The 61,801-nt window shown below is 41.7% G+C and overlaps 2 long non-coding RNA genes across 2 annotated transcripts; one reads left to right on the top strand and one right to left on the bottom strand.

Annotated features, from left to right (window-relative positions):
* Positions 1-1,425: 1,425 nt before the first annotated feature.
* Positions 1,426-39,191, top strand: LOC109904716 (uncharacterized). Its single transcript, XR_002257203.2, has 4 exons — positions 1,426-1,701; positions 13,079-13,147; positions 24,584-24,677; positions 33,711-39,191. It is a non-coding gene; the product is annotated as an uncharacterized LOC109904716 (long non-coding RNA).
* LOC116353596 (uncharacterized) lies at positions 27,073-39,191 on the bottom strand. Its single transcript, XR_004203020.1, has 4 exons — positions 38,509-39,191; positions 36,977-37,012; positions 35,884-36,144; positions 27,073-27,499 (listed from the first exon to the last, which is right to left on the bottom strand). It is a non-coding gene; the product is annotated as an uncharacterized LOC116353596 (long non-coding RNA).
* Positions 39,192-61,801: the final 22,610 nt, after the last annotated feature.

The following is a 61,801-nucleotide window of genomic DNA, read 5'->3' as shown; positions in this document are numbered from 1 at the left end:
AAGCCTGCCTTGCCCGGTAGCCCAGGCCTCACCAGCACTGCCAGTCCTAGCCCTGGCCCGAGCCCCAGCCCTGGCCCGAGCCCCAGCCGCCTTCCTCCAGGAGAGCACCTGTTCAGGCCTGTGGGCTTGGCTGTGTTTGGGGAGAGCTCCTGGGGAAAACCGTGGAGTAAGAGAGAGGGTGACACCAGCCAGCCAAAACGTTGCTGCTGCTCTGCTGCTGTCCTCCAGCCCCCCATCCTGGGCTGATGTGTATATTTGGGGTGAAATGGGATTCAACACTGAGGAGCTCTCAGAGGTACATCCATGTACCTATAGAGCTGCAGTTAAAGCCACCATGTGGAGTCCTTTGAAATATCTGACCAGCCTAAAGACTACTCTCACAATGGGACCAGTCAGTCGTAGTGGGAATGGTCAGTCTGTGTGGGCTATAGGTGGGACACAATCACATTGTACAGAAAACCCTTCCACTTCCTCTGCTCATCCATGTGTAGTATGAGAGAAGTCGGACAAAAGACATGTCTAACTCGTCCTCTATCAAGTGAGGATTTGCACAGTGTCACTGAAGTCCTTGGATAATGTCCTACTGCAGCATTACAGTGAGCAGCAGAGCATATTGGACGGGGCCAGGTGAAACCCACTGTCCTGGCAGGTGAAACCCACTGTCCTGGCAGGTGAAACCCACTGTCCTGGCAGGTGAAACCCACTGTCCTGGCAGGTGAAACCCACTGTCCTGGCAGGTGAAACCCACTGTCCTGGCAGAGAATCCAAAGTCTGTCAGAGTGGGGAAACATGTCAAAGGGCACAAAGTGTGCTGGCACCAACAGTAGCCCAGAGTGTTTATCAGACGGATACCCAGCACTCGTTAGCTTATTACTGTCTTATTAGGGACATTTTTTCCCCCTTGCATGGGTTGGCATAGTCCTGCTAGCTTCTCTTCACGCGGCCCAGGCTCTGTCAGAGCAGATCAAAAGACCTTTCCTCACATCTCCAGACGCCGGGGAAAAGAGAAGAAAAGAGAGAAGAAAAGAGAGAAGAAAAGAGCCAGAAGGGGGCATACTGCTCTCTCTTGACTCTGGTCTTTTGGTGAATAAGGACTTTCACAGTACCCATTCTTTCTTCTCATACTTCAGTAAAAAAAAAATGGGGGGGGGGAGTTGCTAGTACTTCCAATCACATTTGGCCAAATTATATTCCAAATTGTTCTATATCAGAAACAATTATCATCAGATAAACTTAGACTTGTCCAATGTGGAATTTAGAGCATTTTTCGGGGAGAAAAAAGAAGTCTCCACAAATCTGACTGGATTCCAGGCAGCCGAGACCCCCTCGAAGTGGGAATGAAAAGTGTAACCTCAGCCTCCCAGCTGTACGTCTCAATCCATAATCCTTCCCCAAAAACCTCACCAGAGAGCCGCCCCGGCCGTCACTCCCATGGCGTTCTCTGCCGGTGCCTGCTCAGATTTATGGGGCAGTCGGGCGTCAGACCCTCGACCTGAAAGGGATTTGGGCTTTCTTAGTGGTTAGGGAGGTGGTCAGGGGAGCAATGGTGGACTCTCTCTAAGCACCTAATACCCAGTACTGGGCCTCTAGTCTGGCACACCCACCTTATCCTGGTCTCACACAACTCGGACACTCTGGACATTACCGACAACGGCCCGGTCTGGCGCCGATAGCCGCAGTGTGGATGGCAGCAGCACCAAGGTGAGGGACTATTTCTGGGTGTGTGTTTATGCAGGTCTGGGGACAGTGGACCTATGAGGACTTGTTGTATTCTGACTAGGGCCATAGGACTGGACTGGGCTAGGCTGCCATGGACAGAGGTAGGGCCGCAACATCCATATTACTTAGTGACAACCCGGCTTCATTGGATGGTTCAGATGGCTAGATGGGTGTGAAGACGTCAGCTGTCGGTTGGCTGTCCTGCTTGTAGCATTGGTGGCGTGTCCTGATTGCGCAATACATTGACAGCTAGCATGTTCATTATCAAGGCAGACATATTTAATCATGAATGTATTCTGTTTATTTACCTACTTTATCCAGAGGCAGAATTCTATTTCAGAGTTGACTTTACAAAATAGACACGAAATAGATAACAGATATGATCTTATGATACCTCGGTCCAACTGTTACCATGGGGGAAAAAAGTGTATTAAAAATGTATTGATTTCCAACTAAATATTCTGGGTATGTTGAAAAAGAGGAGCTAATTGGAAGACCTATAACTAATTGATAATGTATATGTAAATTGCGCATTTTCAAAGGGCTGGGAGCCTTTAATTTACCAAAAAATTATGTTAATTCAAACACATCTGTCCATAGCTACAGTATCTCTGTTTGGAGTAGCTGACTGAGGAAAAACTATTTGGGTACTTCACCACCAACTGTCCTACTTACCTAGAAAACCTGACAGAGGAACTATCGTAGTCACTACTGGAAGATGAGCTGCTAGGGAAGAGCTTCGGTCCAGTCTTTCACAGCTCAGTTGATCTCCATTGAAGTAAACAAACCCAAGGTCACCTCTGGACAGCTTGGTCTATACATCCCGTGGTTTGGTGTGTATGTTGTCGGGGTGGGGCAGTGGGGGAAGTGGGTGGTAGAGTCAGACTCCGTACGAGATCATCCCGTGTGTGACATGTGGCAGACTATTACTCAATACCGTCTGGAACATTCTAAGCAGGAAATGGAAACGTTGCAGGGAGGCACGTACGCCATTGTGCACATACGCTACACACACTCATACCTTACATTGGGAGGAAAGCCTAAAAAACACGCTACACTAGAAATACTTCAACTATATTTGTAATAGCAAATACATACATGATCATTATTTAAAGGGAGAGAGGGAGGACCATATACAGCCGAACGTATACAGTTGCATTTTCTACAAAATGGCTGCCATGGTGGTAAGCAGCTAAAAGAGCAGGAAGAAGATGGAGCGGAAATACGCTGAATGGTGTTTTCCCATTCTCTGTGTAATAGTAGACTGTTAGGGATTGCAAGTCTGAGAAGGTATTCAATTGTAGATATTTGGACATTTGGTGTTTTCCACAATTGTTTTACCAAAAGCTGAGCCCGTAAAGTATGTTTGTTTTTTCACATATTCCCCACCCACAGTTTAGGTAACTTGCTCAGTTAGTCCTCACTAAAACGATTTGCTGACGTAACAACCTACTTCACAAGCAACAATCTCCATTAGAGTATCTCTTTGCGACAGTGATACTTATGTTGTTAAGGGCAGACTGAACATTTCCGGCATCCCATTTCAGTTGATTGCGATCTGAACCAATATTTTTATATTCACACTTACGTCTTAAAATGAATCATAATTTCAAAATTTCACGATAAATGTGGAAGGTGAAAAAGCCTGCTAGAGGTTGACTGGAATACATCTTCAGCAAATGCTAATATGAATACTGATATCTCTAAGTCAGTTGCCAATGTATGCTAGCAAGAATATGTAGCGTAGCATCTTTACTTGGGTAACAGGAATATGGAGGTTCTATACCACTCTGCCAAAAAGTCTCTCCTTTTATTAAATCCTATTTATTTGTAAAATATGACAGCTTCATATGAAAGTCTATTTGAGCCTTTGCACTTGAAAGCTTTCATAGTATGAAACAAGAAAAGCTTTCCAAATGCTTTACCCTTTTTTCTCCCCACGAGATGGGTTAACTTTGGGAAATCATGTGAGAGACGTTTTTCTTTGCAATTGAGAATGAAAAGAATAAGTTAGCAAACTTTCTCTCCCACCAGCTTCAAACCAACTCCTTTTAGATTCAGAGAGGCTATAGCTACTAAGGAGAGGGAAACTCACAATAGTGAGGATTTGTGGTTTCCTCTATGGTGTGCACACGGTACAGTAGGCTATGAAGAGTATTAAGAAAACATGTGAATGGCATAAAATATAATACTGAAAGAGAAGGCAACATTCATCATCCTAGCCGCCAAAAACTGGATGCTAAGTGCTAGGTTTTACCTTAAGACATAGGATATTAATGTTGTGTGTATCACCATGTTCGAGTATAAAACTAAACACATACAACACCTAATTTTCCTGACAATATTATATTCCAATATGCAATATACAATATTGTTCCGGTATCATTGGAATAGCACAGGCCTATATAAAAACCCTTTGCATTGTTTAGTATGTTAAGTGTCTGGTTGAACTTAAGGGTGAGCACTATTAAAAGTTGAAACAGAGAATGACAAAAGATTGAAAAAGAAATGAAGATGTGTCATTGTTATTTGGAGGGGTTGTGATGGGGGGGGGGGGGGGGGGGACCCTGATGACAGAGTTTTATGTCCCGTCTACAGATGAACATATGAAAGACAGATGGTGTGCTTTCATTTCACAAAACTCTGGGATGTTTCACATTTCCAATCTCACAGAGAGAAACATCTGACTTGGCTGACAGTTTTGATCAAGTCTCTGTCTTAGTTGATTCTCACATATCATTAAATATTATTCGATGATGACTCAAGAGTCATCCATTCATAACCATTCCCTTGAAGAAATAACGCGCCTCACTGGAAATAAAAGAAACTTCTCCCAATTAGATCCCAACTTGAAACTGCTAATGAATTTCTCATTCTTTTGATACCTCGCTTAAACATTTACAAACTGAAAACAATGGAAAGGATTCAAAGAAAACTCACAGATGCTCATACAAAACGCTGACAAACAAACGCAAAGTCTGTAATAATTGCTTCTATTGTCGTTTCAGTCTTTCAGAAACAAATTGTCTGACATGGGCTATAAAACTTTCAAACAATGCCAGGCAGCGTTGGCCTTTGCATCTGCATGTGTTGTACGATGTGGGGAAAGCTCTCAACAACCAGAATCTATGCATGTTAAGAATAACAAACGTTTTCTAATAGCGGCCAATGCTCATAGTAATAGTAATCTTTACTGTAGGCTTACTTTTCAACCATGTACAATAGGCAAGTGTTTCACTGCACCTGCCTAACTGCCATGCAAATACATAGGTATTAAAGATCCTATTCTACAGTGGAGCCAGCTTTACTATCACAAAACATATTCATTAGGGACCATTTTGTTTCATTCAATCCTTTAAAAAAAACATATTTGCGTGTACCTTAACCAAAGGCTAATGAGTTGCCTAGAAGCAAAGAAGTTGCAAAGTGTGTCTGTCTGTGTGTTGGTTGTCTCATGAAAACTCATTAGGGCTCTCTTTGACAGCAAGGTCACAGGAGTTTATCTGTGTGTTGGTTAGGGATCTTTCTGTTCTGTTTCTTCAGCTTCTAGCATTTAGTGCAATAATTAGTTTAAACGCAGGCTCATTGCTCACACTAATTCAATTCATACTGGGGACCTTTTACAGATTGTTAGAGTGGCGAGCAACGGCTGTGTGTTTTTCTCTTTTCAACCCTAAGCAGCAGCCACGATAGTGACGCTTGAAGCTATTGTGTCTGCTGGGGAAGTGTCCAGGTGTACAACATGTTTACACATTCTTCAGAAGTTATCTAAACTTAAGTAACATTGTTCATTTCAAGGATAGTATTATTAAATTGATTTCACATAAATTAATATATATACATTTACTCCAAACTGGTGTATGCATGTGTATCATACATACCCATTGTATTAGTATTCATGTAAGTGATTAAATTAATCTTAATAGAAAAAAAAGTTTAAAGTACAATGAACTATAAATTAATGTAAAAAATATTTGTGGGGGACGCAGTGATCCGTTTAATTTTGTTATGCTGCTTCAATATTACTTTGATGCGTTTTGGTGAACTTGATAATTATAAACTAATGAGCTCAATTAGTTATGCATTTTCCTGAGTGCATTCTTACTGAACTAACTGTGAAGAGGTCGTATCATATGTATGTGCTCTGTATACAGTTCAACATTTTCAGCAGAGACTTCGACCCACTTGAAGACGATATGCTTTTTTATTTTAGAATCATTTGAGACAAGGAAATTATTTTTCTTAGCGAGATTTTATTAGTAAGATATATTAAGTTCAGTGCATATATATTTAAAGCCCCTTGGTAATTATTTGTGTGAGAATGTTTGTTATTTGTGTGGGATTCAATTTGTGAAATAATACCTCTTGATTGTACAGTGATCTGATAACATTCCACAATGGGGTGAATCAAATAGAGACTAAATGCATTTAATCATCAAAAATAAAATATACCTATTTAGACAATTAGTATATCAATGATAAAACATCAATACAACAATCAATGGAAATCATGTCATGATACAAACCAAAAACAACATATTTACAAATAAAAAATGTTGGTGCTCTGTAAAAATCCAAGTCATGTATAAACACAAAACGCAACAATGTGGTCGCAGGTAGTAATCAAATATGGTATGTTTCACAAATCAAACTTAAAGCAATCGTTTTCTGAATATTTCTTACGCTATACAATGTGATTGCCAGTAAAAAATAATTCAAGGTAAGCTTCAAAACCCAACATCTCTGATGAATTAGCAGGAGTGGCAAGAAAATGAAATAAAAACATGTTTCAATGAGGCATTTTGCAGTTACTACGTATTCAATTTGTTTTTAAATGTGCGCTAGTGCAAAATGGGTTTAACATTTAATATACCCAGCGAAAAGATGATCGACAGTCTTTTGCCTGTTTTAACCAATCGACATATTAATAACTGTATTAAGTGCATACTTACTGAGGTCATTTTCTCTGTGTCATAGTGCGCCTCAATGTAACACAGAAGGAGACACATGGAGCTAAAATGGTGGCGGGAACAGAAGGACACCTCTGTCGGACTGTCTTGTACAATACAGTTCGTATGGCCTGATTCAAACACAAATATTTTACATTCTTCTACTTTACTGAGCATAGGCGTTGTGGGAGTGGCATGACGTATTAGTAGATATCATTTTGATAACGCACAGCACGCACTGGCGTCTTCCCATTCTGTTGTTTGTGTGTTTTTCTACCACAGTAAACGTATAGTTGAAAAAAGGTGCCTGTGTGTTCTTTGTTCGGCCATTTTAACACCATTAGCATATGGCCCGACAGTAGCCGTCACTATACTTCAGGATTTGTCTGTTTCATGTCATTCTGTATATTTGTCGGGGCCACACATGACTGGTGACCTGTTTACATGGTTCCACTTCCACAACTCAGCGGAGAATGGGAAGGGGCAGGTACAGGTACAGCTGACAAAGGCAGGCTATTCAATAACCTTGGAGTACTGTAAGGGCTATGTTTCAACGAACATGGAACTGTTTGGATCAATGTAAACCGTCTTAACACCTGTGCTGCAGGGTTAATAGCGCCATCGATTGTGTGAAGCGGGGAGTAGTGATGACGGCAGGTGACGTCAGACCGAGTGTAGAGGGAAGACACAGGGAGTGCAAGGTATTGCCAATCTTCGTTATAGGATGACAAAAGAAGGGTTATATAACGTCACGATTTTCGACTGCCATTTTAATTTGCCCATGTCCCCGAGCAGGGGCCTGTAATCTTCCATTCGAAAAAAAACAGGTTGCCATTATGTAACCAGGAAGTGGCCTGCCAACGGCCTGCAGCTTGTTTATGGTGACATCTCGTTGCCGGGGTGACGGGGTCCTGCCAGTGTGCCGTCTTTATTAGTCTTTACGCACGGCTGGCATGGGCACCGCCCGGCAGCGGTTGCCCCAGTAGTCCCCCTACCCCCTCCCCTGTGCCCCTTCTCAGACCCAGCTCTGGGGTTCACGTTGACAGACAGCTCGGGGCAGACACAGCCTGACCCGGAGAACGAGGAACACAAACTCAGCGCTCTGAAGGACCCTATTCTGGTCAGGCATTCAGTCGGCCCACTATCACAACTATACTCCTCTCATAACTAATTAATGATTGCAGAGTGCTCTATTCTGCCCTGAAATCATGTAAAATCATGCTCACTTACTCAAATGTCAGCCCTGATCAGTCTTGGATAATGCAAGTGTGTGCATTCTAACTCGTACCTTGCACTCGTTTCACTGCTGAGTAGGAAATAAAAGGGGTAGGAAATTTAAAAATATATATATTTTGGCTGACACTGACCAACCATGTCAACTGTACTTTCAAAAGACAGCCTTGGCGACATAATGGGAACACCAAACCACAGCCTATTTTGCTCAGTAAGAAAACCCCAAATAATTCAAATGTGAAACATGCCGGGACAGACTATTGTGATTACCTTTTAATCTGATGGCTGGATTCCTATTTCCAGGCGGGAAAGTCTCCTCCCGAGGAGCAGCAGGAGGCGCTGTAAGCAGTTAGCCTTTTGATAACGCAACACGAGCAAAAACAAACATGGCTGATGGGTGTGGAAGTGTGGGGGGATGGTTAGATATGGTTGTGCAAGTTAATGCAGCAGTACTATTGGATGAGCTTTTGGGAGCCTGGAGCATCTATATTAAAGAGATACCCCATGCACCCCTCTTACCCACAAGCTGGCGCAACATCCGCTTTGACCTTCACCCACCATCCCAGTCATAGCCAGAATGTTGGATGACAGTCTGGGCGTGTGTTTGGAAGCTATGTAGCCTAGACAGGAAGCACTCAGCTATTCAGGTTGTGCAACACAAGACGAAGCAACATGTGATAACCAAGGTGTTGATGTGCTAGTTAAAACACACCAGGCATGACTAGTTACATCTCTTTTCAGTAGAATGCATTTAGATTGCTGCAACCAACCAGATATCCAGTTTGCAATGCGAATGTTTAGGCTGCTTCCCCAACGTCATTGTAATCCTTGGATTGCGTTTATGTATTTTATGTTTGTTTTGATATTTCCACGAGGAACTATCTGTGCAGAGTCTCCTGAGCAGAATCTGGTATGCTGTTTCAGGTCATTTCAATTCTAACGGTTTTTTTTCCCTCTATATTTGTACTAAGAACTCTGGGTATTCAGTGCCCGAGGGTTTGACGGTAGAAACACACAAGGTTTTGAAGCTTGTTTGGCTAAGTGAAGCCGAGGTTAGGCTTAGGGGGATATAATAACTTGAGGCAAAGTGGAGTGACCAATTTTTCCTTAATCCGCATGTGGAGCGAGAGCGTGAGTCACAATTGTGAACACAAAACTCAATCTGTCGACAGGGCCAGAGACGTTTACTTCCTGAACATGTTCACACAACCACAGACACACTCACCTCGCTTTTGATCACTACTATGAATTGAAAAAATATATATTTTCAAGTTAACAAGATTGTCAAAAAGGTTAGGTGCTGCAGAAATATTATAATTGGTGTCAAACATAATTATACTAACAAAAAATATACATTTCAAGGATTTGACAGAGTTACAGGTCCCATGTGGTTCAGTTGGAGCATGGCCTCTGCAACTTGTAACGCCGAGGTTGTGGGTTAGATTCCCACGGGGGACCAGTACAAACAAATAGTACAAACAAACAAATCGAAATGTATGCACTCACTACTGTAAGTCACTCTGGATGAGACTGTCTACGTAAATGTAAAAGAATCACACCCACTTGGGAGTCAGCCAATCAGAATGAGTTATTCCTGTCCAAAGGGCTTTATAACAGACAGAATCACTCCTCAGTTTTGTCAGCTGTCCGAGTGGCTGGTCTCAGACGATCCCGCATGTGAAGAAGCCGGGTGTGGAGATCCTGAGCTGGCATGGTCACGCGTGGTCTGAAGGTGTGAGGACGATTGGACACACTGCCAAATTCTCTAAAACAGCGTTGGAGGCGGCTTATGATAGAGAAATAAAAATGTAATTCTCTGGCAACAGCTATGGTGGACATTCCTGCCGTCAGCATGCAAATTGCACAATGCCTCAAAACTTGAGACATCTGTGGCATTGTTTTGTGTGACAAAACTGCACATTTTAGAGTGGTCTTTTATTGTCCCCAGCACAAGGTGTACCTGTGTAATGATCATGCTGTTTAATCAGCTTCTCAATATGCCACACATGTCAGGTGGATGGATTATCTTGGCAAAGGAGAAATGCTCACTAACAGGGATGTGGAGAAATGCTCACTAACAGGGATGTGGAGAAATGCTCACTAACAGGGATGTAAATACATTTATGCACAACATTTGAGAGAAATAAGCTCTTTGTGCTCATGGAACGTTTTGAGAGATCTTTTATTTCAGCTCATGAAACATGAGACCAACACTATACATGTTGTGTTTATATTTTTGTTCAGTATAATTAGACACTGAATAACCATGTGAATAACAGTATTCCAATTCATAATGATAACTTTACTTACAATATTTTCCCGATTACTGTATCCTTCGAGGCATCCCTTTTCCTTAAATTGAATGACCCAGTTTACCAAACAGACTTTGAATATCGATCATTTGACAGCTCATTTCATACTACCCAACACCAGCAGGCCTGTCACTTTCCCACTTTCACCCAGATATACAGATGACGGTGGCAGACAGAACACATGCCATGTGGATGCCCTGATGGTGCCCAGGTGGTGCCCAGGTGGTCAAAGCCAGACCTCACAGAGACAAGCAAGACAAGAGCAGAACCATCCTTCAGAACCATTCTTCATTACATGAGCAGAGTATATGATTCGCATAGTGTGTACGTATAATTTTTAAGGAAAATAACAACGTGAGTTTCCTGCGTAATAAATTGTCAATGTACGTGTTTTTCCCAGTCTCCGGTTGTGACTTCGCCTTGTTTGACGAGGCCACTAAATTAGTTCATTTGAAATTGGTGTCATCAAATTATTTTGGCAGAGGATAATGAAGACACATCGGACATAATTATATATTTTTTAATTGGTCTGTGTTTATTAATGTATCATTTTGAAAAATACCGGGGTAGATTTTTTTACCTTTAAAATATCAGAACTGCGTTTGATGTGTTTTATATAACACAGAGTCCTTGTTTTGGTAAAAGTGTCTCAATTACCTAAGCAGAAATGATCTGTGTTGTCCTGTTAACATCAGATAACCTCTCTTTTCATTTAGCTGTGTTGCGGCATCGATTATGAACTGAGATAGATCACAGCACCACAAGCATGAGTAATGAAAAAAAGAACTCCATTCTTATTGGTTTTGTCTTTTCAAGGTTAAAGGACACTCTTGAATGAGGTATTGTTCATCGAAGCAGTAGTGGATGCTAGCATCGTGGTCACCTAGGCTCACTCAGGACTAGCTATATCCTTTGATACTGTGGCTCGACGGTGCTGAGGGAAGAAGTATTTTGTGACTTCAGGGCACATTAAGAACCAAATCAACATGGCTGCTGGGCCTGAAATGTGTGAGAAGGGGGGGGGTCACCTAAATGAAATTGGCAAGGCAGGTGTGCAGCACATGGCAGTGGGCTCCTCTATAAAGACATCTGCTGATTACACGGTGTGCGGAGGCCTGGTAGAAAGGAGAGGCTGGCAGTGAATTGTGTAAAGAGATTGAGACCACACGACAGCCAGCTGAAAGAGTACAGCACACGATCCCACACAGCCAGGCGCTCAGAGCATGAAGCCATAAAGACGTGAAGCGGAAAGTTTCCTTCACTCTATTTTACCCAAGAGAAACATGGCTGCCCAGGGTGGCAGAATACTATTAGGGCCTGAAACCCAGGGTTTTCTACCATTTTGGTGTAGGCCTTCTAGCATGTGGCAGGCACACAAGAACATCCACCACACCACATAGGTTGGATTGAATTATCCTGGTTGTCATTTTCTTTTCTACTCTGGTGAAAAGGAACCGTCTGTGTGTGTACCTACAGTAGGAGCCATGTTGTGTGATCCCCTCCCAAGACAGAGGCATCTTGGTGAATGTCAGTCTTGCATCTGAATGACATGTGGATAGATGGACAGTCCTGCCTGCGTGTCTCTGCCTGTGGGGGTTTGATTTGGTTGCCGTGCGGCTGGTGAAGGCAGAGGCCTGTTTCCGGTGGCCCACGTGTGGCTGTGCAGTGGCGTGTGGGAAACCCCAGGGAGAGACATCGTGTCTCCATGATGCAGACACCTGCCCGTAGGACACAGCAGGGGGGTCGCCATGGCCTTGTACAGGACCCAGAGGCGTCCACTTCACAGAGGCTAGAGAGAAAGCTGAGAGATGCCGCCCACGCCATTCTGCCACGCTACGCCTAGCCTAGTTTTCTATTACAAACCAATGTCAACCTTCACCTCCATCCGGCAGTCACATCTTCTTACACCACAAAGTTTAGGCGATATGGAAATGTTCACGTATGATAAAAAAGCATTGACAGAGAAAGTGTATTCATTGTTATAGCTTCTCAGAAAGATTTCGTTTTGACTAAAGTATCGGTTTGTTATAACGGTTCTCAACTGGAAAATGTTAAATAACTGATAATCAGTTAAATAACTGAAAAATAACTGATAATAATCTGATGCGAAACATAATCAAGCCACTGTTATTCCAAAATATGGTTCTAGTGTATTAGGAGTGTAATAGGTGTAACAGTATGAATCTTAAAGCTCATTATGCACACACGTAGCAAGAGACATCAAAAAAGAAAGGATATGTGCTGCAAGGAAACACTGAATCAGGGATTAAAAGAACAACTTGATTTGACATCTCTAGGAGTTGAAGTCAAGAGGTTGCGTGAGGTGTCCAAATTATTCTGCCTTTGGTCCATATCTTCACTGCAACATAACGTGTGAGTGATGTTGAGGCACGTGAGCACGTGCCTCCAAAAATATTATAGGTTACTTTACCTCAATGGGTTTGTCTGTCAGAGCTTCAGATTTCTGTGTTCAATCCCAACTTACTTTTCAAGGCAACATTCGTCAGTCTGTCTGTAGTTCTAACTGGAAGGATAGGAATACTGTACTGCCATCTTTGATTTGGGCATCCGGCATCCTTATAAAATGATCTTGCGTCAGCCGATAAAGGCTGAACGTTGTCATTGTAGATTGAAGTCCATCTTATTAATTAAGGCAACGCTTACATTAAGCGAAATCCTTACAAAGACGACATGTTTAGCTTTACGTTTCTTCAGAACATCTAAAGGGCATCTGTTTCTGCCTCTGTTCCAGCGCATGTGTCCGTCTGATCATGTTTAGTTAATGTGCCTGATGTCTGTTCTTCCTAAGCCTCCCTTCTCCTCCTGACCTTTCACCTAAGCCCCCTCTCTCTCTTTGTTGTGCAGGTTGGAGTCCCCTTACCGACGCCCACACAGCCACATACCACACTCCGCCGTGCAGACACCCAGGCACAGGTAAGTCTGGCCCAGGTGCACCCCACAGTGCCCCTGTCCCTCACGGGCTCACCCCCCGGTCCTCAGGTCAGACCCGGGGCTCAGCATGCAGCTGCAGCAGGTCACAGAGGTGCCCTGACAGGCCCCGACACCCCAGAGATGGTTCTCCAGGCTTGCATGCAGAGGAGTGTTTGAAGTGGGTCTGAGCAGGGCTATGTTACTATGCCTTTAATTAGCTCCAGCAGCTGCTGCTTCCTGGTTGAAGGACCCCGGCACACTCCACCTCTCCACTGTCTCCCTAATGTCTTACAGGTGACTGTCAGACACACGTGAGCCTACCAGCCATGCTGGACTTAGCTGTCTAACCCGCTCTCACTTAGATTTTACTCTGTCAAAAGGCGGACTGCTTAGCTACACGATGTTGCTGAGACGAGTTGCTCCATAACATAATCCCGCTTTGTTTTGTTTAGCGAGAAACGAAATAGTGGACGCTCACAACTCTAGCTCAGTAACCAGAGCCAGGGTAAAATTATGCAAATATGTCTCCCATCACCCACTATATTCTTCTAGTTGCTCTTTTTATCACTCTTTAGAAACATTAACAGGTCTGAAGAAAAGGTAAAAAGCAGGGAGAGCTTTCTTCTGATGACAGTAAATGTTCCACTCTGCGTTGCTTGTCTGTGTTTTACGCTCTGACAGAGTTCCTAACTGTTGGAAATTGCCCTTTGAGAACTGACAGCTGGAAATTGATCTCAGATTAGAAGCAAGCACCTCTCTCTCTCCCTGCTCTCCTTTGTCACTCCCAAATTGGCAGATCGCTCCTTAAAAACTCTACCAGAGATTTTTTTTTTAAAAGAGAGAGACTTCACAGTTGGCTTTGGAATACTAATACCCTGGACTCATTATATTAATGGGGTCCAGATTCCCATCATTGAGCATGCACCAATACCCTTTTAGTTTGCCGGGGTTAGAGGGTGCCCAGTACTTTGAAAGCCCTGACCTGCTTATTGAACGCGTTTTAATAGAACCCATTGGAGGCTCCTGGTAGGATATGCAGTAACTCCTCGCCTTTACGTTCCTGCACCCTCTCCGTGTGATCTCATCAGATAGCCGCTTCAGTCTCGGATATGACCCGGTCCCATGGGGAGGGATGTGCAGGCAAGGCAAATTAGACCAGCGGTGTCTATATCTCAGCCGAGGCCATTCTTTCCAGGAGACGTGAGTCCTTAAGAGGTGCAGTGCTTTGAAGTGGAAAGGTGCCCGGTGTAAGACTCTGAAAAAGGAGGTTTTGGGAGAGATTCGTTGGGATTCCCTTCAGGGAACAGCGGGGGAGTCTGGCCTCTCGTTGGTCAATCGTGCATACAGTGCTGATTTAATTACACTGCTGTCGGACGGTCATTGAACACCTACTGTATAGACCAGGGGGACTCCGTATATATGGCCGTTGTGACTGTCATCGCCCATTCAACGTGAAGACACCAAGCCAAATCAACCCACAATAAGGGGTGAGCGTCAAGAATGCAGACAGGGGTTCATGAAGAGGGATCTATGGGCAACAATGGTGGAAACCCTGGTAGCAGAGAAAAGAGCATCTACATTGTTTTTAATGGTAATGTACTGTATGCCCATGATGCACAAAGAATCCATAACACAAATGATAAAAGATAGATTTAGAGAAAATGATTATGAACGTGTACATTTTGCATATGTGCCCAACAGCTGAAAGATGTATTGATAGAAAAGCAATGAAGGCTGCATGCTCCTTTGCTTAACAAAGACTACTAATAAGCTCATCGCAACCAGAAATGCTGATGTTAGATTAAGAAAAGGGTAGAAACATTTGATAACTCTCTTCGTCTGCAATGAAGATATCACCATTTGAAAGTGCTTGAGCATTCAGTGATTCTGTTATTGATAGAAGCATTAGGCAACAGCAAGCCCAGAAGCATTCCTGCTATTTCTCGCGAGGAGGCTGAAAGCACATTACAATATAATGATTATCTCCCTCTGATTCTGTGGTGTCACTATGTCGACCTGAGATACTATTGAGCACCGTCAAATAGAAAAGCATCCCTCACAATGAAAGAAGATTATCTATAGCCGGGGAATGAGGTGGCGGGTTTCTTTGTCCTGGCAGGCTGAAATATCCTTAAAACACCCCGTAATAAGACAAGCAGCAGGCATACGCCACAGACAGACAGACAGTGAGATTAGTAGAGTGACTACGCCAGAGACAGTGAAAAGAAGGGCTCCATCTGGAGATTACAGTGAACATACAGAAATCCTTTGAGGCTAAAAATGGCTGACTCAGGAAGCCAAGCACTAGCAGAATGAGTCACGTATCCAACTACGATCCCCTATCTGTAAGCATCTGTATTACACAGACAGAAAACAGCACCATACTATAGGACCCTTATAGGAAATCATGTTCAGCTGCTAGGATTTGATGATCATACCCCATTCTTGACAGTAACAATTTCATAAAGCCTTTGATGGCTCGATCACTATGGCTGCAACATTGCTGGAGCTCTGTTACTCATGGGTGATCCTAAAAGCAGTCTGCACTGCTGTAGTGGCTGATACACGCCTCGCACTTTAAAGTGTGGCGGTAATGTATCCTCTCCCAAGCTCCCATCATCTTGATGTGATTCACACAGTGACAAGAGTCCATCTCCTGGGTATTGGGCAACAAAGAGGGGTGTTGGGGGGGGGGGTTACAAGGCAGATAGAGATCACACGACTACATGACCTGATGGTCTATTCCACAGTACACTCTTCCTCTCCTCCCTACCACACACACACACACACTGTGACACAGGTGCACAAGCATGCATACAAAAAACATCCCTTAAGCACACCACAGCTCCCTTTCATCGCAACTAGAGTGCAAAGGCTCATTCCTTGCTCTGGTTGGTCGGTCTCCTGCTTTCTTAAGGTTATAGTCTATTCTGTTTGTTTCAGGGTGTTTAATGAGCTCGCCGGGATTCTGAGTGAAGACATAAGAATCTATAGGGACCCATGGTAGTCCATGACCACGTACATCCTCCTTCTAGAGAATACAACTAAAACTCTCAGAATATCATAAATATATTTGTGAGAAAAGTTTCCAAACATTGCTCATCTTTTAATGTAGTTTCATGTGATGTGGGCTGTGTTCAATCATTCTACAAATGAAAATAAAACATCTCTTGAGGTTTGCTGCCAATGTGAGCTTGTGAGTTTTTTCTCTCCACTGGTTTTTACAGAAAGAGAGACTCATAAGCTCTTCAAAGATGAGTATTATTTAGAGACTACAATTCATTTGGCAGCTCATATTTTCTGCTCTCAAAGAGCTCAAGCTAGTTTGAGACATACTGTGGGTTGTTTTCATCAGAAGAGAAGAGAAAGAATTTGGCTTGGTCCGAGAACCCACATTCCCCACCCCCTTTTCAAAGATGGACCTTTTTTCATCTCCTAGTGGTCTAGCACATTAGTGTGGTGACTATGTGCTTCACAGGTGGGAGTCTGCCTCCATCAAATAAGCCAGTTCACTAAGGACGGGATTTGGCGCTGTTATTTTTCTATTAGGGAAGAATTATGCTAAGCCTTCAGAAGCCATCTTTGTGTTGCTATGGCAGCCCATATTTCCTGCCGGGTTGTGACCTTGAATGACTACAGTGCAAAGCCAAGTAGCACCGAGACCCTTTGAGGATTAGAAATGTGGACCTCATAGTTATGCAAAACACCTCAGATATGATTGAACCTTGAAAGGCTGAATGACAAGTTTATTGAGATCGCCGCTCTTTTCATCTGATCATTGTCAGTCGAACGTTCCCAATCACTTGGTATCCGTTGATCTGCAGCTTTTCTGCTTGCTTTTGTCTAGGTCAGATCTCTCTGCCAGGAATTTGGTGGGCTTTTCATTTATCCAGACACCAAATAGCCTTATACTTCATATTAATCCGTTGTGTCGTTATGTAACATGATGAATCACGTGATTATATTGATGCAAATAAAAAAATGTAAAAGCCTAACAACTGATGGTATATCCATCACTTTGCTCAATAAAACATCTGCATTTCAATGGATAATTCCTCTGATGCAGAGATTATAGTGCTGCTGGTTACTGTGGCCTTAAAGCGCTCTGGTTTATAGCTTTAAATTATTAATAGTTCAAAAGTATTTAATCAATACTACTATACTGAGGGAACTTGCAAAGATCACCCCCCAAATCAATTGACATGAGGGTTTTTTTGGACTGTTTTACTCTAAATTTGAATCTAAACGTTGGTTTTGATGTGTAGCCTACACAGCTGGAATGTTAATCAACTGTGATATTCATTGAAAGTTTGTACATTTCTTGTAATTTTCACTAGTGTTTTCAGGCCAGCCTTCAAAGTCTCAAATGTATTTTCAAGAGAGATGTGTAGACAGCAACTGAAAGCTAACACAGGGATGGGGCTTTGAACATACGAGACTGATACTATTGTGGTCACAAAGCACAACAGGAGACTACTTTGAAGAGGAAAGGGCTTTGGGTATCAGATTTCATCTTGGAAATAGTGTCAGAATACAAGCTCAAGTATTAGACCTGTTGAAACGGCATATTAGGACTAGAGAAACCAGGATTGAGTTTAGAGCCACTTCCTTGACTGCTCCCAACTGAAGATTGGGAAAGGTCAAGACTAACTTCAGAGTTTAAACCCAGGATTAGATAGAACACTATGTTTTATCGTAGGTTTAGTTGCCCCTCTCAACCCATCAGGATTCAGATGGGAAAGGGGACTTGCTATGCAAAGAACAACTTGACAATTTAGAGTTTTTACAAAATAAAGTGTTGCTATCAGAGCAAAATCTTGCCGTTGGCTTGAGAATTTATCAGTTTCAAGATCAAGCTGTGTCCTTGTCAGTTGATGGGTCTGTAGAAGACGTTACACTTTCAGACTATATCTATGCTTTGTCAATTTGGATGCTTCTGGAGTAGAAACAAACTCGACACTAGCCACTCTCACCAACATGATTTTGACAAATACTTGTCAGTTACCCATCTCCTCTAGCAACTTAATCAATCTCCGAGGTCCCAAGGAAGTAGGACTGTGAGTATAGATCTCTGTGTTTTTGTTCCTCAACCTTCTGCAATGAAATAGTTCTAGTCTTTTGTGTCAGTGTTCGGTTTTGACAAAAGTGACATTCACATATTGGGTTGTTCTGTTGTCACAGTCGTGCCTGGCTTAAAGTGCTCTCCATGTGAGGTTTAGTCCTCTTTGATGTCAGGGTCTCCAGAGATCCGGTTTGAGCATGCTATCTGCTTCAACAGTTCTCTCCCGGCCTCTCATGCAGAGAGTGACACAGGAACTGCCAGAGCAGAGATTGACTCTTTCATTTCCTACCAACTACAAATGAAGGATGCTTAGAAAGTAAATTCAGGGGGTGCCAAGCACATTGCAATATTCTGTTGCAACTACTGAAGAAACGGTTGTTTATCATTAGGCTACAGTCTAAGCTTAACATTCTGTTTAATCAATGCTCTGTGGCAACATCCACCACATCCAAACTCAGAGAGCAACATTAACAGGAACATAATTATTTTTCCAAGCAAATCTCAAATCTGTCATAAATGAATAGTTAATGATGTAATCACTAACTGTTATGCACCAAAAGTGCCATATTCTAATAAAAACAAAGATGTCAAACTCAAAATAACAGAGGTCATGCTATTCCAAACTCTGAAAGTGAATCAAGCTCATCTGTTCCCATGTCACAAGGATATAATTAGAGAATCCATGAAGAGAGAAAAAAAATCCATAATACTGTTGATTTATTCATTGAAATTGAAAGAAATATGGGCTAGTAGTTGAACTATTTCATTTACACGAACGTCACAATTTGCCATTTACTCCTCCCCTCATTAGACAACGTGCATCTTAACTGGAATGTACAATTTCATGAAGAAAAGGCTTGATTAATAATGATCTGGTAATCGTGTTTTATGCCTGTAAAGGCGGGAACACGTCTCGCGCCGGTTCACCTGAGATGCAACCTGAGCGCCACGTGACACTCGGGATTAGCGGCGATTAAAGAAGAATTCTCCAATGTACCATATGAATTTACCTGACAGTGCCAAAATAATCATCCACCCTTCGTGAAATACGTAATTAAGGGAACCCCAAAAACAGACATCTGAAATGGGGTGAAGTGTATTTAAAAATGGCTGTGAGTCAAACTAGGGAATTTCTCTTATTTATAAAAAAGTATTAAACGAATGATTGATTGCAGTCTAAATAAAGGATTGCGGACAGTTTTGTCCATACGTGATTGAAGGTGAAATATTTGTTTGGTGTGCTATTATTTCAAACTGGAAAGGGCCGGGTTTTTGCTTTGGTTAAATAGTTTGCAATATATTTCACATTCCTTCCAATGTCAGTCCTTCGCCAGTTCAGGCTATGTAACATTGTCACGTTTTCATTTAGGCTAAATATCAGTTAAATTGTTGTTGCCTTTTAGGGAGAGGGAGATATTTCTGTTAAATAATTAAGCAATGAATCCGTTTGTAGAAACGACATGCTTTAATATCATGTAACAGCAAGCGGTTTTACCTTTGTAACCCACATTGTGAGTCGATTGGCCATGTTATATCCTCTTAGAAAAAAAAGATTCTGGATAGAAGCAAAAAGCTTGCTTAATCTGTGGCACCCCTTAAGGTTCTAAATAGAACATACATGTTTTTCCATACAGAACCCCAAGGGATCCCATATAGAACCTCAGCCATTGTTGGTTCTTTGAAGAAGAACCCCCGGGGTTCTGATGAAATTACCCTACAAAACGGTTCTATATAGAACCTATAGGGGTGCCACATGAAGCAACCAATATAAGCTTTTTGGTTCTATCCAGAACCTTTTTAAGAGTATACTGTAATGTCTGCCATCAGTGGGCTATGGAAGAAAGACATTTGAGGTGAATTGTGTTTACATTTAGATAATCATACAGTGACGTCTTGCAGGTGTCATAAAGTTCTGCATTTGATTGGAGCAGACATTGTGCCTTTTTAACCTGTTGAGACATTATAGGCCTAATAAAATAATGCCATATTTTGAGATAGCTAAATATTGATTTGTTAGAACATGAACAAATGTTCCTCGTATGACCCATTGTTTTCCATCCAATTCAACATTTGTTATAATTGGCTATTTAAGGACTAACTCCTATTTATTATTTTATTTTGTTATTGGATTTCCTATATTGGCAATTTTGCAGACCCATAATGTTTAATAGCCAATAGTCCGATGGCTAATTTCATATAGTGTAATGATTTCTAAAACGGACAGCCTTTTCTTAATTCAAGAAAATTTAAAGCTGAACTGTGAAAACAAAACAAAAAAGCATTGCGGTTATGGTTTATCATACCAAATTCCAGATTGAAATAATTGCTGACCCATTACAAAGGCCAGTAAGGGCTGTGGAAATAATGTAGGCCTTGGCCTAGGCTAAACCCCTACTGAACGCAATTTGTAAACGAAACCTAAAACGAAACCTAAAATATTTCAGATTGTTACGTTTGTGTGATTTTAATTAGATACGACAATTTATCCCACAAAAGTTTTCTGTGACAAATTGGAATATGCTGCTAATTTACAGTAGCCAACATTTGTCACACACTTCAGAAATCAGAGATTGATGTTTTGATGATTGCACTGCACACAATTTATAGCCTATTTTATTCACAATTAAAATATGCAAAACATCTCTTCTTCATAGTAGCATATTACGAAATAGTGTGTCTATTTATCTCGAAGTTGGAAAATTGTGTTATTCTCTTAAATTATTAATTGACACCGTAAAATAGGCCATAGCCTAGCCTAGCTTGCTGACTGCATTCACAGGTGTGTTTTGGTGGACATGGCTCGTCCTTCGGGGGTGAAACTGTTTAGGACACTTTAGAATATACCAAAATAAAGTTACAATGGGATTGATTCAAAGCTCCTGAAATGTTCTCCGCATATCGCCCAGTAAAGGTCCCTTTTCAACTCTTCGGCATTTATGTCCGGTGAAAAAAAAAGATGAGGCCCTCCTCTATCCCATGTAAACACGGCCCTATGCATTGTGTAAATTACGTGGATTAGCCCCCCCTTTGTTGCCAGAACACTGGACCTCAGTGTACACACAGGGACTGACTGATTCAACCCTCCTCCAAAGACATTTGGCCTTAACTCTCACTGACAAAGTTAAGGAAGTGTTACATCCATTCACTATTTAAATAACTAACATTTCAACCGGAAATAGGTCGTCAGAAAGTAGGCCTACCTGTCATTGTTGAATATCAGTTGTTTTCGGTGTTTGGAAAAATATGATTGTGATGTGGATACAAACGTTACTTCTGATTTCACCTTTGAAACTTCGTCAAAGTAGAACGGTATGAAACACTGCATACATTTTGTTTTGTACCGAGAAATTGAAATGACCTTATGTCAAGGTAATTTCCTGGTTTGGCCCCGGAAAGGACTTTACCTTATTTTCTATCATTTCAATTTCAATTAGTTGAATTGTTCACAACAATATTATTTAGGGTATTACAGCATAGGAGCAGTGTGTATAATTATATTGAGCAGGGAAACAACAGTTGAACAATTATTATTAGTGTCCAATGCAATAACAATGTCAATACTGAATAGAAGGGGGGTCGAATAATACATAGGCTAGTAGGATCAAATGCATAAGTTAAAGATGGCGAATTGTTTCCCGAAATTGGTTCGAGGGTTATGAGTGTGAATGTTTTCTCAGGTGACTGCGTGCGTGTGTGTGTGTGTGCGTGCGTGCGTGCGTGTGTGTGTGTGTGTGTGTGTGTGTGTGTGTGTGTGTGTGTGTGTGTGTGTGTGTGTGTGTGTGTGGGTGTGTGTGTGTGGGTGTGTGTGTGCGCCGACTAGGTGAAAAGTCTATCGACGTGCCCTTGAGCAAAGCACTTAACCCTAATTGCTCCTGTAAGTCACTCTGGTTAAGAGCTTCAGCTAAATGACTAAACTGTAAATGTGGGTTTTCCTATTTTAGTTGACATTTTATTGAAAAATAGTCTGCAGTCAGATATGAAACGTTTTAAAAGATTTTAACGCCTAATAACTTATTTATTTTGTTTATGCCATAGCCTAAACCTAAAGACGAACATGTATTTGTTTGATTGATGGCTCACTAAAAGTGAACGATACAAATTTCAGAGTCCCGATTATTCTATTTCGCTATAGACCATTTCTAAAATATGTGCGCCTAAATTGAGTTAAAAGCGTAATATTTATTCTTTTTGAAAAGACGAGATGAAATTACCACTCATAAATAAAACAAGTCAAATATTAAACTAGGGACTGGATAAATGATGTAAGTGTGTCAGAAATGTGTTCTCAAATTGGGATGTTGTACAGAGTAAAGTTTGCTTTTTAATTGTACAGTTTCTCGCACCTGACACTAACCTTACCTAAAACATCATTTTTGTTTGCTATGAATGTACACAGGTTGTCACACGCCTTGTTTTAAATGACCAAATCTGGAGGGAAATTAACCGCTTTTTATCCTCAAATCCGTATGTTTCTGTAGTCTAATTTAACTTCACATTCTTATCATCACAATGTTTTATACTTTCCCGAAACATCTGTGTTTCGGTTGCCTAGTTGCTTCTATAGAGGTCTGGAAAGATTGTGACAGAAAATGATTGAAACGCAGCAAGGCTCTGATAAATTAATTTGTGATAGGACATCACAATTAGTGAAAGTATGTCTAATAAATGACTCATTAGTTCATTTCTTATCATTTTACGTGGATGATTTGAAACCAACTTAGAATACCGTGACACGATTTTGTGTGGATAGGCTAGCAAGATGATATGATGGCAAAATAAGCTAGAATGTCTACTTGAAAGAGATATGTATTCTAATGTGTTGAATATTCTATTCTAAATAGGTTGTTCGGCATTGTATAGTTATTACCAATGTAAACAAATAGCAGACCAAGTGATTTAAACAGGGATAAACTCAACAGCTCGTTTTCTTCACCTGTCGCACCCAGCTCCCCCCCCCCCCCCCCCCCATTGATGTAAAAAGTAAACAAGTAAAGGGGTAAACGATTGTCTGTCATTCAATCTTTTGTCAAACTCCTGGTTTCACCCCTTTTGTCAAGTCAAAATACAAACGACCCTGTAAAAAATTGAACTTTTATCGAAATAAGGCTATTTGAAAGTCAAAAGGCAATATCCTAAAGGTCTCATTGTGAAATCGTCTGAATTTGGATAGTGGGTTGAAATTGTTATCGAAGCGTGAATAGGTTAATTAAAATATAGAAAAGGTAGAAAACAATTTGCTGTAAGTTAATGGAATAGTTTTACAGAAGAAAGTCTTGCCTTGACGAAAGTTGACAGAAACATTGCATGTGGTGTTTGATTTGCGGGCTATGGGAACGAATTACACTTTAAATCCGTTTTTTTTTCCGCTCCTGCGCACCTGTGATGTATTGAGAACTTGACTTCAGGTGTGCAAAAGTTGATCTGCGGAAAGAAGACAGCCCATGGTTCTTTATATTTAACGAATTTTAATTGATTTTACAAAAATAATCATTTCTAGAGACGCATGTGCTCATTTTCCAAGTAATTTATCAGCCATGTTGTTCGATGCAGGAATCCAATGCGCAAAACGAATCCGATCATGACTGTCGCAATTTGAAGGCCATATAATGTTAAAATTTAGGCCTGTTGCTAGAAAAAGGTACTTCTTTGTAAACCTGTCTCTTACCTGTCAATTGTCAATCCAACTGAAATAATGTGGTACCCCTCCTTTATGATTGAATGTATGTTTTGTTATGGTCTGATTTGTAAAAATATATTGATCTATAAATTGATCTATAGTATAATCATAAACCAGAATGCATTGATATGGTGACCAACATAACACAGTGTTGATATTCATGAAACATTTTCAGTTAATTAAATTATGTTGATGCATATCGTCATATTTGACAAAGTAGCCTATTATGAGTAATTCCTTTATTTAGTCTCTGTGTCTGTTAGTCTTCCAGTCAGCAGACCCCATGCAGGCATAGCGTGAACTTGAAAACAATGTATTTAAATCAGCTGTAGTCATAAAACCATCAAAACTGCTCAAATTAAGGACAATGGTAGATTTGAGCTGCTATTTGAATAACAAGACACATGTTTTGCGGTGATGTATGGTGCAGTGAATCGTAATGAATCGTCTAAAATGGATCCTGGATGGACTCATGTTCATCATTAGGGGTTCACTCGTACAACTCACTGCCAAGATCAATTTACCATATTTGAAAAGGTAAATACACTATAAAACCCAGAAAAGATGCACCAAGAGCAACATCTATCAATATTTTTTCATTTTGAAAGTGTGACCTGATGTACTTGTATGATCTTGTCATTGTTTTGTCTAGTCCAGGCTGCAGACGGTGTTAATGGGCTGTATTTGACTTTGTGTGCAGGACGAGCCAACGGAACATCTGACCATGAAGTTTGCCAGGCTGTGGATCCTCCAGCCCTGCAACCACAGAAAGTCATTCTCCATCCATATTAAAGGTATATAAAGATTGTCAACATTTTTCTTGTGAAATGCACATCATATGTCATGGTGGTACTGGGCAAAAGAAACGTGCATAATAAAATAGAAGAGAAAATAAATCAATTTTTATTTTTTATTTAACCAGGTAGGCTAGTTGAGAACAAGGTCTCATTTACAACTGCGACCTGGCCAAGATAGAGCAAAGCAGTGTGACAGAAACAATAACACAGAGTTACACATGGGATAAAGAAACGTACAGTCAATAACACAATAGAAAAGTCTATATACAGTATGTGCAAACGTAGTAAGATAAGGGAGATAAGGCAATAAATAGGCCATAGTGGCGAAATAATTACAACTTAGCAATTAAACACTGCAGTGATAGATGTGCAGAAGATGAATGTGCAAGTAGAGATACTGGGGTGCAAAGGAGCAAAAAAATAAATAATGGGGATGAGGTAGTTGGATGGGCTATTTACAGATGGGCTATGTGCAGGTGCAATGATCGGTAAGCTACTCTGACAGCTGATGCGTAAAGTTAGTGAGGGAGATATGAGTCTCCAGCTTCAGTGATTTTTGCAATTTGTTCCGGTCATTGGCAGCAGAGACCTGGAAGGAAAGTCGGCCAAAGGAGGAATGGCTTTGGGGATGACCAGTGAAATATACCTGTTGGAACACGTGCTACGGGTGGGTGCTGCTATGGTGACCAGTGAGCTGAGATAAGGCGGGGCTTTACCTAGCAAAGACTTATAGATGACCTGGAGCCAGTGGGTTTGGCGACGAATATGAAGCGAGGGCCAGCCAACAAGAGCATAGTGGTGGGTAGTATATGGGGCTTTGGTGACAAAATGGATGACACTGTGATAGACTACATCCAATTTGCTGAGTAGAGTGTTGGAGGCTATTTTGTAAATGACATCGCCGAAGTCAAGGATCTGCAGGATAGTCCGTTTTACGAGGGTATGTTTGGCAGCATGAGTGAAGGATGCTTTGTTGTGAAATAGGAAGCTGATTCTAGATTTAATTTTGGATCGGAGATGTTTAGTGTGAGTCTGGAAGGAGAGTTTACAGTCTAACCAGACATCTAGGTATTTGTAGTTGTCCACATATTCTAAGTCAGAACCGTCCAGAGTAGTGATGCTAGAAGGGTGGGTATGGGCAGCGATTGGTTGAAGAGCATGCACTTAGTTTTGCTTGCATTGAAGAGCAGTTGGAGGCCACGGAAGGACTGTTGTATGGCATTGAATCTCGTCTGGAGGTTTGTTAGCACAGTGTCCAAATAAGGGCCAGAAGTATACAGAATGGTGTCGCCTGCGTAGAGGTGTATCCGAGAATCACCAGCAGCAAGAGCAACTTCATTGATGCCCGAGAATTGAACCCTGTGGCACCCTCCATAGAGACTGCTGAACTCTATCTGAGAATTAGTTGGCGAACCAGGCGAGGCAGTCATTTGAGAAACCAAGGCTGTTGAGTCTGCCGATAAGAATGTGGTGATTGACAGAGTCGAAAGCCTTGGCCAGGTCGATGAATACGGCTGCACAGTATTGTCTTTTATCGATGGTGGCTATGATATCGTTTAGAATACCAATACCAATGTCAGGTCAACCAATGGGTGAGAGAGATTGTTACAGAGGAGATGGTAGAGCATACAGTGTACTTCCCTGTTGATAATTGTTACAGTTTTTTTCCCTCCATTGATGTTTTGAGATTGGACTGTAGCTCGAATAGTACTTTATCACACAGGGTTCACCAATTGGTGGCACCTTCGTTAGTCAGTATGTGTTCCACCTGTGCTGGTTGGTCCATCTCGTTAGTTGGAATGGGGTTTCCATCTGTGCTGGCACAGGTGATATTTAAGAGCGGCTGGCCCAATCCTCCAGTTGTCTTGAGAGATAGGCAGGGTCAACACCTTTAGTTGGCTGTTTGATTTCTAGAAAGACAATCTTTTATCTGTTCTTCCCTGTTTTTGTTTTTCTCCACTTTTTGGTTTGCTTCCTGTCTTTAAGTTTGGTGTGGGTTTCTCTTTTGTTTGCCTCTTAGTGGGTGCTCATGGTGGGTGTTTTTTAGGTCCCAGTTCTTGTTGCCAGTCAACTTTCAGTGCACACCCCCATGAGTGTCTTTCAGAACCACTCCTAAAACCCCACCTGTTCCGTTTTGGTTGTTGTCAGTGACTCTTTGTTAGTTCCTACTTCTGTTTGAGTGACATTTTTGGTTTTATAGGCTGTGGAATGTAACAAGAATGACCCTGGTTGTAGTAGAGAAAGGTTGGAGCAGAAGGGAAAGCGAGCAGACCATAGCATTTTTTTTTTAAATGACCCCCTTTTCTCCACAATTGGTAGTAGTTACAGTCTTGTCTCATCGCTGCAACTCCCGTACGGACTCGGGAGAGGCGAAGGTCGAGAGCCACGCGTCCTCCAAAACACAACTCAACCACGCCGCACTGCCCATCCAACCCGGAAGCCAGCCGCACCAATGTGTCGGAGGAAACACCATACACCTGGCGACCTGATCAGCGTTCACTGCGCCCAGACCCTCCACATGAGTCGCTAGTGCACAATGGGACAAGGACATCCCTGACGGCCAAACCCTCCCTAACAGGGACGACGCTAGGCCAATTGTGCCCCATGGGCCTCCCGGTCGCGCCCGGCAGCGACAGAGCCTGGACTCAAACCCAGAATCTCTGGTGGCACATCTGGCACTGCGGTGCAGTGCCTTAGACCACTGTGCCACCCGGGAGGCCGCGACGATAGCATTATGATTGGGATGAGAGTAGAGACTCCTCTTATATGAAATAGGGATTGTAGAGCAGGACTCCTCTGACAGCAACACTTGCATCATCCTACAGGGGAGGAATAAAATAAAATGACATTGTATCAGAAAGGTGATTGTAGGCTTCAGCATAGTACTTACCATTGCAAAATCCCTACGTGCAAAAATGTTATATTTAAAGTGTCAAGTAGTTCATAACTGCTTGAACTTACAAACTTCTTACACGGTAATTCTATACATATTTAGTTCCATTAACACAGGACCAATTTAAAGCCAAAGGTGCCTGCAGGGAGGAAGTCATTAAAGTGGGACTATAATAACCTATTAAAGACATAGAGAGGGGTAATATTAGTAGAGTAGACAGGGGAGATATTAGTAGAGTAGACAGGGGTAATATTAGTAGAGTAGACAGGGGAGATATTAGTAGAGTAGAGAGGGGTAATATTAGTAGAGTAGAGAGGGGTAATATTAGTAGAGTAGAGAGGGTAATATTAGTAGAGTAGAGAGGGGTAATATTAGTAGAGTAGAGAGGGGTAATATTAGTAGAGTAGACAGGGGTAATATTAGTAGAGTAGAGAGGGGTAATATTAGTAGAGTAGAGAGGGGTAATATTAGTAGAGTAGAGAGGGGTAATATTAGTAGAGTAGAGAGGGTAATATTAGTAGAGTAGAGAGGGGTAATATTAGTAGAGTAGAGAGGGGTAATATTAGTAGAGTAGAGAGGGGTAATATTAGTAGAGTAGAGAGGGGTAATATTAGTAGAGTAGAGAGGGGTAATATTAGTAGAGTAGAGAGGGGTAATATTAGTAGAGTAGAGAGGGGTAATATTAGTAGAGTAGAGAGGGGTAATATTAGTAGAGTAGAGAGGGGTAATATTAGTAGAGTAGAGAGGGGTAATATTAGTAGAGTAGAGAGGGGTAATATTAGTAGAGTAGAGAGGGGTAATTAGTAGAGAGAAGAGAGGGGTAATATTAGTAGAGTAGAGAGAGAGGGGTAATATTAGTAGAGTAGAGAGGGGTAATATTAGTAGAGTAGAGAGGGGTAATATTAGTAGAGTAGAGAGGGGTAATATTAGTAGAGTAGAGAGGGGTAATATTAGTAGAGTAGAGAGGGGTAATATTAGTAGAGTAGAGAGGGGTAATATTAGTAGAGTAGAGAGGGGTAATATTAGTAGAGTAGAGAGGGGTAATATTAGTAGAGTAGAGAGGGGTAATATTAGTAGAGTAGAGAGGGGTAATATTAGTAGAGTAGAGAGGGGTAATATTAGTAGAGTAGAGAGGGGTAATATTAGTAGAGTAGAGAGGGGTAATATTAGTAGAGTAGAGAGGGGTAATATTAGTAGAGTAGAGAGGGGTAATATTAGTAGAGTAGAGAGGGGTAATATTAGTAGAGTAGAGAGGGGTAATATTAGTAGAGTAGAGAGGGGTAATATTAGTAGAGTAGAGAGGGGTAATATTAGTAGAGTAGAGAGGGGTAATATTAGTAGAGTAGAGAGGGGTAATATTAGTAGAGTAGAGAGGGTAATATTAGTAGAGTAGAGAGGGGTAATATTAGTAGAGTAGAGAGGGGTAATATTAGTAGAGTAGAGAGGGGTAATATTAGTAGAGTAGAGAGGGGTAATATTAGTAGAGTAGAGAGGGGTAATATTAGTAGAGTAGAGAGGGGTAATATTAGTAGAGTAGAGAGGGGTAATATTAGAAGAGTAGAGAGGGGTAATATTAGTAGAGTAGAGAGGGGTAATATTAGTAGAGTAGAGAGGGTAATATTAGTAGAGTAGAGAGGGGTAATATTAGTAGAGTAGAAAGGGGTAATATTAGTAGAGTAGAGAGGGGTAATATTAGTAGAGTAGAGAGGGGTACAATTAGTAGAGTAGACAGGGGAGATATTAGTAGAGTAGAGAGGGGTACTATTAGTAGAGTAGAGAGGGGTATTATTAGTAGAGTAGAGAGGGGTAATATTAGTAGAGTAGAGAGGGGTAATATTAGTAGAGTAGAGAGGGTAATATTAGTAGAGTAGAGAGGGGTAATATTAGTAGAGTAGAGAGGGGTAATATTAGTAGAGTAGAGAGGGGTAATATTAGTAGAGTAGAGAGGGGTAATATTAGTAGAGTAGAGAGGGGTAATATTAGTTGAGTAGAGAGGGGTAATATTAGTAGTGTAGAGAGGGGTAATATTAGTAGAGTAGAGAGGGGTAATATTAGTAGAGTAGAGAGGGTAATATTAGTAGAGTAGAGAGGGGTAATATTAGTAGAGTAGAGAGGGGTAATATTAGTAGAGTAGAGAGGGGTAATATTAGTAGAGTAGAGAGGGGTAATATTAGTAGAGTAGAGAGGGGGTAATATTAGTAGAGTAGAGAGGGGTAGTATTAGTAGAGTAGAGAGGGGTAATATTAGTAGAGTAGAGAGGGGTAATATTAGTAGAGTAGAGAGGGGTAATATTAGTAGAGTAGAGAGGGGTAATATTAGTAGAGTAGAGAGGGGTAATATTAGTAGAGTAGAGAGGGGTAATATTAGTAGAGTAGAGAGGGGTAATATTAGTAGAGTAGAGAGGGGTAATATTAGTAGAGTAGAGAGGGTAATATTAGTAGAGTAGAGAGGGTAATATTAGTAGAGTAGAGAGGGGTAATATTAGTAGAGTAGAGAGGGGTAATATTAGTAGAGTAGAGAGGGGTAATATTAGTAGAGTAGAGAGGGTAATATTAGTAGAGTAGAGAGGGTAATATTAGTAGAGTAGAGAGGGGTAATATTAGTAGAGTAGAGAGGGGTAATATTAGTAGAGTAGAGAGGGGTAATATTAGTAGAGTAGACAGGGGAGATATTAGTAGAGTAGAGAGGGGTATTATTAGTAGAGTAGAGAGGGGTATTATTATTAGAGTAGAGAGGGGTAATATTAGTAGAGTAGAGAGGGGTAATATTAGTAGAGTAGAGAGGGTAATATTAGTAGAGTAGAGAGGGTAATATTAGTAGAGTAGAGAGGGTAATATTAGTAGAGTAGAGAGGGGTAATATTAGTAGAGTAGAGAGGGGTAATATTAGTAGAGTAGAGAGGGGTAATATTAGTAGAGTAGAGAGGGGTAATATTAGTTAAGTAGAGAGGGGTAATATTAGTAGTGTAGAGAGGGGTAATATTAGTAGAGTAGAGAGGGTAATATTAGTAGAGTAGAGAGGGTAATATTAGTAGAGTAGAGAGGGGTAATATTAGTAGAGTAGAGAGGGGTAATTAGTAGTAGAGTAGAGAGGGAGGGGTAATATTAGTAGAGTAGAGAGGGTAATATTAGTAGAGTAGAGAGGGGTAATATTAGTAGAGTAGAGAGGGGTAATATTAGTAGAGTAGAGAGGGGTAGTATTAGTAGAGTAGAGAGGGGTAATATTAGTAGAGTAGAGAGGGGGTAATATTAGTAGAGTAGAGAGGGGTAATATTAGAGTAGAGAGGGGTAATATTAGTAGAGTAGAGAGGGGTAATATTAGTAGAGTAGAGAGGGGTAATATTAGTAGAGTAGAGAGGGGTAATATTAGTAGAGTAGAGAGGGGTAATATTAGTAGAGTAGAGAGGGGTAATATTAGTAGAGTAGAGAGGGGTAATATTAGTAGAGTAGAGAGGGGTAATATTAGTAGAGTAGAGAGGGGTAATATTAGTAGAGTAGAGAGGGGTAATATTAGTAGAGTAGAGAGGGTAATATTAGTAGAGTAGAGAGGGGTAATATTAGTAGAGTAGAAGGGGTAATATTAGTAGAGTAGAGAGGGGTAATATTAGTAGAGTAGAGAGGGGTACATATTAGTAGAGTAGAGAGGGGTACTATTAGTAGAGTAGAGAGGGTATATTAGTAGAGTAGAGAGGGGTAATATTAGTAGAGTAGAGAGGGGTAATATTAGTAGAGTAGAGAGGGGTAATATTAGTAGAGTAGAGAGGGGTAATATTAGTAGAGTAGAGAGGGGTAATATTAGTAGAGTAGAGAGGGGTAATATTAGTAGAGTAGAGAGGGGTAATATTAGTAGAGTAGAGAGGGGTAATATTAGTAGAGTAGAGAGGGGTAATATTAGTTGAGTAGAGAGGGTATATTAGTAGTGTAGAGAGGGGTAATATTAGTAGAGTAGAGAGGGGTAATATTAGTAGAGTAGAGAGGGGTAATATTAGTAGAGTAGAGAGGGTAATATTAGTAGAGTAGAGAGGGTAATATTAGTAGAGTAGAGAGGGGTAATATTAGTAGAGTAGAGAGGGGTAATATTAGTAGAGTAGAGAGGGGTAATATTAGTAGAGTAGAGAGGGGTAATATTAGTAGAGTAGAGAGGGGTAATATTAGTAGAGTAGAGAGGGGTAATATTAGTAGAGTAGAGAGGGGTAATATTAGTAGAGTAGAGAGGGGTAATATTAGTAGAGTAGAGAGGGGTAATATTAGTAGAGTAGAGAGGGGTAATATTAGTAGAGTAGAGAGGGGTAATATTAGTAGAGTAGAGAGGGGTAATATTAGTAGAGTAGAGAGGGTAATATTAGTAGAGTAGAGAGGGGTAATATTAGTAGAGTAGAGAGGGTAATATTAGTAGAGTAGAGAAGGGTAATATTAGTAGAGTAGAGAGGGGTAATATTAGTAAGTAAAGGGGTAATATTAGTAGAGTAGAGGGGTAATATTAGTAGAGTAGAGAGGGGTAATATTAGTAGAGTAGAGAGGGTAATATTAGTAGAGTAGAGAGGGTAATATTAGTAGAGTAGAGAGGGGTAATATTAGTAGAGTAGAGAGGGGTAATATTAGTAGAGTAGACAGGGGAGATATTAGTAGAGTAGAGAGGGGTATTATTAGTAGAGTAGAGAGGGGTATTATTATTAGAGTAGAGAGGGGTAATATTAGTAGAGTAGAGAGGGGTAATATTAGTAGAGTAGAGAGGGTAATATTAGTAGAGTAGAGAGGGGTAATATTAGTAGAGTAGAGAGGGGTAATATTAGTAGAGTAGAGAGGGGTAATATTAGTAGAGTAGAGAGGGTAATATTAGTAGAGTAGAGAGGGGTAATATTAGTAGAGTAGAGAGGGGTAATATTAGTTGAGTAGAGAGGGGTAATATTAGTAGTGTAGAGAGGGGTAATATTAGTAGAGTAGAGAGGGGTAATATTAGTAGAGTAGAGAGGGTAATATTAGTAGAGTAGAGAGGGGTAATATTAGTAGAGTAGAGAGGGGTAATATTAGTAGAGTAGAGAGGGGTAATATTAGTAGAGTAGAGAGGGGTAATATTAGTAGAGTAGAGAGGGGTAATATTAGTAGAGTAGAGAGGGGTAATATTAGTAGAGTAGAGAGGGGTAGTATTAGTAGAGTAGAGAGGGTAATATTAGTAGAGTAGAGAGGGGTAATATTAGTAGAGTAGAGAGGGGTAATATTAGTAGAGTAGAGAGGGGTAATATTAGTAGAGTAGAGAGGGGTAATATTAGTAGAGTAGAGAGGGGTAATATTAGTAGAGTAGAGAGGGGTAAAATTAGTAGAGTAGAGAGGGGTAATATTAGTAGAGTAGAGAGGGGTAATATTAGTAGAGTAGAGAGGGGTAATATTAGTAGAGTAGAGAGGGGTAATATTCTTAGCCTGTTACAAAGAGCTAACACTGAATAGGTAGAATGAGAAAGACCGGTGAAGATGATGAGCGTGAGGAGACGGGGTAACCTTTCGGCAATGTGAGGTAGTGTCGTCCTAATGTCAGTGAAGCCAAGGTGAGGAGGCAGATAGGATAGACAGGAACAACTGGCCTGACACAGACCAGGTGGATTCATATGCCTTCATACAAAGAGCAAGATTGGAAGATTGTTCCTATCTTGTCACATTGTATAGTTAATATTCCAAACCACTGGTTATCAATCTATAAGCATGTGTGTCCAAGTGTTTATGTGTGTGTGACCCCTGTGTTGAGGGAGCCACGTCCCTTGAACACACCAGGTTCCCTTCTAGCAGGAGCAAGTTAACATTCTACTATATTCTCTCCCCCCCTCCCTTTCCTTTTGTCCTAAGAGGGCAATTAAGGAAACAAACGTTTTCCCCCAGATTAGCTGACTGCCAGCTTTGCATACTAATGTAATGCCAAGTGGTTACAAATAGTGAGTGCTCTAATTACCGCCACTGTTTTCAATCAGAAATTGCTCGATTTCCCAGGATGAGGTCTCCATGGCTGGAGAAAAAAACCCACAACCTGACAGAAGCTATAGACAATCATCATCTCTGTGTGTGTGTGTGTGCGTGTGTGTGTGTGTGACTGTGTGTGTGTGTGTGTGTGTATGCAAATAATCTCATCTGCCTTTCTCTGTGTGTGCAGCTCAGCCCTCTCCATCACTGGTGCCCCTGACAACACAGGAAATGGATCCCACCCGACGGCAGACTCAGCCTCCACACTGTTTATCACCACAATTATCCCCCATTCATTCACAGGCTTATAAGGTAAACTGCCATTCAGTGATGTGAAACCACAGGTCTGGACTGGCAATTTGATGTAATTGTGCCGCTGTGATCATCTGTAGTCGGAGCTAGGCACCTCATTTACTGTGGCATTCTATTGGAGGGAGAAAATTAGAACGAATGAGTCTTTGATTTTTGGAGAGGGACAATGGTGTAGTATAATATGGCTGAGATCAAACAGAATGGAGGTAGATGTAGAAAGGGGCAGCCTGCTGGATGCATCGACCAAGCCCAGGGAGGGGAGGGGGACATCCTCCCACTACCATGGCACAGAGCACTGTGAACCCGGTGACAAGGACATGTTCCCTGGCTGGGCCTGAGAGTGGGTCTGGGTCCCCCCAAAGGACACGCACACAGGACCCGTCCAGGACCCCATCCGCTGGCCTTAACTGACCTTTAGCTAATGGAGGTCTGGCCTCTGATCAATGCACTGAGAGACTGGCGGAAACCATCTTGCCTTTTCTTTCTGAGAGCGGGGATGGAGGGGGCAAGGGGGACAAAGGGGACAGAATTGGACGGAGCCAGGAGCCAACATGGGGCCATCGACCCTGCCACTCTCCCATCCTGTGGGTGATATCTGTGCCAGCGGGCCTGGGGATGGTAATGTCACTCTGCCCTGCCACTGAGGAAGGACGGCCAACCACTCTGTCTCTGTCTCTATGCTGTAGGGAGGGAAAGTCAGTGCAGATCCACTTGTGAATGTCAGATTAATCTATAATAATGGTTATTATGGCTTTGTGGTTGAATGCGAATCAGCTTTATCAGTAGGCTATACGGCAATTAAGAATCTTATGAAAAACCAAATGTTTATGACAAGTTTATGGCCAATTTTGCATTGAAACCCTCTTTAGTTGTCCTCATAGGATAACCCTTTTTGGTTCGGTTCTTTACGGTTCTCTGTACGAGCCGGATGGTTCACTACTGTACCTTTCATCATAGTAGCCTCTGAGGCACATCCCACATTAGCATAGAACAACAAATGAATAACAGCCTTTGTATCGTAATGAGATACACGCTTCCTTACAATGATGCAAAGCAATTCATATGACCAACTGCAGATAAATCACATTCCATATGAAGAGGGACAAAAGCTCAGAGATAGATTTGGCACCGATTGCTCTTTTTATTTTCATTATCATTAACAGCAATGTGATACTCAAACCTCCTGTGACCTCTATTCTCATAGGAGCCACTCATTGGGACAAGCAGAAGGAAAAGTACAGAGAGAGAGAGAGAGAGAGAGAAAGTTTGAAAGTGCACAGAGTACAGTCCAAAAATGACATTATAAACATGATTATCATATTGGAAATGCATAAAGATGTCATGCGGTCGCTGCGGGCCAGCGGTAGGGCATACTGTCTGTGTGTGATTACTATGCAGTTACACTTAAGCCCGCTGACGGACCGACTGAGGAGGATACGAGGCAATCTGAGCGGGGCATGTCTGGCCTATGACAGCCTCAACTTGCTAGCGTTTCCTCCTTATCGGGAGCTGGGGATGACAAGACTAATTGAAAAGCTCCTTCGTTTTCTTCCTCACATATAAATGGATTACAGTCTTTGCCTTCATGCTTTGGTCCTATGTTTACTCAATGAGATCTGACACTAGAGTGGAGGGATAGGTCCACTCCCAATTCTATCCCACACACCTGGCCCGATTCTGCCCAATTCCATACTAACAATCAGCGCCTCAGTCTCCATCTCCCACCCTCCTGTGTCTCTTATCTAGCAGGCCAATAAACTCACAAATCCCATCATACTATATACTCTACACATCTTAAAGGGATACTTTATGCTAGCAGATAACCATAGACTTCCAGTCATTGCGCTAACGCAATGTAACATTGGCTCATGAAACTACCTCGAACGTCCTTCATACTGGACACAGAGACATACAAATGGTATCCACTAATTCATCTGACTCTGGGCAAGTAGATAAAGGGCCTCTGGCAAAATCCTGAAGTAGCCTTTTAATATATTTATAGGTGTGGTTATATGGTATTGGGGGGCTGACACCCTTGGTCAGGGACTTACGGGGGGTGCAGGGGAGCGAGGAGAGAGATGCAGAGAGAACCCTGTGGACCCACTGAGTGGCGTGGCAGACTCCCCAGCCTCCTGCTAGGATTTGTTGGAATGTGAGAGAGGAGGATTTCAGCGCCAGGCCAGAGCCATGCAGACTTCATGCCATCTGTCTCCCCCTCCGTCCTCCCTTTGCCAAACTCATCAGACCTTTTTTTCTCTCCGTTTCATCCCTTGTTCACAATACTAGGGGACATACTGGGATCTGCTAACGCACTGTAGGAAAGAATGGAGGGAAGAAATGGAAGAAGAGCTCAATAAACAAATGAATATGTATTCATGGAGTTGATGTACTGACGATATACAGTATCTGTGACAGAGAAACTGAGTCTTCATGTTGTATCAAAGTTTAATGACCATAAAACACTTCCAAGAGTCAGTAAAGTCAGTCAGTAAAGTCAGTCAGTAGAGTCAGTCAGTAAAGTCAGTCAGTAGAGTCAGTCAGTAAAGTCAGTCAGTAAAGTCAGTCAGTAAAGTCAGTCAGTAGAGTCAGTCAGTAGAGTCAGTCAGTAGAGTCAGTCAGTAAAGTCAGTCAGTAGAGTCAGTCAGTAGAGTCAGTCAGTAGAGTCAGTCAGTAAAGTCAGTCAGTAAAGTCAGTCAGTAGAGTCAGTCAGTAGAGTCAGTCAGTAAAGTCAGTCAGTAAAGTCAGTCAGTAAAGTCAGTCAGTAAAGTCTAACACTGTAATGAAGGCATCAATGTAAAAAAATGTGTTTCTTTTAGTAACAATGACCCATACATATTTAACTTCCATTGTCCTTCAAGAATGGCTGAATATTTTCTTGTGGTGTACCTGGGTAGGACTGTGTGGTAGTGGCACACCGTACATTATCCTGCATGAGTTAGTGAAAACAAAAGTCTGTTGTGATTCCAACTCATGCATTGTGTTATGGCAGAAACATGGCAGATTCATTATCTCAACTGTTAATATGGTGTCATATCTGCCCTTCCGTTTATTGACGACCCAATAAACGGTATCATAAATAACAGTATGTTGTTGATGTGTTCATTTGAATCAGTAATGACGTGAGGAAAACAGCCAGCTACCAACCTTCAATGACCAGGTCCACTTCACATCCATCAATCCCTGAAAACAAACATTTTCCAACATGAAGGTTTTGACCACAGATGACACAAACACATTCCAAACAACCACTCAATCACTGCCACGTTGAGGAGGGCTCAGGATCAGGATTCAACTGGCATAATGAAATCATAAACAGATCCCCTCATCAAATGGCTCTGTGAGTCGTGTGGTGGTCTGATGGGGTTGACCCCTCACCCTCTCCCTGTGGGGGGTGGCTGGGGAGGGGGGCACGGGAGATCACACGATGGCCCTGTTCGGGCTCCATGTCCACACAGACTGGCCTGTTCAGAGAGGGTGGAGGGGTGGAAGTGTACCCCCTCGTCTGAAAGAGAGCACCAGGTGGCAGGGATGTGGGCAGGGGGCTTTTGATGCTGACCCCTAGTCTCTGGGCTGGGATGGCCCTAGTCATTGATCCAGCCAAGGGAGGGAGGGGAGCCAGGTGCCCCTTGTGGGGCTTGGAATGAGCTGCCACAGTTTGGACGTGGAGGAGAGGAATCTGGGCCACACTGGTCCCAGTCACGCCGCTAGCCCGAGCCCCAGTGTTAACTGACTATAACATTGTTGACCGGCTATAACATTGTTGACCGGGTGATGGACTAAGGGCTTGATTCAAGCCGTATCGCCGAAGTTGAGAGCTATAGCGTGATTTAAGTTTAAATGCAATGTTCCCGCGCTTGTGGAGACTGCATTCACAGTCAACTTTGCATATGTCAGCTCAATCGGAAATTACCTTCACATTGTAAGTGCGATATAATGCTGAACTTCGGCAAAACGGATTGAATTGAGACCTTACATTGGCAGCAATAGGGTAAATATATACATATATATATATATATATATATATTTATATTTTATTATTTTTTAATTTGACCCCTTTTCTCCACAATTTTTCATGGTATCTAATTGGTAGTTACAGTCTTGTCTCATCGCTGCAACTCCAGTACGGACTCGGGAGAGGCGAAGGTCGAGAGCCAACACAACCCAACCAAGCCACACTGCTTCTTTGACACAATGCCCACTTAACCCAGAAGCCAGCCGTACCAATATGTTGGAGGAAACACCATAAACCTGGTGACTGTGATAACGTGCACTGCGCCCTGCCCGCCATAGGAGTCGCTAGTGCACGATGGGACAAGGACATCCCCTCCGGCCAAACCCTCCTGATAACCTGGACGACGCGGGGCCAATTGTGTGCCCCATGGGTCTCCCGGGTGCAACAAAGCCTGAACTCAAACCCAGAATCTCTAGTGGCACAGCTAGCACTTAGACCACTGCGCCACTCGGGAGGCCCTAAAATATGTATTTTTAACTAGTGTCAATGCATGGATTATTTGATTGGAAACGTTTATAATTTAAATGGGATGATTGCTGAATATAACAGAAAATAATGCAAGGTAACACACTGAAAAATGAATGCTGAGTGGTGGTGACTGACAACTGTGTTAGGTACCCAACCAGATTAAAACAGGAGACACAGACAGAGCAGAATTCCTCACCATTGTCAGGGGTGTAATAACAACATCAGCCGCTACATGAATAAGAGGAAAAAACAAACACGTTTTTTAAAGTGTGATCATTGAGTGTATTATTTTGGTGTGGTGTTAAATCTGAATTTCACTCGAGTGTTGTATAAAATGCATGACTGGAATAAATAAGAGTTAGAGCAAGCCAGTGAGAAATCATTGTTACAAATGTGAGCACCATTACAAATCCATGCATAAAGCTTACTGTGGTGTAGCCAGTCTCTTTCATTCATAATGAGATGATGTCCTGCTGAAGTAGCTGGAAGAAGACACTACCTTGAAATCTGCCAGCATTCCCAACACTGTGTCTGTGTCTGGGCCAGGCTTGGAGGAGGGTTAGTGTTCTCAGTATCTAAGCACTGTCTATAAGATGTTTACCGCACACATACACACCTGCACACTCCACTCACACACACACACTAAAGTGCCAACACACACACACATGCACACACACACACGTGCACACTCTCACGCACACAGGGAAATGAACGTGCACATACACACACACACAAAAGACATGGACTACAATTCTGACACTTGCCTGGGGCTTGGATGTTAAAGCAGGCTGGATGGAAGAAGAATGAAGATGTGTCTGATTCCAACAGCAGCCAATAGGAGAGTAGTACCTTACACCCAGTGCTCTCTGATAGGTTCTCCTGGCACTCTTCATCTCCGGGTCTGTATCATTGTCTTTAATCACAAGCACACCGACAGTCCAACCCAGAGACAAGACCCAGGGAGGGGTGGAGGGATGGAAGGAGGAACGGAACAGTAGAAGCAGCCAGGGTGTTATTATGAATAAAGTATTAAAACAGTTGGCACATCAAAAGCATACGGGGGCCATGGTATCATACATTAAAGTAACATAGTATAGCTTAATGTCTCCTACGGCATGTTATGGTGACGCTGCTTTGATTTGAAATGCATTGTGTGCACGGCGGATGGATTTGTGCGAGTGGAGAGATCGAAAAGGTGGCGTAGGTGCAGACCATCATTTAAAACCAACCTCATAGGCTCTTCAAAGCCTTTGTGATTGAGGGTATTTAGTGTGCACTGGTGTAAAAGAGACCCAGATATTTAGCACTTACTGCTGCAGGAGAGACCCGGATATTTAGCACTTACCGGTGTAGGAGAGACCCAGATATTTAGTGCTTACTGGTATAGGAGAGACCCAGATATTTAGTGCTTACTGGTGTAGGAGAGACCCGGATATTTAGTGCTTACTGGTGTAGGAGAGACCCAGATATTTAGTGCTTACTGGTATAGGAGAGACCCGGATATTTAATGCTTACTGGTGTAGGAGAGACCCAGATATTTAGTGCTTACTGGTGTAGGAGAGACCCAGATATTTAGTGCTTACTGGTGTAGGAGAGACCCGGATATTTAGAGCTTACTGGTGTAGGAGAGACCCGGATATTTAGAGCTTACTGGTGTAGGAGAGACCTGGATTTTTAGAGCTTACTAGTGAAGGAGAGACCCGGAAATGTAGCACTTACTGGTGCAGGAGAGACCCAGATATTTAGTGCTTACTGGTGCAGGAGAGACCCAGATATTTAGTGCTTACTGGTGCAGGAGAGACCCAGATATTTAGTGTTTACTGGTGCAGGAGAGACCCAGATATTTAGCTCTTACTGGTGCAGGAGAGACCCAGATATTTAGCTCTTACTGGTGCATGAGACCTGGGCCATGGCTGTATAAACAACAGATATGCTGGTGTAGCTGGTGATGCATAGACCTACAGTTGAAGTCGGAAGTTTACATACACTTAGGTTGGAGTCATTAAAACTTGTTTTTCAACCACTCCACACATTTCTTGTTAACAAGCTATAACCTTGGCAAGTCGGCTAGGACATCTACTTTGTGCATGACACAAGTAATTTTTCCAACAATTGTTTACAGACAGAATATTTAACTTATAATTCACTGTATCACAATTCCAGTGGGTCAGAAGTTTACATGCACTAAGTTGACTGTGCCTTTAAAGAGCTTGGAAAATTCCAAAATAATATCATGGCTTTAGAAGCTTCTGATAGGCTAATTTACATCATTTGAGTCAATTGGAGGTGTACCTGTGAATGTATTTCAAGGCCTACCTTCAAACTCTGTGCCTCTTTGCTTGACATCATGGAAAAATCTAAAGAAATCAGCCAAGACATCAGAAAGAAATTTGTAGACCTCCACAAGTCTGGTTCATCCTTGGGAGCAATTTCCAAATGCCTGAAGGTACCACGTTCATCTGTACAAACAATAGTATGCAAGTATAAACACCATGGGACCACGCAGCCGTCATACCGCTCAGGAAGGAGACATGTTCTGTCTCCTAGAGATTAATGTACTTTGGTGTGAAAAGTGCAAATAAATCCCAGAACAGCAAAGGACCTTGTGAAGATGCTGGAGGAAACGGGTACAAAAGTATCTATATCCACAGTAAAACGAGTCCTATATCGACATAACCTGAAAGGCCGCTCAGAAAGGAAGAAGCCACTGCTCCAAAACTGCCATAAAAAAGCCAGACTACGGTTTGCAACTGCACGTGGGGACAAAGATCGTACTTTGTGGAGAAATGTCCTCTGGTCCGATGAAACAAAAATACAACTGTTTGGCCATAATGACCATCGTTATGTTTGGAGAAAAAAGGGGGATGCTTGCAAGCCAAAGAACACCATCCCAACCGTGAAGCACGGGGGTGGCGGCATCATGTTTTGGGGGTGCTTTGCTGCAGGAGGGACTGGTGCACTTCACAAAATAGATGGCGTCATGAGAAAGGAAAATGATGTGGATATATTGAAGCAACATCTCAATACATCAGTCAGGAAGTTAAAGCTTGGTCACAAATGGGTCTTCCAAATGGGCAATGACCCCAAGCATACTTCCAAAGTTTTGGCAAAATGGCTTAAGGACAACAAAGTCAAGGTATTGGAGTGGCCATCACAAGCCCTGACCTCAATCCCATAGAAGATTTGTGGGCAGAACTGAAAAAGCACGTGCGAGCAAGGAGGCCTACAAACCTGACTCAGTTACACCAGCTCTGTCAGAAGGAATGGGCCAAATTCACCCAAATTATTCTGGGAAGCTTGTGGAAGGCTACCCGAAACATTTGACCTAATTTAAACAATTTCAAGGCAATGCTAATAAATACTAATTGAGTGTATGTAAACTTCTGACCCATTGGGAATGTGATGAAAGAAATAAAAGCTGAAATAAATCATTCTCTCTACTATCATTTCACATTCTTAAAATAAAGTGGTGATCCTAACTGGCCTAATACAGGGAATTTTTACTAGGATTAAATGTCAGGAATTGTTCAAAACTGAGTTTAAAGGTATTTGGCTAAGGTGTATGTAAACATCCAACTTCAATTGTACATACATACCACATGATTAATACTCAGTTTAAACAACAACAACAAGATTTGGCAAAGATTTTATTCATTTTGCACCTATTATCAGATTACCGAGCACATTCACTGGAAAGAAACATTTCTCATTTGATGTTGCAATTTCTCTTTTTCCGCCTCATAAACCATGAATCCTGAATCCTGCATTTGCCAATATTGCACTAATACTCCTTTAAAAAATGAAGACGGATGGTAGTAAGACATCTTTCTCTCTCTCTCTCTTTCCCCCCGACGCCAGGCAATTATCCTAATCTACCTTCCTCCTCTGCTCCTGCTCTCCTCTCCTCCAACGCATCACGCTGCTATGGACCACCTCTGTGCCTTCATTATCAGCTTTGGGAGTGTCTAATGGCTTGGCTCTCTCACGGCGCAGTCAGATGGAGGAGAGAGAGAATGCTGCTGAGGAAAAGAGACAGAGGGACTGGGGAGCAGGAGGGGGGGGGGGGGGAGAAACAGCACTGTAGGGAGACAGCACTAAAAGTTAACATCTCAATCACTCGGGACAATACTGCCAGAGTCTGTTAGCTTTAGCTTTTCAGATGTCACCCTGAAGACGAATGGCGGTGGGACGAGGTTGTCTGTCACATTGCAATGTCAAAGAGGTGGTGAGGGAAGGACACTTTAGAGGAGGAGACAGATTGTGTGGTGTGTGTGTGTGTGTGTGTGTGTGGGGGGGGGGGGGTTCTTTGACCTAAAATCCTCAAAAGTCCCCACAAGGATAGTAAAACAAGGAAAATGTCCTTGTCGCTATGAGGACAAGGGCTATTTTAGCTTAAGGGTTAGGTTTAGGGTTACAATTAGAGTTAGGGTTACAATTAGAGTAAGGGATTAGTGGTTAAGGTTAGGATTAGGGTTACAATTAGAGTAAGGGGTTAGTGGTTAAGGTTAGGGTTAGGGTTAGGGAATATAGGATTTTGAATGGAAATCAATTTTAGGTCCCCATGAAGACAGAAGAACGAAATGTGTGTGTGTGTGTTTGTGCCTGTTTGTTTGTGTAACGGGATGGGCCAGCCATGGGGTGTGTTTAGGGCGACTGGTCATGTTTTGAGACAGGACAGAGCGGCTGGTGCACCACAACATACAGCCTTGTCTCTTGGAATCAGCAAACCATTTAACGTACAGAAGGACTGGGGGTGGCAATTCAGTTGCACTTTGTTTTTTTTTTTGACAAAATGACACCCTTGACGGTTGGAAAAATGTTGGGGTCCCTGAACAGATTTCTGCAATACGAAAATAAAACGTGTGACATCAAGACAGACATTTTCAAACCTAGTTCTGAACCCCTAAAGAGAGCAGTGACAAATGGAACCACACCCACACTCCTTCTGCACCGTGTTTTTGCTCACTCCAAAAATGTCATATACTGTGATGTATATATTGTGATATAGAATATATTCTACATGGCACAAACATACATGGACTCATTTCAAGTGTACTGTACCTGTACATTCCATGCTCAGAGGAATGGCACATATTCAGATGGTCTAACGTGTGTCTCTGCTTCCGTCTAAACATAAGATGAGGTACAGTGAAGATGGAGGTCTGGCACTACACGCCTTTAGAATGGTACTACAGAGCACTCCATTTAAATGCTAATGTTTAGTAATGTATGTGTTATATAATGTTTACGACATGCACACTTCATGAAAACGCTTTAGTCTACACATAAACGTACCACATGGGCGCACCCCCCCACTGAAATGACTCTAGATACAGTTTTTAATATTCTGTTGAGTTGCCAAATGCTATGTAAATACAGTACATGGTGAGCTGTGCATAGTCTCAGTGTAGAGCCTGGGTACTGTTTGGTCACCAACAAACAATGGGGGCAGTTTTAGCCTAAAAAATGGGCAATAACGCAGTATTAGTCAACAGCCTGAGTCAATACACCCCACTGGGCTGCGTGTCCTCCTACAAACACAACCAATTGCTCTAGCAGGCCTCTGCAACTAGATGGAAACATCAATTACAGTAAATTAAACCAAAACAATGAGGAACACTTTCATTTGTTTAATCTCCTGAGCCGTTTTGGATGAAAGCAAGCAACATTGGAGTAAGATAACATTACATAGCCCAACGTTATTACCCCCATCCATCAACCCCCCCCCCCCCCCCCCCCCCCCCCCAACTTCAAAAAATGTTTTCAATGTCCGGCCCACTTTATGGATGTAGTTGAATTCCAAATAAGCGGCCTCTGAGGGCTGTCCCACGACCCTGAAAACCCTCGGCAGCTCCACTGTTCATCTGGAGAGCTGCAGGCATTCTGAATTTCATAGCAGAGAAAACAGCAACAGCTCCATTGAAACACAAAAAGCTTTTACGTGCTTGTGTAGGGGAGGAAAACACACACATTATGTGATTCAAAAACAATTTGATGTCACAATCCTGAGATACGGCCTGTAAATTCTATATTGGGTCGACTTTAAAGAGGAGGTGAAAACAATGGAGCGAATACAGAGAAACCACAAATGACTAGTCTTCCACTAGCTCTTTTCTAGCTACTGAAACAGTAACTATGCACCAAAACAAAAAGAACTTCAACAAAACACTGTAATGTTTCAATGAGCTGCTTCGCCATGGTCGATTATCAGGGGAGGGGGGGGGGGGGGTCGGGGGGGTTGTTTGGATGCAGGGGACAGACAGATGAAGATTTGGCTGTTCCAGAAAGCTTTTTTTTGGCGGGGAGGGGTTGGGGGGTGGGGGGTTGGAGTAAATGAAAGACAAATGCCAGTAGTGCCCACTCAGCTATTTTCCCAGTTAAAATCAAAGGCTCCGCTGGACTGGCCTCTCCGCGGGAAACTTGAAATGGGCCCTGCCTTTGTTTGCTGTTGCTAGGAGACCTGCAGACAGCTGAATGTGTTTGCAGTGGGGCACAAGATCAAAAACATTTCCAATATAAATGTTGTAGACTGCCGTGTATTCCAGGCCTAGGCTTGCAATCTACAGAGGACAATAAAAAAAAGACCAACAAATAAAGATGTCTGTGTGTTGGTCATGGACTAAATTGAGGATTTGCTAGATTTTTGTTGTTGGCAAAGCAAGGTAGTTTAATAGTGACCGGGTTGCATGTTTCTAACACGTGGAAGGGTACACCACTGCTCTTTTCTGTAGTACAAGCACTACGACATGTGAGCGTCACACATTATGTTACATATGTTGATAATGTTATGGAGCAATAACATAATGGATTTAAAAATACACAACCATTTTCTATATTGGTTTGGTTAGTCCAATGCTTGCTCTCTCTCTCTCTCTCACACACACACACACACACACATCTCCTCGCCCGCAAACAGTGTACCAATCAGGGTTCTCCTATGGCGACAGCCAAAGAACACTTTTGGAACCCTTTTTCCTAAGAGTGTAGGGACCTGAATCATACCAATAGATGTGATGGCCTTTGCAGTGGTTTGAAAGTATAGGAGAGTACTCATATTTTCTATGTTCCTGTTGACTTTCCATGGATGGTTATTTCTTGTTTTGGTAGGTAAGTAATGTGCCTGTTTGTTTAATGAGAGAGTAACAGTGTGTTCAGTCTGTATGTTGACCAGATCAATGATGAATAAATAGTCCAAGTAAGCCACACCTCTTAAATCCTCTCCTCATCTTCAATTACATAACATCGTTTGGAGCCACTTAACCAACATGCATGATCTTACTTTGCTTGTAGCCATGTCTGAAGGATCAAGTAGTCTCCTTCCTTTCAATTCTTCCAATTGGGAAAGGTATACCTTGTGCCTAATGGGTAACTTGTACCTAATGCGCAATCAAATAACGTAAGACTAGTGTTGCAGTGGCATGTCCCATTTAAACTGATTTGACCCCTCTTGGCTTTCTAACACTACTCAAAGGTCTTAATTTAGTAGGCCTATTAGGAGCCGTGCGTATCTACTCACCCAACATAATAAACAATAAAAGGTCAATGTAATTACGGTGGCCTCGGGTCCAAGAACGAAACCTTTTCGATCTGGTAAGTGTGTAATTAAGTTGTGGTTAAAGACGAATGAGCTAAATTGATATAAAACCTGTGGAATCTACATTATACGTAATGGAACAAATAAAACTGCGATCGCCACGAGAGTGACCTTCATGTCTGGAACGATTAAGATTAGAATCGTGCTGCGTCCGCCTGTTGTTTTCACAAACTTGAGCCAACTGGCACAGCACTGGCGTCCTCTCCCGGCTCCCAGTCTGCGGTGGTGACTGACAACGAGATACCGCATGGCGTGCATAGATGACAGAAATAGTTGCACGCCAAAGGATAGCTGGAAATTCCTGACAAACATCACGCGACCAGTCGTGAAAGTCGTTAAGTAGGCTAGCTATTAGCGTGAAAAATACCTTCTGTAGGGTGAAGGGTCATCCCTGACCCATATGTCCATTCACATTTTAAAACACCTGCAGCATCGTAACTATACCCAGGAAGGATACACTTCGCCAATTATTTGCTGTGTGAGTAAATGTAGTTTAATGGGGGTGGGGGTGTATTCAGAGGTTTATTCCCATCCGGTGCGTCCTTAATGACTAAATGCCGCTCTATAGACACTGTCGCTCGATTTGGTGATCCAATAATAGCGCAGCTGCTAAAGTTTCACCAGACGACAGTACAGAGCGCAGCAAATCAGATTCTTCTCTCACGTTGTTTACTTTGCATGCCGACTACCAACTTCAAAGCATTTACTTTAGTCCCAGCCCTCAATGGAGAAAGAGATGTTACCGGGCTCTCCAGATGCTGCACCCAGGGACCCACCCATAGAAATTAAATAATGTTATTTCTATTATCGTTCTATTTCTTTGGACCCATCCATGTGTGACATCACTCAGAGAGCGTAGGCTACTGTACCAGAGCTGTTTTCAAATCGTACATCAGCAGTCTAATCACACGACAGCCGGTTTCTGCAAAGCCCCTGCCTTAAAATAGGTATTAGCCTTTGGACTAGGAATGTCCTGCCATAAATACATGAACAACAGCAGGATAAAACGAAATGGTACCGTACATTGCGTAAGAGATTTGGATTGTGCACTCTCAGACAATTGAGTGCATTCAATTTCTTGATGACGACAGCACAATTTCAGTTGTTATATTTGTGTGCTGGGTGTAAAAAATGATAACGTCTGAAACCAGGATATGAATGAAATTTAACCAAACATTGTTGTGTTTGTCTCAAAAATGTCCCAGTCTAAAATGAGTAATATTGTGTTTTAAATACACACTTGCTCAGTTACAATAAGGGAATAAGAGAATAGTTTACTGCATGAATGAACATAATCTGTTGTCACAGCACCAGACTAAAACGAGAAAAAGCATGATCATGCGAAAATGACGATCCAACATGGGTATAGCTAAGTAAGATTAAATATTGGTAAATTAACATGCTATTGTTTGTTTATTAATTGTGCAAGACTATATATGAGACATTTAAACCCAACAATGTAAAGGCCTAAAGGTGCACAGGTGGAAGGACTATCAGTGGCTCTTTGTAAATATGAAATATCACGCTCTGGAAGACTTGCACTATTTGTCTATATTATTAAATATCAACAACAAAAACCAGGGGAAATTAACAGTAAATTAGAAATGTTTAAATTGGGATCCCAAGTGAAGGGATAAAGAAATTATTCTGTAACTGTTTTCAATAGACTAAATAATGATCATGAGACAACAATTATTCTGAAAACCCACCGCAACAGACTGTCTTTTTCGCTTGTCACAATATTAGGCTAAACAGGAAAGTAGACCTAAACTGTTGAAAGTTTCAACAAGTCAGTAAAAGTTATCCTTCCTCTCGACCTTGGGGCTAATAGTTGACCTCTTGTTGGATGACTGTTGCCTGAACCCTAGTTCCCCGTGGTGACAATAAAATGCCTTGGTTAGGCGTTGTGAAGCAAAGGTATAGCCTGTGTAAGGAAAAAGATTTAGTAACGGTGAGAAAATGGAATTCTTAGTGTGAGGTCAGAGGGTCAAAGTAACCTTTTTACAAGCCCCTGAGGGTGTATGTGGAGACCATCGACGTAGAACTATAACAGTCAGGCCTAAATACCATTATCATACCAAAGATGTGTCTTTGTCGTCAATCAATAGGCCTATCAATCACCAATTCCACTTGACAATTATTTGCTTTTATACAATAGTTCATTGGGATCACCAACTTTAGGCTAAACAAACCGTGTTTAGTACATGTCTGTTTGTCTATCCACACCCTATAGGCCTACATCCTTTCATCATTCTTATTTCAGTTTACATAATACATGTCTGTAGGCCCACATGAACTTATTACTAAACTTCAATTTACATGACATCTTTGCCTTACCTTTTTTTGTGGCTGGCAACGTGACATTCTTTCTCTGCAGCTCCAAATGTACCATATAAATCAGTATCACAGTTGCCAATGACTAGCCAAGAAGCTTGCAAACTATTCAACGATGCTAGAAACTTTTCCTCTAAAACATATTAGCTAGCTACGCTCTTGAATAATGTAAACAAACCACATTACACTGCTGAATAATGCAGCAATTCACAAGCATGTGTAGACAATTAAGGGGGTTATTTTCTCGATCCTACAGGCATTAAATATAGCTTGCAAGACACAGCTAGCTACTAGCTATTCTAGCTAGTAACATTACATGTCAAACAAAGTTCTGATTGTAGCAGCTTGTATTTTTACTGTGTGAATGTTGGGCTCAACCAGACAATTCTGTTTACACTGCCCTGCTTTAAGGCATCCACATGCTTCCCACCCGAAACAGTTTGGAACAGATTGTGCATATATTATGACGATATTTTGTGATGTTTTTGTTCTGTCTTGGGCAATGTTTTTTTCAGCTGTTCTGCACAATTGTATTTTTCTTGAGGCAAGACTGAAGTCAGTAGCTGAAGTCCACGCCCCTTCATCAGTGATTGGTCAACAGCCTTGATTCTTCAATGAAGTGTTTGTTGTCATTCAACGATAGATTACCATTTTTTCTACACTAAATCAAAATCAAATCAAATGTATTTGTCACATACATATGGTTAGCAGATGTTAATGCGAGTGTAGCGAAATGCTTGTGCTTCTAGTTCCGACAATGCAGTAATAACCAACAAGTAATCTAACCTAACAATTCCAAAACTACTACCTTATACACACAAGTGTAAAGGGATAAAGAATATGTACATAAAGATATGAATGAGTGATGGTACAGAACGGCATGGTACACAAAACATCTGTTAGATGTAAAATTGCACTACAATTGCACTACAAAGATCTCTTAGATTTATTCTGACTATTTTGAGGAAGATAGCTAATACAGGCTAAAGCAAAGGTATTTTAATTAAGGGAGTATGTGAGCAGACTGTTCGATTAGGCTAGCCTTGGCGCCTTCCGAACCTGGTTGCTAAAATTCTAATAGTTCGCCTAATTTCAATTTATGTGACAAAACAAGCAAGTATAGTGGATATAATCATTTTACGTTCTAAATTGCTGTGAAATATATTTTCCAGAACCAAAAATATTGTACTTTCAGCAGTTTGAAGCTGGTGTACAAAACCGAAAGTAAAAGATGCAAAAACGAAACTTGAGAACGGGAAGTGTAGAAATAGCGGTGTAGAAATAGCGCACATAGAACAGATCTACCGCTTCTTAGACTTGTTTTCAATGAGAATTACAGATTTATAACACATTTCTACATGAATTTGGTGGGTAACAGAAAAAGTTACATACTGCAGCTTTAAGTTTTCATTACAGTAATGTCTCTCGAGAATCTCTCGAAAATCTCCTCAATGAGAATAGACCCGAAGTAAAATTGATGAGGGCTTAGTCTAACTGTTCTGGCGAACTGGTGAACAAAAAAATTGTTGAATTACAATCAACAGAGATAGGCCTAAACAAAATAGGCCTATAATTATGGTACAGAGCCCTATAAAGCTATATAAAAACTGTGAAAGTGACCAGTGCATAATCATCAAGGAGAAACAAGTATATATTTAAAATGTAGCCTAAGAGAGTTGATCATTTCACATACTTCTAAAAAAAAGTGTTAATAAGGAGGATTTGGTTTGAGATTCCCTTTTCATTATAACTTTGATTTTGATGTGTGTATTTTCTGTAATTTATGTAATGCAGGGCTCTTCTGTAAAATAGACCCTGGTCTCAGTATGACTCCGTGATAAAATAAAAAATGTAAACGGTATTATAAAACGTCAAGACTTGTGGAGACAGAAGGGCGAGGGTGACGTCACAGTCACCCGCCGTGTGTTCGGCGTCTCCAAGTGAAGACTTATCTGCAAAAAGTTTGGACAGACAATGTGGGTGGACAGGGCGTGAAACTACTATCATCATCAGTTTTGAATGAAAGAAAGAAAACATATATTCAACAAAAGGGGAGGCTCATTCCAATTCAGCTGCGTTGTTAGGACAACGAGTACCATCCCTCAGATGATTAGTTCCACTTCAAAAGAATTTACTTTCCGCAGTGAAAACGCCCCCCTTTTGTGTCCTTACATAGGATTTTCACAAGCCAAAAGAAGAATCGTATGTTTAGTCAGTCTGTTTATTTTTTCCTCTGTTCGCACTACAATTGTATTAAATAAATAGAAGACTTATCACAATGCCATAGAAGTCTATAAACATGTCCAACTCCCGGCTAAAAAGGTGGCTTGCTCAGACATCATCATAGTCTGCGCCAAAGAATAAAGAAACATGACCTTAATAATACAAAAGGTGTAGGATGGCTGTATATCCACACCCAAAGCCATTTGGGGGCGATTTAAAAGTTCTAAAGATATAATCCACAACTGCACCGACATGCAAAACACGAAAATGGGAAAATATAGTAGAACGTTTGTTTCAACCCCTTTCATCCCGTAGGTTTAGCACTGATTTGCTGATAGATTTGGAAAGAGAAGCGCTAGTAGAAAAAACAGCGCTAGTTACTGGTGAGGTCTTGAAGCGTCAGTATGACGAGCATAAACCCGATTTTTTTGGGCGATTCAAAAACAGAATTCTGTATTCGTTTCTCGTAGATTCACTCGGAATGCCATTTCTTAAATCTGAATGTCAAACTTGTTCAATGTTTGGCATGGTAAAATACAATGGTAAAATGTCTATATAAACAAAAACAAATTGATTAAACAAAAATGTCATAGTTTCATGGAACAGTGGAGGGCAACAATACAATATGAACTGACCACAGTCAACATGTGGGCTAAAAAAGTTAGTCCCTCTTTGTTAAAGGCCCAGTGCAGTCAAAAACGTTAGTTATCTGTGTAGTGTATATATATTTCCACACAATGAGATTGGAATAATACTGTGAAAATTCTGATAATTCCCTTTTATTGTAAGAGCTGTTTGAAAAGAATGCCTGAAATTTCAGCTTGTTTTGGTGGGATGGAGTTTTGGCCTGGAGGAAGTCATTTACCAGGAGGTAAATTAGTTAAAAGACCAATAAGAAAGAGAGTTACAAACCTCTCTGGCAATAAGAACTAGTCTTCAGTTTTCCCCTCCCCACTCAGACCACTCCCAGAAAGTCCTCCCATACGGAAAAGTCATATTTGGCCATATATGGCCTTATATATCAAAGAACATGACATACAGTACGAGTCAAAAGTTTGGACACACCGACTCATTCAAGGGTTTTTCTTTATTTTTACTATTTTCTACATTTTTAGAATAAAATTGAAAATATAAAAACTATGAAATAACACATGGAATCATGTAGTAACCAAAAAGCGTTAAACTAATCTAAATATATTTTAGATTCTTCAATGTCACCACCCTTTGCCTTAATGACAACTTTGCAAACTCTTGGCATTCTCTCAACCAGCTTCACCGGGAATGATTTTCCAACAGTCTTGAAGGAGTTGCCACATATGCTGAGCACTTGCTGACTGCTTTTCCTTCACACTGCGGTCCAACTCATCCCAAACCATGTCAATTGGGTGGAGGTCGGGTGATTGTGGAGGCCAGGTCATCTGATGCAGCACTCCATCACTCTCCTTCTTGGTTAAATAGCCCCTATACAGCCTGGAGGTGTGTTGGGACATTGTCCTGTTGAAAAACAACTGATAGTCCCAATAAGTGCAGAACAGATGGATGGCGTATCGCTGCAGAATGCTGTGGTAGACATGCTGGCTAAGTGTGCCTGGAATTCTAAATAAATCAGAGACAATGTCACCAGCAAAGCACCTCCACACCATCACACCTCCTCCTCCATGCTTCACGTGGGAACCATAAATACAAAGATCATCCGTTCACCTACTCTGCGTTTTTCATAGACACAGAGGCGGGAAACAAAAATCTCAAATTTGGAATCATCAGACCAAAGGACAGATTTCCACCGGTCTAATGTCCACTGCTTGTGTTTCTTGGCCCAAGCAAGTCTCTTATTATTATTGGTGTCCTTAGGTAGTGGTTTCTTTGCAGCAATTCGACCATGAAGACCTGATTCATGCAGTCTCCTCTGAACAATTGATGTTGAGATGTGTCTGTTACTTGAACTGTGTGAAGCATTTATTTGGGCTGCAATTTCTGAGGCTGATTACTCTAATGAACTTATCCTCTCCAGCAGAGGTAACTCTGGGTCTTCCTTTCCTGTGGTGTTCCTCATGAGAGCCAGTTTCATCATAGCGCTTGATGGTTTTTGCGACTGCACTTGAAGAAACTTTTAAAAATTATTTACATTTTCCAGATTGACTGACCTTCATGTCTTAAAGTATTGTTGGACTGTCATTTCTCTTTGCTTATTTAAGCTGTTCTTGCCATAATATGGACTTGGTATTTTACTAAATAGGGCTGTCTTCTGTATACCAACCCTACCTTGTCACGTCACAACACAACTGATTGGCTCAAACGTTTTAAAAAGGAAAGAATTTCCACAAATGTACTTTTAATAAGGCACACCTGTTAATTGAAATGCATTCCAGGTGACTACCTCATGAAGCTGGTTGACAGAATGCCAAGAGTGTGCAAAGCTGTCATCAAGGCAAAGGGTGTCTACTTTGAAGAAACTCAAATATAAAATATAATTTAAAAAATGTAACACTTTTTTGGTTACTATATGATTCCATATGTGTTATTTCATATTTTTGATGTCGTCACAATTTTTTTTTTGATGGCATATATATTTAAAAACAATATATACATCTCACACATAGGGATTCATTATTTTCTAATTGCATTTAGTGTTAAGGAACATTATGACTACTTTGTTGTTTCTTGTATCTACTATAGATGATACTTGCCATCTAATTTTCTATCATTTGTGATGTACAAGTTTTGAAAATGCACAGAAACCTAAGTATGAATGTTTATTTTCGTACACTATAGTTCTGTTTGCCCATAAAGTTAAATAATCACATTGTACTTATAAAACATGGTTTGGAGATTGTTGTTGTAATCAATGACTGTATAGGTTGTAATCCACTATTATTTTGGGCAGAGTCCACCAAGGATTTCCATTGGGAATTGTTTATGCCTGTTACCACCAGCAGGGGACGTGGGAGCACAGAGGTTTGTCTCCCCTCTCCTCAACAACACTCGAAGAATACGCATTGTTCTCTTAAACAGGTATGTGGTGTAAAACAGCACATTATACACTAAACAGTGCATTCGGAAAGTATTCAGACCCTTGACTTTTTCCACATTTCGTAACCTTACAGCCTTATTCTAAAATGGATTCAATTGTTTGTTTTCCTCATCAGTCTACACACAATGCCACATCATGACAAAGCGAAAACTAGTTTTTAGAAAGTATAGCAAATGTATTCAAATACATATTTACATAAATGTTCAGACCCTTTTCTATGAGACTCGAAATTGAGCCCAGGTGCATCCTGTTTCCGTAGATCATCCTTGATATGTTTCTACAACTTGATTGGAGCCCACCTGTGGTAAATTCAATTGATTGGACATGATTTGGAAAGGCACACATCTACCTATATAAGGTTCCACAGTTGACAGTGCATGTCAGAGCAAAAACCAAGAGATGAAGTTGAAGGAATTGTCCGTAGAGCTCAGAGTCAGGATTGTGTCGAGGTACAGATCTGGGGAAGGGTACCAAAAAATTTCTGCAGCATTGAAGATCCCCAAGAACACAGTGGCCTCCATCATTCTTAAATGTAAGAAGTGTGGAACCACCAAGACTCTTCCTAGAGCTGGCCACCCAGCCAAACTTAGCAATCGGGGGAGAAGGGCCTTGGTCAGGGAGGTGACCATGAACCCGATGGTCACTCTGATAGAGCTCCAGAATTCCTTTGCGGAGATGGAAGAACTTTCCAGAAGGACAACCATCTCTGCAGCACTCCACCAATCAGGCCTTTATGGTAGTGAAGGCCAGACGAAAGCCACTCCTCAGTAAAAGGCAAATGACAGCTTTCTTGGAGTTTGCCAAAATGCACCTAAAGGAGGACTCTGACCATGAGAAACAAGATTCTCTGGTCTGATGAAACCAAGATTAAACTCTTTGGCCTGAATGCCAAGCGTCACGTCTGGAGAAAACACGTCTGGAGCACCACCCCTACAGTGAAGAATGGTGGTGGCAGCATCATCCTGTGGGGATGTTTTTCCAGCGGCAGGGACTGGGAGACTAGTCAGGATCGAGGGAAAGATCAACGAAGCAAAGTACAGAGAGATCCTTGATGAAAACCTGTTCCAGAGCGCTCAGGACCTCAGCCTTCCAACAGGACAACGACCCTAAGCACACAGCTAAGACATCGCAGGAGTGGCTTCGGGACAAGTCTCTAAATGTCCTTGAGTGGCCCAGCCAAATACCGGACTTGAACTTGATCGAACATCTCTGGAGAGACCTGAAAATAGCTCTGCAGTGATGCTCCCCATCCAACCTGAGTGAGCTTGAGAGGATCTGCAGAGAAGAATGGGAGAAGCTCCCCAAATACAGATGTGCCAAGCTTGTAGAATACTCAACTCAATAAGAATACTCAACGCTGTACTCGCTGCCTAAGGTGCTTCAACAAAGTACTCAGTAAAGGGTCTGAATACTTATGTAAATGTGATTTTCCCATTTTCTATTATTTCTTTTTTTGCAAACATTATTTATAACTACTTATAAAGGCATCATAGAGCATTCATAAAGTGTGCATAAGCTCTACTTAGATGCCTCAAACAGGTAGGAAAAGTCATTATAAAGGGTGAAATAAAATGCCCTTTTATCAGGTGCTTTGCCAAATGGGCAAAAATATATGTTTTGTTTTTAAGTGGGACAATCAAAGGAATGACAAAGTGAAATAACGTCTGATGTGCAAATGAACAGCTTCTTAGTACAAAGATGGGGGAGGTAATACAAAATGGCTGACTCTTCTTACACTCAACTGATGTGGCATTGAATAGGCCTAAGTCATAGGATAAATGCATTGATTTCCCTTTGACAGCTGACGGTAAATAGTTCCTTTTGACATCCAGATGAAATATTATTGCGTTCTGAATGTACGAAACCGTATTGGCTATAAGTTGCAGTATGATATCCCTTTCATACACAGACCAAGATCCCACTAATTTACCAGGCCTGCATTTTTATACCAGCTTTTTCGTATATCTGAAAGGGGTAGGGGGTAAAAAACATGGAAAAATAAAAGTCAAGATTCTTGCATTTTCACAGACCTGTACCATAAATACAGGTATCGGGTCTGTGAATGGGTCTCTGCTTTTTGCAGGTAAATTCATTAACACTTCCATTGTTTAACACTTCCCTAATTTGAACTGCAAACAGCCCCCATGGTTAATCAACACCACCCTCTCCCCACCCCTCCCAATTTGCCAGTTACCCACTGATATGTATTAAAGGAGTAAGTGGTGAATAAGGGACTGTTTTAAAGGGGGTCATATAAACATTGCCTTGTATTTTTTTACAGGTAACATACCACATCTTCTGTTTGAAATGGGTATTACAGTGTAATACGACTCCTCTTCAGTTTCAGAGAGAGAGGACCTATTATGATTCTTTCCATTTAGTTGTAGTCTGGCCACACAGCTGATCCTCTCTTCAGCACCAGTCTTCTACGAGCCCAGCATACCCTCTGTATGGAGCTATAGACAGAGAGACATATACTATCTAGATACCAGAGACTCCGATAGAAAAATCCAAGATCAAAAGACAGTGACACACTCAGAAATAAATGCAATCATGTTTTAACCTAATGCACAAAGAAATCAAAGCATAGCTATAACATACAATTCCCACATTCCCACTAAATAAGGAAGAGCCTTCTTGAAAACAGGACACATTCTTGACTCAAGTGCAACTAATTGCTTCTTTCATCTATCTAATTAAAGGCAGAATTCTAATTCTAGTAGTTTATTTCTAGCTCATCAAGTGCCATAGCCTTTTAATCAGAACAAAAATGTGAGCATTGCATATAAATTATTTCACTAAGGGATGCTTTATGCTATGTACCTGATGATTTAGATCTTCTTCTCACTGTACAGTGTAGGATTCCTCTTGGACTGCTCCGAGGGCTAAATGACAGCTATATATGAGACGTCAGAGGACGTTGTGACAAAGCTAATCGCGAACTGATAACTCTTTCCATTTAGCTCCATTTAGGTGTGCGTGGGTGTGATGAGGTTGTTAAAATGGTGTTGAGGATCAATGGGATGTTGACGTTAGAGCAGGGATCTTTCGCAGAAGACCCCAGGATAGGTGCCATCGCACGTTGTCATGTGTGATGTTTGCGAAATGCTAACTGAAATCCCTCTGCTCTACATCGAGCAGCTATGTGTGTGGATACAGTCAGCCAGCACAGTCAGCTCAATTCCCCAGGTCTCCTAGTGATGAAATAACCCAGTTCCAAGAGGTAACCACAGCTCTCAGCCAGGCCCAAATGAGATGCTAATGTTTTAAGCAAGCCACGCTCTCGCCGGTTCTAGAAGGAGGGTATAAATCAACGGTTCTAGAAGGACGGTATGCTTTACCGGTTCTAGAAGGGTATACTTCTACAGTTCTAGAAGGGTATACCTCACCGGTTCTAAAAGGAGAGTAACCTCAATGGTTCTAGAAGGAGGGTATACCTCACTGGTTCTAGAAGGGGGGTATACCTCACCGGATCTAGGAGGGTACACTTTACCAGATCTAGAAGGGTATACGTCACCGGTTCTAGAAGGAGGGTATACGTCACCGGTTCTAGAAGGAGGGGATACCTCACCGGTTCTAGAAGGAGGGAATACCTCATTGGTTCTATAAGGGGGGTATACTTCACCAGTTGTAGATGGAGGGTATACCTCACTGGTTCTAGAAGGAGGGTATACCTTACCGGTTCTAGAAGGAGGGTATACCTCACCGGTTCTGGAAGGAGGGTATACCTCACCAGTTCTAGAAGGAGGGTATAGCTCACCGGTTCTGGAAGGAGGGTATACCTCACCGGTTCTGGAAGGAGGGTATACCTCACCGGTTCTGGAAGGAAGGTATACCTCACCGGTTCTTCACCGGTTCTGGAAGGAGGGTATACCTCACCGGTTCTGGAAGGAGGGTATACCTCACCAGTTCTGGAATGAGGGTATACCTCACCGGTTCTGGAAGGAGGGTATACCTCACCAGTTCTAGAAGGAGGGTAAACCTCACCGGTTCTGGAAGGAGGGTATACCTCAGTTGTTCTAGAAGGAGCGTACCTCACTGGTTCTAGGACGAGGGTATACCATAACAGTTCCAGAAGGCGTGTATACCTCACTGGTTCTAGAAGGATATACCTCACCGGTTCTAGGAGAGTATACCTCGCTGGTTCTAGAAAGGTATACCTCACTGGTTCTAGGAGTGTATACACCACCGGCTCTAGGAGTGTATACATCACCGGTTCTAGAATGAGGGTATACCTCACCAGTTCTAGAAGTGTGTATACCTCATCGGTTCTAGAAGTGTATACCTCACCGCTTCTAGAAGTAGGGAATACCTCACCGGTTATAGGAGGGTATAACTCACCGGTTCTAGAAGGGTATACCTCACCAGTTCTAGAAGGGTATACCTAACCGGTTATAGAAGTGTATACCCCGCTGGTTCTAGGAGTGTATACATCATTGGTCCTAGAAGCAGGATATAACTCACTAGTTCTGTAAGCAGGATATACCTCACTGGTTCTAGAAGAAAGGTGTACCTCACCGGTCCTAGAAGGAGGGTATACCTCACCGGTTCTTGAAGAATATACCTCACCAGTCCGAGAAGGAGTGTATACCTCACCGGTTCTAAAAGAGGTGTATACCTCACCGGTTCTATATGGAGGGTATACCTCAACGGTTCTATATGAGAGTATACCTCAACGGTTCTATAAGAAGAGTATGCCTCACTGGTTCTGTAAGCAGGATATACCTCACTGGTTCTAGAAGAAAGGTGTACCTCACCGGTCCTAGAAGGAGGGTATACCTCACCGGTCCTAGAAGGAGTGTATACCTCACCGGTTCTAAAAGAAGTGTATACCTCACCGGTTCTATATGAGAGTATACCTCAACGGTTCTATAAGAAGAGTATGCCTCAATGGTTCCGGAAGGAGGGTATACCTCACCGGTTCCGAAAGGAGGGTATACCTCACTGGTTCCGGAAGGAGGGTATACCTCACCGGTTCCGGAACGAGGGTATACCCCACTGGTTCCGGAAGGAGGGTATACCTCACCCGTTCCGGAAGGGTGTACCTCACCGGTTCTAGAAGTATATACATCATTGGTTCTAGAAGCGTATACCTCACCGGTCCTAGAAGCTGGATATACCTCACTGGTTTTGTAAGCAGGATATACCTCACTGGTTCTAGAAGAAAGGTGTACCTCACCGTTCCTAGAAGGAGGGTATACCTCACCGGTCCTAGAAGGAGGGTATACTTCACCGGTTCTTGAAAAATATACCTCACCAGTCCTAGAAAGAGTGTATACCTCACCGGTTCTAAAAGAGGTGTATACCTCACCGATTCTATATGAGGGTATACCTCAACGGTTCTATAAGAAGAGTATACCTCATTGGTTCTGGAAGGAGGGTATACCTCACCGGTTCTAGAAGGAGGGTATACCTCACCGGTTCTAGAAGGAGGGTATACCTCACCGGTTCTAGAAGGAGGGTATACCTCATTGGTTCTAGAAGGAGGGTATACCTCACCTGTTCTAGAAGGAGGGTATACCTCACCGGTTCTAGAAGGGTATACCTCACCATTTTTAGAAAGGTATACCTCACCGGATTTAGAAGGAAGGTATACCTTACCGGTTATAGACGGAGGGTATACCTCACCGGTTCTATAAGGAGGGTTTACCTCAACGGTTCTATAAGAAGGGTATACCTCAGTGGTTCAAGAAGGGTATACTTTACCGGTTGTAGAAGGGTATACCTCAACAGTTCTAGGAGAGTATACCTCACCGGTTCTAGAAGGAGGGTATACCTCACTGGTTCTAGAAGGAGGGTTTACCTCAATAGTTCTATAAGAAGGGTATACCTCAGTGGTTCAAGAAGGTATACCTCACCGGTTCAAGAAGGAGGGTATACCTCACTGGTTCTAGAAGGTTTTACCTCACGGGTTCTAGGAGTGTATACATCACCAGTTCTAGAAGGAGGGTATACCTCACCGGTTCTAGAAGGAGGGTATACCTCACCGGTTCTAGAAGGAGGGTATACCTCACCGGTTCTAGAAGGAGGGTATACCTCACCGGTTCTAGAAGGATGGTATACCTCACTGGTTCGAGAATGGTATACCTCAACTGCTTTAGAAGGGTATACCTCACTGGTTCTAGAAAGGTATACCTCACTGGTTCTAGGAGTGTATACTTCACCGGTTCAAAAGGGTATACCTCACCGGTTCTAGAAGGATGGTATACCTCATCGGTTCTAGGAGTGTATACATCACCGGTTCTAGAACGGTATACCTCACCGGTTATAGAAGGGTGTACCTCACCGGTTATAGAAGGATGGTATACCTCACCGGTTCTAGAAGGATGGTATACCTCACCGGTTCTAGAAGGGTATACCTCACCGGTTCTAGAAGGAAGGTGATACCTCACCGGTTTTATGAGGGTATACCTCACCGGTTCTAGAAGGAAGGTAATACCTCACCGGTTTTATGAGGGTATACCTCACTGGTTCTAGAAGGAGGGTATACCTCAAATGCAACTAATAATAGTGCATCTATTGTTCGATCTTTACTTGGAATTACATATGATGTACTTTAAATATAAGATGAAATATATCAGTCAATGGGAACTCTGTGGAAAAAAAGGAGAACAAAAACCGTATGGAGAAGTAAAACAAAGTGCTAAATATGCCGACTACAGATCTAAGGAATGCAGCAGCTATTACGTAAATTATTTGGGAAGAGTAACGGCACCGAAGATGAAGTAACTGAGTTTGTAAACTGACTGAAAGGAAGTATGTTCTCTCTCAAGCATGCCGGCCTAATTATTTCCAACCCTTACTTGTCTAAATAGGCTTCGTAAACAAAAGTGCCAGTGACTTGAATTGTTCAAAAGAAATCCTCAAAAAGGGAGTGGAATTATCAAAAACCGCTGTTTCATAACTCAATGGGTACTAAATCTTCAGTGTTCACACAGGCGTGAGGGAGAATGTTAAACAATCAAAACACGATCTCCTGTTTCAATAATACACAGTTTAATACACAGTTTATACAGAGAGACTCGTGCTTTTATTTCAAGCTGGCCTGACTACCATTATGTTCTCCTGTCTAGTCTACCCAACAAAGCCATTGGTCAACTGCACAACATAAAAAATGCTGCAGCACAGGTACTGACTAAGACCAAACTGAGACACCAGTTTTTAAATCAATCCACGATTGGGCACCCCAATACATGTTCGACACACATTTTAGTTATGTACCCAGTAGGTCCCTGAGGTCCTCTGACACTGGCCTTTTAACTATCCCAAAGCCTAGAACCAAGAGGCATGGAGAGACAGCCTTTAGTTACTATGCCCCCAGACCCTAGAATAGCCTGCTAGAGAACCTGAGGGGAGCCAAAACTGTGGGCATGTTTAACAGGGATCTTGAAAAACATACCTTTTTAGCTGTGCTTTTCATTAGGGTGATTTTTAGTCTTTCAGTTTTTATTACTCTTGTGTTTTATCCTCTGATGTTTGTTGTGTAGTAAATATTTCTGTTTTTTTTTAATAGTTTTTTTTTATTTCTGTTTTTTTCCTGTGAAGTGCGTTGCGTTACATCCATGTCTGAAATGTGCTATATAAATCAAGTTTGATTTGATGTCAGTGGCTTCACTTTGCCTCTGGCATCATGCTCGTATGTGTGTATTAACAGTGTCCCACACTTTTACACATATGTATTACTGTGTTTGCCAATTCACTGATTGATATAACTTCTCTTCAGAGAAGATGTGCAGATCATGTTGCGATGTGTCTTTAAACTAACCATAAGTACAGAAAATACAGAGCGGAGATAGCCGCTGGAAAATTATTTAAATTGATTTATTTAACCTTTATTTAACCAGGAAGGCTAGTTAAGAACGCGACCTGGCCAAGATAAAGCAAAGCAGTTCGACACATACAACACAGAGTTACACATGGAATAAACAAACGTACAGTCAATAATACAGTAGAAAAAGTCTATATACAGCGTGTGCCAATGAATAAGATAAGGGAGGTAATGCAATAAATATGCCATGGTGGCGAAGTAATTACAATATACCAATTAAACACTGGAGTGAGGAGTGATAGATGTGCAGTAGATGGATGTGCAAGTAGAGATACTGGGGTGCAAAGGAGCAAGATAAATAAATACAGTATTTTTATTTTTTTTTACCTTTATTTAACCAGGCAAGTCAATTAAGAACACATTCTTATTTTCAATGACGGCCTGGGAACAGTGGGTTAACTGCCTGTTCAGTGGCAGAACGACAGATTTGTACCTTGTCAGCTCGGGGGTTTGAACTCGCAACCTTCCGGTTACTAGTC

This window comes from Oncorhynchus kisutch, linkage group LG15, assembly GCF_002021735.2.
Source record: "Oncorhynchus kisutch isolate 150728-3 linkage group LG15, Okis_V2, whole genome shotgun sequence".
Taxonomy (NCBI): Eukaryota; Metazoa; Chordata; class Actinopteri; order Salmoniformes; family Salmonidae; genus Oncorhynchus; species Oncorhynchus kisutch.
The sequence above is the reverse complement of the archived record's forward strand: the minus strand, read 5'-3'. Positions and strand labels throughout refer to the sequence as shown.